The 66,649-nt window shown below is 43.8% G+C and overlaps 1 protein-coding gene across 1 annotated transcript; it reads left to right on the plus strand.

Annotated features, from left to right (window-relative positions):
• Positions 1 to 11,176: 11,176 nt before the first annotated feature.
• Positions 11,177 to 39,219, plus strand: AQP3 (aquaporin 3 (Gill blood group)). The gene is made up of 6 exons (XM_044276290.1): positions 11,177 to 11,350; positions 28,091 to 28,217; positions 30,228 to 30,365; positions 34,924 to 35,042; positions 37,137 to 37,354; positions 37,881 to 39,219. The coding sequence occupies exons 1-6, from the start codon at positions 11,243 to 11,245 to the stop codon at positions 38,047 to 38,049; spliced, it is 879 nt and encodes a 292-aa protein (XP_044132225.1). The 5' UTR covers positions 11,177 to 11,242; the 3' UTR covers positions 38,050 to 39,219.
• Positions 39,220 to 66,649: the final 27,430 nt, after the last annotated feature.

Raw genomic sequence — 66,649 nt, forward strand, 5'->3', positions numbered from 1 at the left:
CAGATAAAATCCAGAGAGTGGCAGTAGTCTCAGCAAAGCATAGTTTGCTGAGACATTTCTGTATACATTTTCTTGGCTGGATTTTTCTTGGACTGGTGGCTAGGCTTGGTAGAGGGAGTTCCCAGTCCACACCCTTCCAGTACGGGTTTTCCTTTCTACCTGAGGTGATCGCAGGTGAGGCCTGCTGTTATCAGGCTGGCATAAAGTGCCTCAGGGTAGGTCAGTCTGAGGAGGGAGAGAGAGACTGTTTTGTGAAGCAGAGGCTCTGTGTGTGGTCTGAGTCAGGAGGACTGAGGGGCCACAAGGCTTTGAATAGCCTGAGGTTTGGAGGACTTGGCAACACCTAGAGAACGAGGGTTGCACGCCCAGCGTCTGGAGGACTACTGGGCCACACTCACTAAAAAGGTACTGGAGTTGCCACAGCCTTGAGGCTGCAGTATTGATGTTGGCTAAGGAAAGCCGCATATGTTGTCCATGTGTGAACTGAGCTCTATGAGTGAGGTAGGGACGTATTGTGTTTAGGTAGCGCCTAGACGGGCAGGAGTTAATTTGTGTTTTAGGTGTTGGCGGTGCGGGAACCTCACCCCACCCAGTGATGTATAACTGGACTATCCTTTATAAGAAGACTGTCAAAATAAATGCACAGTTTGGACATGAAAATCCGTTGTCTGGTGAGATATCTGTGAGTGTGACCCCCTGAAAAGAGACGATCCCTTACATATGGTGTCGGATGCGGGCAAGTTGTCCATGAGAGAAGGGCAACAGTCGGTTGCTAGGGGCAACAACAAGAGAAAGAGCGGGTGCTGCTGAATCCTGCTGTGTTGGAGTTTAAAGAGCTGGAAGCCTGTTTATTCGGTGGAGCAGGGGCTGCTCATGCTATTGTGGACTATTTTTGCTGTGGTGCAGAGATTTAAAGGGCCAGAAGCCCAGAAAAGAGACTGACCTGTTTGGAAAAAAAAATATATATATATTTTTTTTCCTTTTGCTGTGTTGCTAGAGAGGACCATCTGTTGCTATGGGGTGGATAGAGGATTTCACCAAGCAGCTGATGCGCGCCAATCTGAAGGCTAGCCAAAGGCAAATGATGTGGCAACAGGAGCAGGAAAGCTCATGTGCGGGTTGGACAAACCAAGAGACGTCCTAACCCAAGGCGTTTCCCATGGTAACCGCTGTGCGGAGGAACTGAGCAGCGACCTCATGACTAGGAGCCAAGAACTGCAGGTTCTCGGGATACGGTTGGATGCAGAGGTGGTGTATGCCGTTGCCAAGGGCAACCGACGGGAAGAGAGTGAGATAGAGAGCATTGCGGGTCTCAAGAGTGCAAGTGTTTTCTGCCAAGGTGTACAGAGTCCTAGAGAGGATGTGCGAAGATGCCGTAATGCTGTTGCTAAGAGCAACCAACCTCGACAGCATGCAGCTGACCGGCAACAGAGAGAGAGCTGCTGGAAATGTCGCCAAGTGGGAAGGTGTGCACCTGGTTGTCCTATGACCAGGAATCAAAGATGGGAGGTTCCCAACATCCCAGAAAAGGATGTCTACTGTGGAGATGGACGTATCACACGTGAGAGGGACGAACCCGAGGCGACAATGGGTAAGATCGTTCCTGTAATTGCTGGTGTAGCAGACCACGTGACAGTGAGCACGGCTCTGGAGGTTGGGCATGTGACTGACCGGGGCCCTGGTACCTCAGAGACCGTGAACTGTGGTGTGAGCCGGCGGCAGTTGCTATATGCTTGGCCAGGAGGTGTTGAGACACTGGGACTAGAGACTGCGCTGAAAATGTGCAACATTGTGGTGAATGGCAGTTCAGTCCAGGCGTTGTTGGACGCAAGGTGCCAGGTGAGCCTGGTACATGCCAGCTTGGTAGCTGGGGACTATGTGCAGAACAATCATGTGGATAGTAAGGACTATCTGGTGGCTCTCACTGAGTGTGAGACTCCAGTGGGAACTGGGACTTATAAGTTTGGGGTTGCAAACAAGCTTGCGCATGATGTAGTTTTGGGCCGTGATTTCCCCTTGTTTTGGGAGTTATGGAGTAATGGAGACACTTCTGCAGAGAGTGCAAAAACTCCTGCAGAACTTGTACCTATCCCTTTAAGTGAACGTGTAAGGGAAAGGACCATTGAAAACAGTGATGTAGTTGAAGTGAAAAATGAAAATGTGAGGTCATGTGAAGTATATGATGATGACATGCCTTTTCCCTTTCAGGATGTGATCAGGAGAGAAGTGCCCCTTCCTGGTAAAAATATATGTGATACAAAAATGCTGGTTAATGTTGTGAGCCCAGAGGGTGTACCACACGTACCAGACGTGGATATGCAGTACCCATGGGGTTTTATGGTTGCTGGGGAAGTGTCCAATGTGGGGATTAGCACATCGGTGCCCCTAGAGGTCAGAACTGATAATGATGACACAAGTAATATAGGTGATGCATGTGCCATGGCAGATAGCAACTCAGAGAAAGAAGCTACTCAGTCAAGGTCTTGCGAAATAAAAGTAGTTGCTAGTAGTGACCAGACAATAGTTATACCTGACGTGATAAGAGTTAAGTGGGGAGACGTCAGCCTAGTGACTGAGGCCTAAACCCAGGCAGTGGTAGATGACCAGACGTGTCAGTACAGCTGCAATCAGAATGAGATGAGTGAGCTGAAGGATCTACTGCCTGATATCCAGGTGAATAGTAAAGGCTCCAAAGAAGCACAGAAAACTGCGGTAGACATGGACAATGTGCTTAAAGAGACTCTGGGTAGAACACCCACAGGGTGTCCAAAAGAGAATGGTGGTACTCCTACATCTGCTGCTGCAGCAGAGCAAAGCGGGGAGCAGCTGGAACAGGAAGCCAAAGAGCAGGGCGCTTCCATCACGTTTGTGCGCAAAACCAAGAACAAACTTCAGTGAGAATTGGATGATCTGATGGTGGACCTGGACCACCAGAGGCAAATTATGTCTCAAATAGAGAAATACGGCTCGACCCGATATGCCGAAAAACGTGACCGAGCTGAGGTTGATGCTCGGGTGAAGGAGACCAAGGCCCTCTCCTTGGTTAGAGCCCTTGAAGAAGCGCTTAAGGAGCGAGGTGAATGTGAGAGGCTTAACAAGCAACCCAGAGCAGAGATGGTGAATCTCATGAGCTCAAAGGATGACGTCGGGAAGAACGTCTATGAGTTGAAGACTAAGCTTGGCGAGTTAGAGGCAAAAGCTTCTCGAGATGACAGGTTGGCTCAATCAAAGGAAAATTAGAAACCTGAAGAGGAGCATCCTCTGTAAGATGCCAAGAAGTCAAAGCCTGTTAGGAATGGGCCTGAAGATGGTGGCACTGCACTGCCAGCTGAGGCAGAGAAGATGGAAGAAGTTTCTTCTGAACAAGTTGATGAAGCTGATGTGGAGGTAGAAGTCATGAGATCCATGGCAGTGAGTAGCTAGGACCGGGTCATGAAAGATGTCCCCTCTGCTGTCAATGCGTTCCAGAAAGCCAGCAGTCTGCTGGGGAAGAAATATGAGGAGACAGATGGCCAGCATGCAGATGTTGTCTACTACTGTGAGATGGCTCTCCTAGAGCCTGCCCGAAAGGAGAACAATGTCCTGGGTGACCCTCTGGAGGGGAATGCCAGAAGAGGAAGAGTCTGATGAGGACCCCGTGTCTCTAGTACCTCCAACCTTGATGAGAAAGAGGAGGGGTTAAGAATGCAAGTATATGATGCCGTGTCCGAGGAGGATGAGAAAGCTAACAGAGCGAAGGAAGACTCCAAAGGAGACTCAAAGGCTGAAGAAGCTAAGGCCGATGAGTTGGAGTGGGAGAGATCCTCAAATGTTCCAGAGACCAAGGATAAGGCTGAAGAGGGGTCTGCCAAAGTGGGGAGAGATACTGAAGAAGTAGAAGACTCTGAAACTGAATCCAAACCTGAGCTAAACCCTGTGGGGAGTAAAGAAAAAAGAGAAGTGTTTTCTGTTGATAGAAGAAAGAAACAAAGCGAGTGTGAACACCAGGTGACACCAGAGCGGCTAAAGGGTGGTATAAAACTGACCAGCCGGATCTGCAACAAAATGAGGAGGCGGGAGCTCCCTGTGGAAAACACAGCTGTAAAGATTGCAGAAGTTAGAGGTCGTGGACCTAAGAAGAAATCTGGAAAAGGAGCAAGCCAGAAAGCTAAGAAAAAGTTCTCCAGCAAAGAGGAGAAGGAGGACTCCCTTAGACACTGTCTGCTAGGTAGAAAGTCAGTGTTTATGAAATACCAAGCTCTGCTAGCCTGGGGGTGGCAGAATAGAGAGAAATATGTGACACTGACCACATCTTCCAGAGGGCATGGTACGATGTGGGAAAATCCCCAGACCTCCGGTCTGAAGAAGAGGGGGAGGGGCAGAGATATGTGGTAATGTGAACATTGCTGGAAGGTGTGTTGTCCCACTTCAGGTACCTCAGATGGGTGAGACAGATAAAATCCAGAGAGTGGCAGTAGTCTCAGCAAAGCATAGTTTGCTGAGACATTTCTGTATACATTTTCTGGACTGGATTTTACTTGGACTGGTGGCTAGGCTTGGTAGAGGAAGTTCCCAGTCCACACTCTTCCAGTACGGGTTTTCCTTTCTACCTGAGGTGATCACAGGTGAGTAGGTCAGTCTGAGGAGGGAGAGTGAGACTGTTTTTTGAAGCAGAGGCTCTGTGTGTGGTCTCAGTCAGGAGGACTGAAGGGCCACAAGGCTTTGGAATAGCCTGAGGTTTGGAGGACCTAGCAACACCTAGAGAACAAGGGTTGTACGCCCAGCATCTGGAGGACTACTGGGCCACACTCCCCCAAAAGGTACTGGAGTTGCCACAGCCTTGAGGCTGCAGTATTGATGTTGTCTGAGGAAAGCCGCATATGTTGTCCATGTGTGAACTGAGCTCTGAGTGAGGTAGGGGCGTATTGTGTTTAGGTAGTGCCTAGACGGGCAAGAGTTTATTTGTGTTTTAAGTGTTGGCGGTGCGGGAACCTCACCCCAACTAGTGATGTATAACTTGACTATCCTTTATAAGAAGACTGTCAAAATAAATGCACAGTTTGGACATGAAAATCCGTTGTCTGGTGAGATATCTGTGAGTGTGACCCCCTGAATAGAGACGATCCCTTACACATTGTTATATTATTATATTGTGATATCTTTATTTTGATGGATAATCCTTCTATATCAATAATCCATATCAATACCGTAATTAAACCTCTCTAAATGTACTCATGTACATGCGCTAAACCTCCTTCTTGATCTGGCAGATTGACAGCCTTCTTTATTCACTATCTATATATAGCACAGACCCCAGATCTAGAGTTCTTCTAGTCATGAATTCTATCTGGCCCCTCTCCTTCTACTTTTGACTTTCGCCCTCTTGCCCACACTTTTTGCCCACACTCTACCTGAGTATCGAGCTCGCATGTGCGCACTGCCGTAAACGTGATGACGCACTGCCGGCTTCTCACTCTCCGGCGATGCCTTTTCTTACAGCCTCAGCGCTTGCGCTTACCACTCACAGGCTCCAGACGCACTGACGTCACTTTCATGCGCCCTGACTAAATCATCAGCCGCCGACAGTATTTATATCGCCCTGACCCACATGCATGCCACATCCAGCGTCTGACTCACTACCCTGCCACCAGGTATTTCTACACATTGAAAGCTCCTATTAAGGCTACTTTCACACTAGCGTTCAGAGCGGATCCGTCTGCATTATATTGTATAAAATTTTCTAAGTGTGAAAGTAGCCTGAGCGGATCCGTCCAGACTTTACATTGAAAGTCAATGGTGGACTGATCCGTTTGAAGATTGAGCCATATAGTGTCATCTTCAAACGGATCCGTCCCCATTGACTTACATTGTAAGTCTGGACGGATCCGCACGCCTCCGCACGGCCAGGCGGACACCCGAACGCTGCAAGCAGCGTTCAGGTGTCCGCCTGCTGAGCGGAGCGGAGGCTGAACGCCGCCAGACTGATGCATTCTGAGCGGATCCGCGTCCACTCAGAATGCATTAGGGCAGTACGGATGCGTTCGGGGCTGCTTGTGAGAGCCTTTAAACGGAACTCACAAGCGGAGCCCCGAACGCAAGTGTGAAAGTAGCCTGAGCACTTGGAATCTGTTTGTCTTATCTTTTTATGTCTTGTTTCTTTAGACCTATAATTATAGGGTCCTACTAATGAGATACCAATGATACTACCTGTCCTAGATTACCATAACTAGTGCCTTCGCTTCCTAATCTCCACTCTGTGACTTTCCCACGTCCCTTTTTTCCTTCAAGTTACTGATGGGACATCCTTCCTTCAATCTCTCTTTTCTGCCCTCTTTATTTTTATTTTTAACAGATTATCAGATATACTCGAATTCTCTGTGACCACATTGTATATATTATATATTTCTCTAGACCCCGCTGAGGAAGGTCGTATTACCCTGGGTTCACACCTGAGCGTTCCTCAAACGCGCGTTTTACGCGCGTTTTTGTCGCGCGTTTTTATGCGCGTTTTTTGTAATAGTAAACGCGCGTTTGACGCGCGTTTGTGTCATTGACTGCAGTGTCCTATGGCCACAAACGCGCGTCAAAACGCCCCAAAGAAGCTCAAGTACTTGTTTGAGCGTCGGGCGTTTTACAGCGCGTTCGTACGCGCTGTAAAACGCCCAGGTGTGAACCCTTCCCATAGGGAAGCATTGGTTTTCATGTCTTAAGCGTTTTACAGCGCGTTTGAACGCGCTGTAAAACGCTCAGGTGTGAACCCAGGGTTAGACTGAAACGTCCGGGAATTATGTCTCATGTGGCTATATACTAATGTACAAATAATGTACTCTGGATGTATACAAATGATAATCTGCAAAAATAATAAAATGTAAAAATTCTTTGCACAATTTTTTGGGGGGAGTGCCGTGGATTAACTTTATACTGTTCAAACACTCACAGGAACCCACACTGGATCCAAGGTGTGCGGAGTACATATTTATTCAAACTGTAAAACAATTACCGGCATCGGCAGGGCCACTAAAATACCGGCCGGGTGGCAACCCTACATTCAGGAACTATTTTACATACAGATCCCTTCCTCACCTCCTGGCTCTGTATTGCTGGTTCTTGTGTCCTCAGCCGCAGGGCTCGGTCTCCGCACAGCAGCAGTCGGTCCTCACTGACTAGCAGAGCTGGCTCATTGGAGGAGAGGTGCTTTTGAGTGACAGTTTTTTGTCCAATCAGCTCTCCTGGGCAGTAAGGCTGGGTCCACAAGGTCCTATTTTCAAGAAAAATCACGGCAAAATTCAGTTTTTGCTGTGATTTTGTAAAAATCTGACCCTGTGGACACAGCCTTACTGACCAGCAGTGCTGATTACATTAAAACCTGTCAGTCCTCCTATGAATCAGCGCTGGTATTCAGCCCCTGAGCAGCACATTATCTCTCAGTCTAAATCTCGGGAAGGGGGCCAAACTCACCAGTGGCCCAGTCCAAGCTGTATAGGGCCCCTGAGTGCCACTCTAGTGAGCGCCTCGGCCGCCTCCGCAGCTCCCGTACATTGTATAGCAGCTGTGCTTGGCAATTCCACCTAAAAACTAAAGCTAATACACAATGTAAACCACTAGGGGGTGCAGTCACTATGGGGTGGGTCTGGGTGTGGACTAAACCAGTGACAGCCGCTGTTCTGACATCATTAAAAGTTTGGTTGTCAGCTCCATTCTCTTACATGGCAGCTGGAATTTCTTAATAAAGAATTGATATGGAACATTGTGGAGTAAGAATTATTCTCGGGCTACGCGGTGACATCTGTTGAGTGACAGCGCGTCATGACAAGTGGTGCAACCAAAAACATCTGTGTGACTTCCTGATTTTTCTGTATAAAAGTAGCCAAATTGCAGAAAAGTTACAGGCGAGTCACACGCAACCTGCACTGGAGTCCATCGTTGTATGCAACTTGCGACTAAGGCTACTTTCACATTTGCATTCTGTGCGGATCCGTCATGGACGGATCCGTTCAGATAATACCACCATCTGCATCCGTTCAGAACGGATCCGTTTGTATTATCTGTAACATAGCCAAGACGGATCCGTCTTGAACGCCATTAAAAGTCAATGGAGGACGGATCTGTTTTCTATTGTGCCAGATCGTGTCATAGAAAACGGATCCGTCCCCATTGACTTACATTGTGTGCCAGGACGAATCCGTTTGGCTCACTTTCATCAGACTGACACCAAAACGCTGCAAGCAGTATTTTGGTGTCCGCCTCCAAAGAGGAACGGAGACAGAACAGAGACAAACTGATGTATTCTGAGCGGAATATTTTCCATTCAGAATGCATTAGGGCAAAACTGATCTGTTTTGGACCGCGTGTGAGAGCCCTGAACGGATCTCACAAACGGAAAGACAAAACGCCAGTGTGAAAGTAGACTAAAAATCCTTTTTTTTGTGTCACGGTCGCACTACTAGATGGCTGCAACTTTGCAACCTAATTTATAATTTGATACAATGTTGCAATTCATTATATTGTGCAATTATAGCTTATTCATATTGCACAATACATGGATTGGTCTGTCCCAGGAATACCTTGACAGGGACAGGCACTGCTACCTGTGACTCTCCAAATACAACCCCCAGCATTCCCTGGCTGGTTATCAGACCATGCTGGGAGTTGTAGCTGCTGTCCACTGATATGTAACAGAAGGTCACTAAACAGAAATGTAGCGAGCTCTATAGTAGACAGCAAAAACAGCATGAATCCGAAATTACTGCACAGCAGCTGGTAGATTGCGCACAAGTTGGCTTCAGTCCCCAGGCTGTAGTTATGTGTTCACCTGGTGAGGTGGCAGATCTTTAATCAGCAGGACCTGTGTAGAAGGCTGGACGGTCAATGTACCAGAGCTAGAGGACCAATGTAGCAGAGCTGGTGACCTGGTGTAGCACAGATGTAAAATCGGTGTAGCAGAGTAAGGCCTCATGCACACGACTGTTGTGTGTTTTGCGGTCCGCAAACCGCGGATCTGCAAAACACAGATTTGCGGAACGGCTTGGACAGCCTTTAATTTAACTGCCTATTCTTGTCCGCAAAGCGCGGACAAGAATGGGACATGTTATATTTTTTTGCGGACCACAGAACGGAGCAATAGATGCGGGCAGCAGACGGAGTGCTGTCCGCATCTTTTGCAGCCCCATTGAAGTGAATGGGTCCGCATCCAAGCCGCAAAAACTGTGGCTCGGATGCGGACCAGAACAATGGTCGTGTGCATGAGGCTTAAAACGGAGGGCCAATGTAGTATAGTTGAACTGAGGACCGATGGAAGTGTGCCGATGTAGTAGAGCTGTACTGAGAGTTGAACGCAGCATCAACGTAGCATGCTTGAACTGAAGGCCTTTTAGCACATAGCTGAGATGGCCAAAAGAGCAGGAGAAGCACTACCACGACGTAGACCAGAAAAGGTAGAGCAAGCTGGAGGAGCAGAGAAAAGCAGCACATGGTGCTGGATCTGGGAGAGAAGAGTAACCTTTGTGGCAGGGCAATGACATCAACTTGCAGCTTGTATTCCCTGCTGAACAGGATCCTGGAGTTGAATTTTGTAATCAATGCAATGGAAATCAAGTGAGCAATGATTACAAAATCCCTAGGTGGCAAAAAGATGTTAAAAAATGATAGTAACCTTGTGGTCTTACATGAGATCTGTAGTACCCCACACCTGAGGATACCACCATTTGTATAAAGTTTGCATTGTTACGTATTTTATTGTTTGCTTCTGGCCATTGCTACCAAAGGATGGCAGGAACAGGGTTAACCACCCTGTTCCTTCCCACTTGGTAGGAGTAAGCTGGTCCTGCTTCCTGCCAGGAGGGGTCGATCCTGTCCAGAGACAGAGGGGAGAGGAAGCACATTGCAGAGCTCCTGTTACAGATTGCTAGACAGCAGAGTGAACCTCTACCACCATCAGTGAAGACCTTTCTGCAAGGTGAGGGAAGACACCCAGCACCAGACTGCAACACTTCATCAGAGCCACTACCACTCCCATTCTCTATACCCGCTCCTCCTGAGGGGCTTGCTGCAGATCTGTCCAAAAAGTGACAAAGCTTCAATGCCAACTCTTTAGGCATGGTGGATATAGCTGAGGCTATTGTTGCTGGTACAATGAGGCCCATTGAGGCTGAACCCCTTGTCCAAAGAGAAGGACCCTAACTTTGGTTGGCTTTATCCTAGTTTCCCTTAGGTGGTGTGGATCTCCTCTCCACAGGCACTGCAGCATTACCAAAAGTTAGTACCAGCCTGAGGGTCTTGGGAGAGTGAACAATGGGAAGAAGGCAGAGAGGTAGCTATAGGGAGTACAGAGGTGGCAGCTGCATCCAGGGGCTGGTTCCTGAGGTGACCCAAAGGCTTTTTTGACATATAAGAAGCTCAGTATTATAAACGGTACATTGTGTGTGTGTGTGTGTGTGTGTGTGTGGGTGGGGTGGGGGGGGGGGGGGGGGGTCCCATTACAGATTTTATGTTGGGGCCTAAGAGCTTCAGGAAAGACCAGTACCTTAAATGAAGTGTAATAGGTGGCAGGTCCTCTTGGTGTGGATTTAATTGTATAGGAGTAAGGCCTCATGCACATGACTGTTCCGTTTTTGCGGTCCGCAAACCGCAGATCTGCAAAAAACTGAAGCCGCCCGTGTGCCTTCTGCAATTTGCGGGACGGAACAGGCGGCCCATTGTAGAAATGCCTATTCTTGTCCGCAAAACGGACAAGAATAGGACATGCTATATTTTTTTTTTGCGAGGCCACGGAACGGAGAAAAGGATGCGGACAGCACACGGAGTGCTGTCCGCATCTTTTGCGGCCCCCTTGAAGTGAATGGGGCTGCCCCCCTTTTCTATGTCCGCCCCCCCCCCCCCCTTCAACTGTGCACAGACCTAAAAAGCAACAATGAAGTAATAAAATAGCCTGTGATGAAATGTTCCTGACGGTGCAGTTATAACTTATTACAGTACAGAAAGTAAAGGGCAAATATCCGCAGAGATGACAATCGCCCCCCCTGAGATTCCATCCTTAGACTCTTCCAGGGTGAGGGATGATGGGGGTGAGCACCCAGACAAGTGCAAGGTGACGTGCTCCAGGGACTTGATGTGTGTGTGTGCAGCTCTGGGTGGGGAGGAGTGAGTGTCTGCAGAGGATGGGAGGTGTCCTGCTCCAAACTTATAAGCTCACACACAGCCCTCACTCAGATTCACTTCTCAGCCTGCAGCATCACGGCTCCCCCTGACCCAGAGGCTCGCAAACATGGGGCGCCAGAAGGAGCTTATCAACAGCATCAACTCCATGCTGCGCATCAGGAACAAGCTGCTCAGGCAGGCGCTGTCCGAATGTCTGGGCACCCTCATACTTGTCGTAAGTAACTTAAATATTCCCACTGGTCTACTTCTTCTATTATTATATTTTCATTTATATCATTATCGTTTATTGCATATTTTTGTTGCAAACTTTTATTAATCTATTTTTGTTTATTTTTACCTTTTCTTTATTATACTTTATTTTCATTACATTTGTGGTTATTATTACAGTTTCTTCTTCATGTTTTACATACTATATATTATGTAGTGTATAACCAGCCACCTCTGTACATGGACCTCATTTTCCTCGCAGGTCTGCAGTAACTCCACAGGTGTAAAGGAGCATCTGGTCTGTTGTTTGTAATCTAACTGTATGGGGAAAGGGGATGAATGATCTCAATTGGTGCTCCCTTTTAAATGAATGGAACATGCTTTTAGTAATGGAAAAATCTGCAACCAAATCAGCAGTGTGTGAAGGCACCCTAGGTGGGGGCTACACGGTGATCTTCGGCCGCGATTCTCATCCCATAAGCAAAAGATCGCTGTGTAGCAGCCATTGAATGGTATTGGGGGTTGCGACTTGTTGGACTATTTTGCAATTCTGGGTCCTTGATCACTGCAAGCTGCGATTGCGCTGCTACTCCATTCAGTCCAACGCAGCGATATTTGGTCGTGCGAGGGGTGTCGAAGCCAAGATCAACGTGTACTCAAAGCCTAATACTTTATCATTGGTTTAACTCTCGGTGTCCCAGGTTGAAATAGAGCAAGCCTCTCAGCTAAGTTGAACTTTTTGGTAGATCCAGTCTAATATAGTCGCTGGCGGTCCTGACAGGACTGGCCATGCTGGATTTCCTAACAGTTGATCAAGGGATAAGCGGTGCCTGCCAGCTGTTTCCCTCTCCTCACGTGTACACCACAGGACCCAGCAGTGGGATCTTCACTATTAGCCAGATGTGCACCTTGGGTGGTGATTTTGTTTTGTTCCTTTTACTATATCTGGGAACATAGCTGATGGTTTATATAATCCATTGTTTTGCTTTTTTTGGGAAACTACAGGACCTGCTGCAAGTTCTAGCAGGAGAGCCAAAGGTTTTTTGTGTTGTTGAATTAAATAGAAGGTCACAAAATAGAAATTCAGCAAACTTCGTAGAAAAGATAGATAGTAAAGCGCCAAACATTGCATGTACATAGATAACCTACTGGGTGCGGGGTGGTGGCCCTGGGTGGTGGCCCTGGGCTTGACTCTGAGCAGTGGCCACATCTACACATGAGGTTTTCATGTTCTCCCCTCGTGGGCTTATGGGTTTCTTCCACATAGAGATTCATCGGTCAAGGATCTACCTATGGAATAGGTCCAAGTGTGCGCATATGTTAGAGCTCCTGGTGAGAGGAATGAGATACTGGAGATTAGATTGAGAATTCTTGGAGACAGGGATGATGAGAGTGACATCTTGGGTAAAATACTGCAAAATTGATTGTGAGTTACTGGCGTCAGGGATGATGATGGTGATACCATGGGGGAAATGTCACTGCAATAGAGCTGAGCTGCCATACCAGACACTACTCATGGACAGGTGTGGTGCTGTTTTTGGAAGAAAGCAGCCATGTCTTTTCTTAATTCTGGAGGACCTTTTAAGGTTGTGAATTTTAGTGTCAAGAATGAAGGGGATGTTATATCCTATGAGAAACAAGGGTTAGGGCTCGTTCACGCGAACGTGTGATGCCTGTTGCCGTATTGTGGATCGCAGTTGCAGATCCGCAATACACGGGCACCATTCCGTGACCATTCCGCATAACGGATGCGGACCCATTCATTTCAATGGGTCCGCAAATCCGGAGATGCAGAACGGAAGAACGGAACGGAACACTACGGAAGCACTGCGTTCTGTGCTTCCTCACCGCAAAAAGATAGAACTTTCTCTATCTTTTTGCGGAACGGAAGGATTGCGGACCCATTCAAGTGAATGGTTCTGCGATCCTCATGCGCCTGCCCCACGGACGGTGCCCGTGCATTGTGGACCGCAATTTGCGGTCCACAGCAAGGGCACGCACTTCACACGTTCGTGTGAATGAGCCCTTAGATTGTGAGCTCTTGGGAGTGATATATTGTATCAAATATTGACTGATAGATTGTGAACTCCTGAAAACAGGGATGATAGGAGTGATGCATTGTACAAAATACTGAGATTATATTGAAATCTCCTGAGGCCAGAGATGATAGATTGTGCTGGGTTTGCGTTCTGTATACGGGCAGTTTTTTTACGTCCGTATACCGACCCATTCATTTCAATGGTTCCGCAAAAAAACAGAATGTACCCCATATGCATTCCGTTTTTGTATTTCCGTTTTTCCGTTCCGTTCAGAGATAGAACATGTCCTATTACCCGCAAATCACGTTCCGTGTCTCCATTCAAGTCATCGGGTCCGCAAAAAAAACGGAACACACACGGAATGTACTCCGTATGTCTTCCGTATCCGTTCCGTTTTTGCGGAACCATCTATTGAAAATGTTATGCCCAGCCCAATTTTTTCTATGTATTTACTGTATACTGTATATGCCATACGGAAAAAAAAAACTGAATATACCGGAAACACTACGGAAACAAAAAACTGATCCATTAAAAACGGCCCGCAAAACACTGAAAAAGCAATACCTCAGATTGTGAGCTCCTGGAGACTGCGATGATGGGAGTGGTAGATTTGGTAGAAATTGAGATTAGAATGTGATTATAGTGTGGACTCCCGAGGTCGGGGATGATGGGGGTGATACATGGTATAAAATATTCAGATTTAATTGTGAACTCCAAAGGTGAGGGAGAATAGAAATGATATATTATGTGAGGTTAGATTGTGAGCTCCTGGGGAGAGAGATGATGGGAGTAATACACTTGGTAAAATGTTAAGACTAGTTTGTAAACTTCTGGAGTGAGGGATGGTGACAGTGATACATTGTGTGGGGTTAGATTGCGAGCTCCTGGGGCGAGGGTTGATGGATCTGATGTTGTGTGTGATATAAATTATTATACCACCGCCACATACATTCAGTGAAGACCCTGGGCCTAAACTACAGCTCTACTGCGCCACAGAGCAGCATAAAACACCGTGCCATATTCTCGCCACCGGCGGCTGCATTCTTGCAGCCCAATCTCCTGTATCATTAGCACAAAGCTCTCCCTGATGGGATGAAAGCGGTGATTTAAATAAGAACCCCGGGGGGAAGAGACTGAGAGAATAGGTCTGCAGTGTTCCTCTAGAAAGCTGTATGCCGGGGAACACATGCGCCATTCACCCCCAGGGATGGACTGCTGCTGCCTAAACAAATAGCCACAAAAATAACGTATCACCTGACCATAAGGACATGGAACTGATACTGGGTGTCACATGCCGGGGGGTGGGGTGGGGGATCTTTAGTACTCAGTGTTATTCTACAGCACAATATTTCATGGGATCACATTTCGGAAATGGGGGGGGATTGTTTGCATCAATCATACTTGGCCGAAGGTGCACGTTCTTTCTATGGTGGATGGATAAAATACTAATTTAGGGATTATTAAGGCATGTCATACGGTCCGCTCGGTGGAGGAGCCCCACCAATGCCTGACCTTGACCCTTCTAATTCGAATGAATAGGTGTAGTGGACTACCATTTATTTCAATGGGGTCATTTACTAACATTATACGCCAGAATTGTTGCAATTGTTTGAGACTTTTTAAATGCCTGTGCAACAATATTTTGTCAAACGGGCATTTTTACGCCATCAGGGGCTGGACATTTGGCTCTAGCAAATTTACTATCCTTTATGCACGCCTCGTCATAAAATAGGCAAATCCTCCGGCAGTGGGGGGAAACAAAGACCGGTGTAAAAAGCCAGTCTGTAAATGACCCCCAATGACTATTCTCTACCATCACTGGTCAGCTCTTTCCTAGGATTTCAGGAGTCATCTAACGATATAGTGCCATCACATAAGGAATAAGCTGCACTGCGATTTTGGCCGCAATAGCTGTCCCACGACCAAAGATCACAGTGTAGTGGGGCTGCCTTAGAAATAATTGGGGTTGCAGCAAAACTCACACGTTTGCTGCGACTGCGACACACAAAATGCTAAAAATTCAGCAGTGTTGGATTTTTTGGTGATTTACATTTCGCGGCCGCAGAAAATATGCCAATTCCGCTGTGACCCCAGTTATTCCTATGGCAATCTTTGGTCTTGGGACAGCTGTCACGGCTGAAATCGCTGGGAAGCCGATCCTTTAGGCCCCCTGCACACGACAGTAGGTGTCTCGTTGCCGTATTGTGGACCACATTTGCAGATCCGCAATACACAGGCACCGTTTCGTGTGCATTCCGCATCACGGATGCGGACCCATTCACTTCAATGGGCCCGCAAATCGAGAGATGTGGAATGGTGCGGAACGGAACCCTATGGAAGCACTACGGAGTGCTTCCGCTGGGTTTCGTCCTGTACTTCCGTTCCGCAAAAAGATAGGACATGTCCTATCTTTTTGCGGAACGGCTGGATCGCGGACCCATTAAAGTGAATGGGTCCGCGATCCGCTGTGGCTGCACCACGGACTGTGCTCGTGCATTGCGTGTGCAGGAGGCCTTAGGCTAAATGCACACGATCAGGATTGTGTGCGGATTTCCCGAGCGGATTTGCATGCAGAAAACCCCCACCCTAGGTCATGTACAATGTATTCAATGAGAACTTTTAATTCTCATGTACAAAATGCTAATTTTTTTTTGACCTGTGGTGCAGATTTTTTTAATCCGCCGCATGTCAATTTATTTATTTTTTTCCTGTCCAAATTTTCTCCATTCACTACAATGAGGACAGTAAAATCCGCACCAATTAATACGGATTGTCTGCACGGATTTCCCTGCAAACACCTGCGGATTTCAGTACGGATTCTCCTCACATAAATCCTGAACTCTTTAGTTTCGGATATGACACATTGTCTATTTGACAGGCTGCCCACAGCCCCAGGCCCTGCTGCACTAATTTGATAAGGAACTGCCGGGCACCTGGCGTGGTCTTGAAAATGTCAGCGTGTAGGAAAAGTTCATCTGGGATCGGACGGCAGCAGGTAGCAATGACTAGTGACCCAGGTTCATCGCTTACAGGACCAGCCCAGGTTCTCATATAGATGTTAAAGGGCCACTCCACCTGAAGTCGGCGGCCTATATAAGCTAATCATTTCTGTTCCCCTGGGATCCGCACCTATATCTCATGCACATGAACGTATTTATTTCCTCCGTTTCCGTTCCGTTTTTTTACAGGTCCGTATACGGAACTATTCATTTTAATGGAGCTTGGAAAAAAAATACATACGGAAATGACATTCCGTGTCCGTATATCCGTTCCACTAAAAAAAATAGTCTTTCGGACAAGTATAGGCATTGTTACAATGGATGCAACACGGACGTCATCCATTTTTTTTGCGGATCCGTGTTTTTCTGGCCGCAAAAAACATACGGTCGTGTGCATGAGCCCTTAAAGAAATTCCTGTTTACATAGATAGGCTAATAATTAGTGATGAGCGAACTTCTGTTTTAAGTTCGGTGTCTAAAGTTCGGCTTCCGGTTAGCGGAGAATCCCGATATGGATTCCGACTTCCGTTGTGGTCCGTGGTAGCGGAATCAATAATCGGCCATTATTGATTCCGCTACCACGGACCACAACGGAAGTCGGAATCCATATCGGGAACCATATCGGGATTCTCCGCTAACCGGAAGCCGAACTTTAGACGCCGAACTTAAAACAGAAGTTCGCTCATCACTACTAATAATGTGTCCTTGTCCTGCTCACACAGCTGCAGTTTTGTTACAATGTGTCCATCTAGTCAATCCTCTATGTGACAACCACAGCACAAACCTCCTGGTCAGGACTCCACACTGACACATTGTAACAGTTCTGCATAGCCTCAAATCTGCTCCAAACAAATCCACAGGGATCAGCAAGTCCGGCACTCCGGCTGTTCTAAAACTACAACTCCCAGAATCCTCCTTTCACTTCTAAGGGAGTTACAAAAAGAGCTGAGTATGTGTGCATGCTGGGAGTAGTAGTTTCACAGCAGCTGGAATGCCGAAGGTTCTAGACTAGGGTCACCCAGCTTTCCAACTGGTGACAGAACAGGGACTTTTATGAACTGGGACTGCCCCTCTGGTTGTGGGAAGGAGGAGGGGGGGGGGGGTGTTCTTCCACTTTGCACACATTTGGAAGGATCCCTAAAGTAACGGATCCTTTTCTATTAGTCCTGTGTAGATTTTGATTTTGCCTCCAGGTCTGTAAACTTTTATGAAGAGACGGCTTCCGGTGTTTGCAAGTCACTCAGGAAGAAGGACAAGTGCCATTAGAGTTTTATAGGGAAGCTTTGAAGTGACCTGCGCGGGGACGGTGACGATGGCTGGGTGACGATGGCAGTGACTCAGGGGCTGGTGTGCAGATTATGATGGTGCACAGCTCTGGTGTGCATTGTGCAATGACAGGACAGGGTGGAGTACACAAATTGTGAGGTGGGGGCACTCGCATTGCATAATGGTAATAAGGGGTGATGGGCGCTGCCCATTATATAAGGAGGGAGGGGTGGTGGTAAAAAATACTTGACGTGAAAAGAGGTAGTGGAGGCCAATCCCTTCTACTGAGGCAGAGGTAATGTCCTAAGTAACCTCATTCAAGAAATAGGTTAATTAATAGGTTGCCTGTGCAAGCTGCAGTACCAGTTTTGGCCTCTGGAGGCAGAGCTCCAAATCTGCATTTGGTTGACATTAGAATTTGTAGGCTAGCCTACAGCAGGGTAGGAATGCGCCCCTACCTGTACCAAATATCAGCCTACATAACATGAGGAATTTGATTCGAAGGGTTGAATGGGTGCGCTGTGACCTATTGGAAGTTCTCGATCAGTTCCTAGCTAGAACAGCATGTTATCAGGGAACATAAAAAAAAGAAATGTCTGAAAGAATAGACTGTAAGATTATTTCTAGAAATGAGAGAGACTGAATTACCTGTGCATCGATATCCACTGGGATAGACCATGCTGTAGGAATTGGCCACGCATGCATGATATGAATCTAGTCCAGGGATCAGCAACCTTCGGCACTCCAGCTGCTGTGAAACTACAACTCCCAGCATGCACACTTACTCAACTATTCTTGTAACTCCCATAGAAGTGAAAGCAGGATTCTGGGAGTTGTATTTTCAGAACAGCTGGAGTGCCAGCGGTTGCTGATCCCTGATCTAGTCAATGTTCCATGCAGTCCTATGTAAAATCACATGGGAATCCCCCTCCAAGTGCGTATATTAGAAAAGGTTTACCACTAATGCTCTGTAACCACAGATAATACATGACGATCTGTAGAGCTTCTGTAGTTGGTTGCACCCAGGGGTGCACCTAGCCTTTCTGCTGCCTAAGGCGACAATAGAAACGGCGCCCCCCTCCAGCCCTACTGTTAAAAGTATACTGTGATACAGTGGTCTATAGAGAGACGAGCCCTAACACAATGGAAGAACTCCATGCCCATGCCCCCCCCCCCCTAGTAGGAGATACATCAGCCCCTGCCATGCTCAGTGGGTACGGCGTGCCAGCTTTTAGTACTGCACTATACCCGTCATGTTCTAACAAGACATATTTTATTAGTAATTCGTTCATTCTCCCAGCAGACTGCTTCGTGCTATAGGTTAGTCCTTGCCTGCCCCAGAATTAAAGAATTTTTGCAGACTGAGGATATAAATCTCACCCTCAGCCGTGATGAGACGCAAGCAGTCCTGGCCAACAGTGGGACCTATCGTGCCAAGACTGCAGGATGCCCAGGAAGTTTCTGTTTACATTGCGGAGGGTCCGATCAAGTCCAAAGTCCCTTCCTGAAGTGAGAAGGTGCCAGGAGCCGCAGGAGATTAACCACATCTATAATGCATAAGACACCACGCCTGTATCTGAGGGGGGAAAAAATCCTAAATCAAGAGCATTTCCAAATGTGATCCCAAATGAATCCAGAAATAGAGTGATTGACTTGTTTCTGGAAAATTGCTCCAGATACTCAGCTTTCCCAGAGTCCTGATGGCCAGCAGCATGGTCTGTGTGACCAGACACATTCTCCATTCAGTAGTCTGGATGAGAAATCCCAATCATTTTTCCGTAATGGATTGTAACTTAAAGCAATGTTGCATCACCCTGCCAAGCCTGCTTGCCCCATGTCCGTGCTGCCATACCCCATGTTATTGCACGGGTTACCTACAAGTGGTTTGTAATGCAAGGTGCAACGACCAGGAGGGGTTAATGCATTCCTGTGGTTTTTGGCTTGGCAGGAAACCATTAGATATTTAATCCATTAAGCTGAGTGCACACATCATAGGTGAAGAGCCAGAGAATATGGAGAAATCAGCTCCAAATGAAGGCTCCTCTGGGGAATTGGGTGAAACCCATTTATGCCAGTTTTTCATGTTTCCATTGCGTCCGGTATAAACGATGATCACATAAAAACACAACGTAGTTAAGGGTGGCCATAGAAAATAGTGGACAGTGGCAGAGCCACCCATCCTTGGTCATCCTTGGTGAGTGGTTGTCCCATCAGGCCACGGAATCTTCTAAAGAAAGATGGCATTATCCTTCTACCCTTTTTTTTAAAAAAAAGAAGTTTAAACTCTACTCTGTTGACTACATAGCTGAATCCAACTAATGTTATCCTGAATTTGACCGTTGCCATCTTTTTATACTGTAGTCACATCTAGAGCTGCATTCACAGCTTCCCTAGCAAACAATCTAAACGTTGTGGTGTGTTATGATGCCTAACAGCTCCAGTCTGATGATCTCATCAGGAACCGCTCTGTGCAAATAGAAAGCAATGCAGCTTCTGAAGTGAATGGAGAGGAACGATTAAGTAACTCGAAATCAGTAGAAGATGGGTAGAGGACCGCATCTGCAAAATACCAGAAAATAACATATATCAACCATCTATCTAGAAAACTAAAAACATTCCTTGGCACTCCAGAGAAGTAAAATGAATGTGACTTTTAATTCACCAACGCAACGTTTCGGTCCACAGACTGGTCCTGCTTGAGGAAGGTTTCAGTTTGCGGACCGAAACGTTGCGTTGGGGAATTAAAAGTCTCATTCAGTTTTACTTCTCTGGAGTGCCGTGGAATATTTTTTGTTTTCTGTGTTTTTGGAGATTGAATCGCTTCAAAATCGTTTTTGGAAGTGCGGTGCCGTTCATACCATATATCACTTTTGCTATCTATCGATCGATCTAGCTCAAGTCCACTTTCATTGAAGTAACAGTAGAGTACAAATTCCTCTGGAGTAATTGGCCTTTATCCTCTGAACCTGGGTGTATAGATAGCTCAGTGTTTGACATAAGTGGGATGACAGCTCCAGATTCTTTGGCTCAGGTTCCTTCACAACATTATCAAGGATATGAGTCCCCACACTTTAAGGACACAAGAGACCCTCAGCTTACGTATCAATCTTCTAATGGGCGTAGACTGGTGGCTTCAGTTTATATTTAGATGCAAAAATCTTGCATCATTTGAGAATGCTGACTGAACCTATAATGTCCTCCTACAGATGTCTCAACGGTCTTCTCCAGTGAAGGCATTTTAAGATAAGAGTGGTCTAAAGTTTGGGTTCCTCATTATGTGAAGCCAAGGGAGCCCCTCGAAAGCTGCCATTATAGATGATGGAAGTGCTATCATTAGTCCAGGAAAGAGGTGGTTACCAATAGGAGGCACCCCTAAATTAGACAAATTTGCCCAATTTTGAACAGTCTGTTCTGATTTTAACATCTCAATTAGTAACAAACCCTATAATTACAAAACTGGCCATTAATAATATATAAACGTGTTGCAGAAGTATCCCATGGAGAGGCCATGGTCAGGGACGATAGGTGTGGGAAAGACCTTGTTCATGCCGCCCCTTGTCTCCTTTAAGGTGTGAGAAGAAGAAAGGGTTGAACAAATGGCTTTCCCTTCTTTCCCAATAATGGGGGAAACAGTTGTACCATAGGTGTAGGTCAATGGATACACAAGAAACAACACTTTAGCCCAAATCATTGAGTTGGGCATGAAATATTACAGTTGGGGTGAACTGAACTAAAATTGGTCCACCACCCTATCCCTACCTACCTATCTATCTATATAGTATGTTTATTCACCAAATGGCAACGTTTCGGTCCTCTTTCTGGAACCTTTCTCAAGCATGGTGCATATAAATAGGGAAGCCAATTTACAATCAATAATCCATACAATTATGTGCAAATCAATCCAAAACAACATGATTATATAGTGTATACATAAAAATTCATTAATATATATAATGCAGTATTATCAGTGATCAAAACAATTCATCATAATGTGTCTTATTAAAAACCAATACAAATGCTTAATAAATTATCAGGTGGCCATAATGTGTACCACTACAGGGATTATTCAATCAGCTGACAGCAATCATCCATTGTGCTCTATATGTATTGGAAATATATATATATATATGGGTGAATATAGGGCCTTACTCATCTCGCCACAATATCTCATGCGTCGGGGTGTGTCCAGAGGCAGCACAAAATAAATTAATAACCTCAATTAATTAATTCTCTTGAGTGTCAATTGACCCTCCAACTCCATTCCAGAGTGCCATGGAGGAGAAGATACCCCAATGAATAAGTAATATGGATCAGTCACCCTTATGGATCATAGGGGCACATGGTAATGTGTGGTTGGCCCAGACCTCTCTGATGGAAACCCTTGGACAGAAGTTCTGTCTCACAGTTTTGTGTTTGACAATATTTCTGAAATTGGCCATGACGTCCATTTTGATTCCATGTCACGTCACACTCTGCATACAGTCACCAAACAGTCCTCTGCACACAAGTGCACAATGCATGTGGATGGGTGCCCAACAGGATGCTCACTCTCTGCAAACATATACCGGATCTAGAGGCTGGTAATGCCAGCTGGCTGCCAACCCATAAATGTTCCACTGAAAACTCTTCATTTGACCAATTTTAAAGAAGCCACTTATCCAGCAGAAACCATCCAGTGACTTTGGGGGTAATGTGTCCAAGAGTTCATCAGCTGGAACTTTTCACATGTCTGTGGAGTTTCTCAAGTCACCTTTGTTTGCTCAGTAGACTTAGGTCGGTTCATTTCCATTGACTATAATTAGTGCACAATGAGGTTTATTGACCGAGTGTGAAGTGTGCTTAACTGGCATCAACATGGCCCCATTACTGTACACTACATCTCTGTGATTGGACATAATGATCAGTAAAGTGGTTTCTGCCCAAGAAGTGAACATATATAAATAAGTCAAGTCACAACATGTCTTGTATGCTATTATATAAATTATGATCTACTAAAATAACACTGTCCCCAATGTACAAAAATATAACTACTATAATACTGCTACTATGTACAAGAATATAACTACTATAATACTGCTGCTATGTACAAGAATATAACTACTATAATACTGCCTTATATGTACAGGAATATAACTACTATAATACTGCTCCTACAGTATGTACAAGAATATAACTACTATAATACTGCCTCCTATGTACAAGAATATAACTACTATAATACTGCTCCTATGTACAAGAATATAACTACTCTAATACTGCTCCTATGTACAAGAATATAACTACTATAATACTGCCCCTATGTACAAGAATATAACTACTATAATGCTGCCTCCTATGTACAAGAAAATAACTACTATAATAGCAGTTATATTCTTGTACATAGGAGGCAGTATTATAGTAGTTATATTCTTGTACATAGGAGCAGTATTATAGTAGTTATATTCTTGTACATAGGAGGCAGTATTATAGTAGTTATATTCTTGTACATAGGAGCAGTATTATTGCAGTTATATTCTTGTACATAGGAGACGGTATTATAGTAGTTATATTCTTGTACATAGGGGCAGTATTATAGTAGTTATATTCTTGTAAATAGGAGGCATTATTACAGTAGTTATATTCTTGTACATAGGAGGCAGTATTATAGTAGTTATATTCTTGTACATAGGAGGCAGTATTATAGTAGTTATATTCGTGTACATAGGAGCAGTATTATAGTAGTTATATTCTTGTACATAGGAGCAGTATTATAGTAGTTATATTCTTGTACATAGGAGGCAGTATTATAGTAGTTATATTCTTGTACATAGGAGGCAGTATTATAGTAGTTGTATTCTTGTACATAGGAGGCAGTATTATAGTAGTTATATTCGTGTACATAGGAGCAGTATTATAGTAGTTATATTCTTGTACATAGGAGCAGTATTATAGTAGTTATATTCTTGTACATAGGAGCAGTATTATAGTAGTTATATTCTTGTACATAGGAGCAGTATTATAGTAGTTATATTCTTGTACATAGGGGGCAGTATTATAGTAGTTATATTCTTGTACATAGGAGGCAGTATTATAGTAGTTATATTCTTGTACATAGGAGGCAGTATTATAGTAGTTATATTCGTGTACATAGGAGCAGTATTATAGTAGTTATATTCTTGTACATAGGAGGCAGTATTATAGTAGTTATATTCTTGTACATATGAGCAGTATTATAGTAGTTATATTCTTGTACTAAGGGGGCAGTATTATAGTAGTTATATTCTTGTACATAGATGGCAGTATTATAGTAGTTATATTCTTGTACATAGGAGGCAGTATTATAGTAGTTATATTCTTGTACATAGGAGCAGTATTATAGTAGTTATATTCTTGTACATAGGAGCAGTATTATACTAGTTATATTCTTGTACATAGGAGGCAGTATTATAGTAGTTATATTCTTGTATATAGGAGGCAGTAGTATAGCAGTTATATTCTTGTACATAGGAGCAGTATTATAGTAGTTATAATCTTGTACATAGGGGACAGCATCAGACCGCAATTGAGTTTAAAGATAAAAATTACATAACCGAACTCTGCGTCACTACACTATACATCACTTACTCTATTTTGGGGGGTGTTTCGGAGCGGACAGATATTTTAAAATCTAGTCATTGTCATTACCACAAAAACATTTTGCAAACTAAAGCGCGATTATGTTATACATTTTGCAATAGTGTTGTAAACCAGTTGACCCACTGTTGTGTAATTGAAAGTGCCCTCCCGTATTTTACTCTGTAGTGCGATGTCCACAGCAGGATGTGTCTGATAGTTTTATGGGGTGCCGTGCTGAGCGGACATTTATGGTAGTCGGTATGACGGGCGTTCATTAAGCATGGTGATGATCTCATCACTCTGAAGGATTTCATGAAGACGATCGTGCGACAGTAAATATAAAATAAGTGTGAGCAATTACCGCCTAGTGTTTTATAAGCTCAGCCAGTAATTTGTATTTACGGTAAGCACTTGATCTACTCAGCGGGTAATATAGGCCTAGGCTTTGAGCCATGTCTGCTAAGCAGCACTACGTGTTCTCCGGTGATTGCAACTTTCATCACCACCACATAGTGCAGCTTCAGCTTTCACATGAACTCATTAGCCGGCAGTGTAATATTATGCATCTATGACTTAGGGCCTGTTCACACGACCGTGCTGTGTTTTGCGGTCTGCAAATTGCGGATCCGCAAAACACGGATGCTGCCCGTGTGCCTTCCGCAATTTGCGGAACGGAACAGGAGGCCCATTTTAGAAATGCCTGTTCTTGTCCGCAAAATGGACAAGAATAGGACATGCCTCATAATTTTTGCGGGGCCACGGAACGGAGCAACAGATGCGGACACGGAGTGCTGTCCGCATCTTTTGCGGCCCCATTGAAGTGAATGGGTCCACACACGAGCCTCAAAAAATGCGGCTCAAATGCGGACCAAAACCACGGTTGTCTGAACGAGCCCTTACACAGTGGAAGGGGCAGGTTCCTTCTCAGCAGAACAGAGTATTTCAGTAGAGGTGTTTGCTGATCTTGTAGGCCTTAAGACACGACTATATTTTTATAATTTTTTTGCGTCCGATCAGAATTTGTGCGGATGGCACGCATACCCATTAATTTCTATGTGATGTCATCCATGTGCTGTCCACATCCGCGTGGCCTATGCACAAATTATAGATCACGTCCTATAGGCATTTCTGCTGATAGGGGTGAGAAAATGGCAGAATTCAATTGCACAAGGCTGGTATTCGTATTTTGTGGAACCATGGTTTGGGGACCACAAAATGGATCTGGGGGTGTGCATAAGCCCTTTAGATTATAAGGAGTAGGCTCCCCAAGCAGCACAGAGTGTTTCAGGGGATACTCATGCTTGTTGGATGCAGTGACGCTGTTTAGCTAAAGCAGGGGCAGCATCCATACAAATGCACTGTATTCATCCAGAGCTTTTCTGGTGCATATGTGGAATCTACAAGCCACATGTGGTGTGAATAGAGCCTTACAGATAGGTCTTTTCCCTTACCCAGAATGCATCCGGAAAGAGAATAACCTCATTCAGTTTTGATAGATATGAAATCTCATATTCTCATCATATAACTCAGAGCTGTAGATCGGGACGCAGTGACTTCCTATCTGCTGTATATGTGAAGCTCGCGTATCCGGTGTGGCAGTCATGAAATATAGATAATCCGATGAAATCAGGCATCTGATAACGTAATCGTCATTAGATGCCCAGTAGAAGTGAGGACAGACAAACTACATTAATCACTGAGTATTTACTTTAAACGCCCTTTTTTCTCCAGAGCTGCATTCACAATTCTGCTGTTTGTTATAGGAAAAAGTTAGCAAACTTGTGGACAGGCACAGCCCTATGAGCTCTGCTGAGCTTCTTAAATGGGTGTCCGGTTAGCGTTTTCTGCATAGGAAGACTGTACTTCTCAGAATGCAAATCATCAGCACAGTCTCTGTGCAGACACTGAACAAGCAGGGATTTATGGGAGACTGTAAACTGCCACCACTCATCAGTTTTTTGCGCCGTATAAACTGCTGACAGATTCCCATATGCTAGGTCACTTTCTTGACTTGATCCAGCTGTTTTACTAAAGTCTTGTAGTGAACGGCCCCAGCGCTGTAGCCGTCTACACACAGTGCATGCCAATGAGTCCGGATATTCATGAGGATTATTCTTTCCCCATTCCCTGCCACTGACTGCAATATAAAAGAGTATGTAAATCAGCAAGGGGGGCGGGGAGAGCCCGATCCTCGTGAATATCAGGACTCATTAGCATATACTCTGTATAGGCTGTTGCAGCACTTTCATTAAGTTTTCTCCTCCAATCACAACCGAAGCTGGATTTATATCTCTATAGGATTCCCATTAAAAGGATTGTGCCATCATGTTAGTTTACTATGATTTAGCATGAAAATCTAGATACTTTTGCAAATTACTTCCTGTTACAAAAATGCTCCAGTTGTGAGATATTAAATAAACGCCCCCTGGTGTTTAATCTGTATGGCAATGTGTATGCCAATCTATTGACGTGGATTGCACATGCACAGCTCCATCCTTTAGCTGCCACCAGCCATATCTACTGTTAGAAGCTGAGACAGTTGCAGGGAGGACTGCAGCAGAAAGGATATGCCCCCTGGGCTGTGATAGGGAAAGAGCTACAGCAGAAAGGAAATGCTCACTGAGCTGTGATAGTGAGAGAGCTGCAGCAGGAAGGAAACGCCCCCTGAGATGTGATAGTGAGAGAGCTGCAGCAGAAAGGATATGCCCCTGAGCTGTGATAGTAAGAGAGCTACATCAGAAAGAAAACTCTCACTGAGCTATGATAGTGAGAGAGCTACAGCAGAAAGGAAACGCCCCCTGAGCTGTGATAGTGAGAGAGCTTCAGCAGAAAGGATATGCCCCCTGAGCTGTGATAGTGAGATAGCGACAGCAGAAAGGAAACGCCCCCTGAGCTGTGATAGTGAGAGAGCTGCAGCAGAAAGGAAACGCCCCCTGAGCTGTGATAGTGAGAGAGCTGCAGCAGAAAGGAAACGCCCCCTGAGCTGTGATGGGGAGAGAGCTACAGCAGAAAGGAAATGCCCCCTGAGCTGTGATAGTGAGAGAGCTGCAGCAGAAAGAATATGCCCCCTGAGATGTGATGGGGAGAGAGCTACAGCAGAAAGGAAATGCCCCCTGAGCTGTGATAGTGAGAGAGCTGCAGCAGAAAGGATATGCCCCCTGAGCTGTGATAGGGAGAGAGCTACAGCAGAAAGGATATGCCCCCTGAGCTGTGATAGTGAGAGAGCTGCAGCAGAAAGGATATGCCCCTGAGCTGTGATAGGGATAGAGCTACAGCAGAAAGGAAATGCCAACTGAGCTGTGATAGTGAGAGAGCTACAGCAGAAAGGAAATGCCCCCTGAGCTGTGATAGTGAGAGAGCTGCAGCAGAAAGGATATGCCCCCTGAGCTGTGATAGTGAGAGAGCTACAGCAGAAAGGAAACTCCCCCTGAGCTGTGATAGTGAGAGAGCTGCAGCAGAAAGGATATGCCCCCTGAGCAGTCGGCTAGAAATAAATCTAGCAGAACAATTGGAGCAATGGATGTGGAGATCTCTGGATCTGTGTGAGGTACACGGCTGGTTCCGGCTTTGTTAGAAAGAAATGTTCCTGTACTACATGGTGTTTGACATAACCCCTCTAATTTTTAGGTGGCAAGGCCTCATATCTCACTTACCTTTGATGGTCTGATGTTGTAAACATCTGTCAGACTAAGTGTTGGTGTACTATATCTAACAGATGTTAGAGGCAGTTAGCAGAATTGTTACTGCAGCTTTGGAGGTGACTACAGCATAACACTATGATGAAACATTGGTGCATGAGATTGCAAAGTGTTTGGGGAGAACTGGTAATAATGTGTTTCTGTCCTGCAGATGTTCGGCTGTGGCTCGGTGGCTCAGGTCGTGCTCAGTAAAGGCTCCCACGGTCAGTTCTTGACCATTAATCTGGCTTTTGGATTTGCCGTCATGCTGGGCATCCTGATCTCTGGCCAGATTTCGGGTAAGTAGAATAGTAGACACTTCTCCGATTCTGAATCCTGTACTGCAATATACTCCCAACGATGGGTTTGTCCTTTTCCCACTTTGTACATTATTATGGGGTTTTTAATTTGGGGCAGTGTCACACATCCTTTTTTGCATTTTTAATGATATTAACATACAAAAACACCATTAAAAATACCACATAGTAGAACACACTATGGGGAAAAAATGCCTAAAAATGCTAAAATAAACGGTGTCCAAGTCAGGCCGTTTTTTTTAGTTATTTTTCTTGCCCTGTGGCAGCACCCTAGGCTTACTTCACACACAGGCCAGATGTATCATTACTCTGACAGCTCACTCCAGGCTCAAGTCAGATTTTTGATCGGCCCTTTAAGCAGTTTATCCGTCAGTAAGCGGCTTTACAGAAGTCGCACGTCTTTACGAAAAAGTCTCATGTTCTTTTAAAAAGTTGCGTAAGATAAGCATGGTCCGCACTGGAGTGATTTTGCAAATTTTTTTGCGACTTTTTAAATTGTCGCAATAGTGAATCTGTCTAGAGATTCATTTACATAAGAAAACACGCCCACTTTCAGAAAACTGGCGAGCACTAGCGCAGAGCTAATAAAAGTCGCAAATGTTTGCGCAGTTTAAGCGAGTGCCCAAAATCTGCGACTTTTTAACTCCATTATTCTGACTTGAGCTAATGATACATCTGGCCCATAGTCTTTTTGGCCTTTTGTGTTTTTTAAGTGCATTTTTTTTCTTGGTGTTTTTGTGCTGCTTGTTTTAGCAAAAAAACAAGCAGCTATATTTTTCCATCCATAATTATGGCTTTGCGTCTCTCTCTGAGACTGTTGAGAATACATCCTTTTGCTGTTGCCATCTATGAAAGGAGCGGTCTCGGCGGCCGGGCTACGGCCGTCATAGAGCCGGAGGCTGTGCTACTCTGTGCTGCGCGTGTGGCGTCTCCAACGCTCCCTGTTCTTCCCAGTATACAGGAAACGCCAAGTGTATGGGCGACCTGTATCTGGGTGATGACAGCTCTGCTCCTGAATAAGCTAGCATAGAAACGCGTCGAGTGGACGCTACATTAGGCAGGGATCTATGTATTAGGCACAAATATAGGTCATAGGGCTTGACAGTGACATTGGGGTATGACTGGTGGCTACATGGGCAAATTAGCCCTGAATGACCTGTTTGAGTAACAGATACACATGGAGTGACTACAATGTATCCAGGTGTGTGTGGTGGAACTGTGGAGGCAGCATTGTATCTCTAGCTCCACGCACAGATCTTTCTACTCATGAGGGGGCTCCAGAAGGTTAGTTGGCTCTAAAAATTGGAACTCAAACAGCACAAGGCTGCTGTTTTTGGATGTGTTTGAAAAAAAAAAAAAAAAAAAGCACACCAAAAGACATAGTGTGGCAGGAAGGGACACACCAGCAGTACAAAGCTCGCTCCTGTCCCGAGGGTTTGTTACAGTGTATTAGTTCAGGTGAAGGTCTGGGATCCTGTCTGTTTAGCTCACAGAAGGCAGTCTGCACTGGATACATTGTAACAAACTCTCATCTCATTGTTTGAGTTCCAATTTTTCAGAGCCAACTCACCTTCTGGAGCCCCTCAGAACTTTCACCATCTCTGGCGATCTGCAGTCATAATTTAATGTTTTGGCTGCAGCGGTCACATACCATATACTGCTGCAGCCAAGCACTGGCCTCAGTAGTCTCATGATATACAGTACAACAGTGAGGCCAGTGATTGGCTACAGAAGTCACATGCAGTATATAAGATGTCACTAGTATAGCCAAAACATTGCACTATGGCTGCAGCCTGGTGAAGAGTCAGTGCCGGATCGGCAGGCTTCCGGAAGATGGGTGTAAGTTTTCTTCATTATTTTAACTGCCTCACTGCAATTTGGCCCTAAAAAATGCAGCATCCCCTTTGAACCCGTACAGGTTTTCCTTACTAATTGACCTTCTTTATTACTTTCCTTTGTTACATCTCTTACAATGCCCATTGTCCTCTGCAGGTGGCCATCTGAATCCAGCTGTAACTTTTGCCTTGTGTCTTTTGGCAAGAGAACCATGGATCAAGTTACCAGTGTACACCATTGCACAGACTCTAGGAGCGTTCCTTGGAGCCGGCATCGTTTATGGCCTGTACTATGGTAGGTAAAATACAGAACGTTATGTTGGCCATGCTGGGGGTTCTAGTTATGCAACAGCTGGAGAGCCACAGGGTTAGGGAACAATTATCTAGGAGATGAGGGCAACATATGCAATCATTTGTCCTCCTGCAGATTCATCTTTCTGGGCAGCAGATCGCTGACAACATAAATGACAATCTGCTGCCCAGAAATTATGATTTAGGTGTCTGCATAAACGATGATTTCACCTGGTGAATGAGCAGTGCTTCCTTCTCGACAATCGCTGTTCCACTGAGCAGTGTAAAGGGGCTTTCAGCCACAACTGTCTTGTCTGTGCTCTTAGGCTACTTTCACACTAGCGTTGTTTGAATCCGGCGTTCAATTCCGACACTGGAACTGCCCGCCGGATCCGGAAAAACGTGTGAAAACTGATTACATTTGAATCCTGATCAGGCTTTCGATCACAATGGAAAAATTCATTGGAAAAAACGGATCCGCCATTTATGGACTTTAACTTTTTTTTCCCTATTTTTCGGGTTTAACATGCAAAAGCCGGATCTGTTTTGACTGAACACACGGCGCCGGATCCGGCGTTAATGCAAGTCAATGGAAAAAAAGCCTGATCAGGCGTTCAGTCAAAGTGTTCAGGATTTTTGGCCGGAGGTAAAAATACTGCATGCTACGTTTTTCTGAAAAGCCTGATCAGTCAAAAAGACTGAACTGAAGACATCCTGATGCATCCTGAGGGACGGACTCTCCATTCAGAATGCATTAGGATAAAACTGATCAGTTCTTTTCTGGATTTGAGCCCCTAGGACGGAACTCAGCGCCGGAAAAGAAAAACGCTAGTGTAAAAGTAGCCTTAGGGTCATTGTCTTGTGGGAAGGTGAACCTTTGGCCCAGTCAGAGGTCCAGAGCACTCTGGATCAGGGATTTATTAAGAATATCTCTGTACTTTGCTACATTCAGCTTTCCCTTGCCTCTTACCAGTTTCCCTGTCCCAGACACTGAAAAACACCCCACTGCATGATGTTGCCACCACCATGCTTCACTGTAGGGATGGTATTGGGCAGTACCTGGTTTCCCCTAGACATGACACTTAGGGTACTTTCACACTTGCGTTGTTTGATTCCGGCAGGCAGTTCCGTTGCCTGAACTGACTGCCTGATCAGGCAAAATGTATGCAAACGGATGTCATTTTTTCTGACTGATCAGGCATTTTTCAGACTGATCAGGATCCTGATCAGTCAGAAAAATGCCTGATCAGTCAGAAAAATGCATTGCAATACCGGATCCGTTTTTCCGGTGTCATCAGGCAAAACGGATCCGTTTTTTTTTTTTTTTTCATTTTTAAAGGTCTGCGCATGCGTAGACCGGAAGGACGGATCCGGCATTCCGGTATTTTGAATGCCGGATCCGGCACTAATACATTCCTATGGAAAAAAATGCCGGATCCGTCATTCAGGCAAGTCTTCAGTTTTTTTCGCCGGAGATAAAACCGTAGCATGCTACGGTTTTCTCTTTTGCCTGATCAGTCAAAACGACTGAACTGAAGACATCCTGATGCAAACTGAACGGATCACTCTCCATTCAGAATGCATGGGGATAAAACTGATCAGTTATTTTCCGGTATAGAGCCCCTGTGACGGAACTCTATGCCGGAAAATAAAAACGCAAGTGTGAAAGTACCCTTAGAGTTGAGGGCAAAAAGTTCATCTTGGTTTCATCAGACCAGAGAATCTTGTTTCTCCCAGTCTGAGAGTCCTTTTGGTGATTTGGGCTGTTACTGAGGAGAGGCTTCTTTCTGGCCACTCAACCCTAAAGCCCAGAATGGATGAGTGTTGCAGGGATGGTTGACCCTCTGGAAGTTTCTCCTATCTTCACACAGAATCTTTGAGTAGTCATTGGGTTCTTGATCACCTCTCTTATCAAAGCCCTTCTCCCAAATTACTTAGTTTGGTGGGGCAGCCAGGTTTAGAAAGAGTCCTGGTTGCTCCAAATTTCTTCAGTTTAAGAATTATGGAGGCCACTGTGCTCTTTGGCAACATTCAGTGAAGAATTGTTTTGCACCCTTCTCCAAATCTGTGCCATCACACATCCCTGTCTCTACAGGCAGTTCTTTCCTCCTCAAGGCACAAAGTATTATAAATTTGATTGTAAAACATATATTAACAAGAGCTGTCTAGCTTTAAGCCAATAAAGAGATAAAATAAATCTAAAATTAGAATAAGTAGAATAAAAGTGAACAAAAAGAAAATAAAACTAATTTAATATAAAATATATAAACATAAAATGAAACAAAAAAATTACCTAAAATGGAAATATAGAAAAGTGCCGAATAAAAAGAAGCAAATATAAAATAATGCAAACTAAGGTGGTCATTTATTAAAGAGAAATACGCCTAAATTAGTCGTATTTGCAGCGCAAATGTCCTTTGTGCCACAATTTGTGAATTCTCCCTGCTCACGCCAGCAGTGGGCGTGGCATGGGCGGGGAAGGCGTAGTTTTAGGAGTAGAAAATGGTCAAAATCTAAGACAGCTGTCTTACATTTAGGAGCGGCGCTGGATCTGCCGAAGTTATGAAGAGGCCTGCCGCTCTACATAGCTCTGGGAGATCCACCGCTAGGTGTAGGGCTTATTAAGACCGGTGTCTAAAACTCCGGTCTTAATAACTGTGCCCCTAAATATATAAAAATAACCCAAAAATTTAGAAAATACATATATGCATATAAAATACATTTGTAACTATATTAAAAGAAATAAAATATAAAAATAAATATAAATAAATCAAATGAAAAATGTATACAAGACTCCAGAATCACTACTTGTGTTTTAAAGGGTTTATTCCATTACAAAAAACGGAATGGATCGGCACCACACATGAGTGTCTGCCGCTTCATTCAAATGAGGGAACATGCATGTCAGACACTTGTCCCCTCTCTTGTGGAAAGCGCATAAGTTGTTGTGACAGGGCAACCCCTTTAAGTCTTTGTGACAATTTTCCCGAGTACATTTTAGATGTTGTGGGTGGGTTGCAAATGACTATGGTAAGGTATCATGTTCATAATAAAATATGAACTTTTTTTGGAAACTAGAATGGAAACCACAGTAGACACATTTCCACCCATCTCCTTCCTAAATATGACAACTATACAATATATCATGAGCAGCTTATTCAGGTTTTCCCACTTCTAAGCTTATAATTTTCCTGCCAAACACGAGTCACGACCAGTTCCACCCAAGGGTCGTGTTCTATGAGTGAAATATTACTTAGAACTGAAAAATAAAGTCATTAGGAAATTGCAGGAAGTGACAATTATCTGGGTGCAGCATTCTCACACACGACATATATTCTGTTGACGTTTTGTCTGGGACCCGACGGAGCAGATTTTGCCAGCACTGCTCTGCTATTAATGGTTGGAGCTCAACCAAGGAGCTAGAAAATGTGCACCAATGTAAACAATATTACCAGGTGTCATTGTTTGAATTCTTTTTTTATTGCGTTGGAAACAATTGTTTCAATTATGAGCTGCAAACTTCCAAGCACAATGGCCACCATTCACGAATGTGAGTGCGCCTGTACATTGTGCCAAAAATTGATGCAATTTCCTGAAAGTTTGGCGCAATGTTCGTGCATGTGCTTTTAGAAACGTCCACTGCCTGTAGAACACCACAACTGCAGTCCTGCTGTTTGTATATGGGACTGTAGCAGTTACATGAAGGTATACGGAAGTGACCGCTGCAGCCAGTCACTCAGAGGTCTGAGGACAGTGATTGGCTGCAGTGGTCACTTGTCGTATACAAACAGCAGTAGGAGGACCGGAGCTGCAGCAGAGAGAACAGCGCAGAATGTGTTGAGCATGCAATTTTTGTTTTTCATTTTATGGTACTTACTGGCTTGGGGTACCTGGAAGCCCCTTAAAGAGGTTGTTCACCTTGGGGAATTTTTCTTCTGACCCCTCAGGGTGGCCGAACCTGCGGTGGTAATTATGCTTACCTGATCCCCCGCCGTTGGGTTCCAGCAAAATCGCCGCCTGCATCAACATCCGTTTTGACGTGGGTCAGGTGATCGCTGCAGAAGTGACGTTTCACCAATCCATGAGGTCACATGAACCACGTACAAATGAATGTTGATACACGGAGACCTGGTCATTTTGATTAACACCATGGGTTACCACACTAGGGAGTCTGAAGAAAAAAAATCACCCAAGGGGGGAGGGCAACCCCTTTAATGTATAAATGTATGCAATAAACTCATAATCTCCCTCTAGTGGCAGCTGCAGGTAGTCAGAATTTTATCATTTTAAGCTACGTCTATACTAAGGATATGAAGTTTGGAATTAGAAAAAAAATATATAATAAATCGAGCACCGAACCTTATAACGATACAGAATTTAGGACCTAATGAGGTGGAAAAGTTTGAATTAAAAACCTAGGTGGACATTATATCTGTGAAAGGTATATGGTAGTCTGGAGGAAGAGCAAAGGCTGGGGATTTTGCATTGTGTTTGGCGCTATATGTTACAGTGCCTGGTTAATGAACGGGCTTTATATAACTTTCACTTTCCTATCATTTCAGACGCCATCTGGTATTTTGCAAATGACAGTCTCTATGTAACTGGTCCAAACGGCACAGCTGGTATTTTTGCCACTTACCCAACCGAACATCTCACCCTGATGAATGGCTTCTTTGACCAGGTAAAGAAATGTCTCTCTGTTACAATGATAAATAAGGTGCAACTATTCAGACCAGTGCAATGTATCTCATACAAGGGTCGCTATGTAAGGAGCATTTCATAAAAAAAAAGCTATTGCTGTTAACCAAATGATATTAATTCCTTCACCAAAGAAGGCCATAACTGAGGCATTGATATCTCAGAAATAGTACACAGCACACACATCCTATAAGAATTACACTCTTGAAAGTGTAAGCCTGTGGTATACTCCAGAGCTGCTATTGTTGGAAACTCCGATAATGCAAGAAGGGGCTGGGGAAAGTGGTATTCCTACAATGCACAGGTGGAAAACCACCATAGAAAGCTCAGTGCAAACACTGATCAAGCAAGCAATGCTGGAAAATTTCAGTTCTGACTCCAGTAGAATTTTGAGTGCAGCTCTGAAGTACAGTATAATACAGGATGTAACTCAGGATCAGTACAGGATAAGTAATATAATGTATGAACACAGTGACTCCACCAGCAGAATAGTGAGTGCAGCTCTAGAGTATAATACAGGATGTAACCCAGGATCAGTACAGGATAAGTAATGTAATGTATGTACAGAGTGATTCCACCAGCAGAATAGTGAGTGCAGCTCTGGAGTATAATACAGGATGTAACTCAGGATCAGTACAGGATAAGTAATGTGTGTACACAGTGATTCTACCAGCAGAATAGTGAGTGCAGCTCTGGAGTATAATACAGGATGTAACCCAGGATCAGTACAGGATAAGTAATGTAATGTATGTACACAGTGACTTCACCAGCAGAATAGTGAGTGCAGCTCTGGAGTATAATACAGGATGTAAATCAGAATTAGTACAGGATAAGTAATGTAATGTATGTACACAGTGACTGCACCAGCAGAATAGTGAGCGCAGCTCTGAAGTATAATACAGGATGTAAATCAGAATTAGTACAGGATAAGTAATGTAATGTATGTACACAGTGACTGCACCAGCAGAATAGTGAGTGCAGCTCTGGAGTATAATACAGGATGTAAATCAGAATTAGTACAGGATAAGTAATGTAATGTATGTACACAGTGACTGCACCAGCAGAATAGTGAGTGCAGCTCTGGAGTATAATACAGGATGTAACTCAGGATCAGTACAGGATAAGTAATGTAATGTATGCACACAGTGACTTCACTTGCAGAATAGTGAGTGCAGCTCTGGAGTATAATACAGGATGTAAATCAGAATTAGTACAGGATAAGTAATGTAATGTATGTACACAGTGACTCCACCAGCAGAATAGTGAGTACAGCTCTTTTTTTACCCCACTCTCTTTAAAAGTAGGTGGGGCTTATCTAAAGGGGTGGGCCCACAGATCCAACATATTCACTAATATATATGCCAGAAAACTTTGTTGTCGTTAGTAAATGACCCCCAGTGACTCCGCTGTTCATGCAGAATTATTATATGAAAGGTTGATAAAAGGTGAAGCGTCACTTCATCTTTTTTTCTTCTTCCACAAATAATCTGTGTGCGACAATCATGTTCTGTAAGTTCTTCTTTCAGCGATTGTTCTTGCAGAGTCTTTTGCTAGTGGCAATGTGATATATACACAGTGTCTCAGATCAGAAGCTGTTTCAGAACTACTCAGCGCTATCTCTTAACCTCCGATGACCTTGAGACCTGTCTCCGTAATTAAATATCCCCCTCACATGTCTTAACAAATCTGACCTTGACAACACACCAGATGCTTCTTCCTTATGGTTCAATAAGGTCTTTGTTCAGCTTCAAGGAAACAAAGTTCCTTTACACTGTTCGTCTCCGTACTCTCCATAACTCTGGTCAGGAAATAGTTAAAGGGCCCTTACCTCATTCATAAAAAAATTACTGTCAGTAAAAAATATATCTGTGAAACTGAGTAATTACCAGTACGTCCACCATTAGAGTCCCCACACTTGTCGTCACCTCAAATTCGGCCTTCAGGATCCTTGGAAAACTGATGGACAAGTCCTGTAGGAGATGTAAGGGCAGCCATAGTTGTTATCACCAGAGGGGGGAACTTGTGTCCTGCAATTTTTTATTCTATTAATATAAAAATTGTTTCTTTTTTTTCTCAGTTTATTGGCACTGCAGCCCTGATCGTCTGTGTCTTGGCCATTGTCGATCCCTACAACAACCCCATCCCTCGTGGACTTGAGGCCTTCACTGTTGGGTTTGTTGTCCTTGTCATTGGATTGTCAATGGGCTTCAACTCTGGTTATGCCGTCAACCCTGCTAGGGACTTTGGACCACGTCTCTTTACTGCCTTGGCTGGCTGGGGCACAGGAGTTTTCACGTAAGTTATCCCATCCCCTATCAAGAAAAATAGAATCTAAATTCGTTCACACCAAAAATAAAGATGATCAATCATGACGTTGTATATTAAAGGACATTTCCAGCCAATAAAATGTGCTTATATGTTCATTTTATTCCCTTATATTACTACATATGGTCTGTATTTTATAACGTACCGTGCCCGTAAGGTAATATAACTGTGCTAATAGAATAAGAATCCAGACCCCAGACCAGGCACTCTAAAAAATGCAGACCCCAGACCAGACTTGCAGACACTTACCGTATCTCTGTCTGTTTCTGCAGTCCTTGTCACTGCAACCAACAACCTGACATTGCACTCCTGGCATCAGAACGTTGTTTGTGGTGGAGCTCGAGGGTGTAGCGGACAGCAGGAGCAAAGAGAAGGGATAATTTAATAAGGGCATGGGCATCGTGTACTCATAATTTTTATCTTTTGTGTATTTAACGTTTATGTTGTATCCTTTTTAATTACACATCAATAAAATACTCTTTGTTTATTCCCGTAGTACTGGAGACCACTGGTGGTGGGTCCCCATTGTCTCACCGTTACTGGGAGCTGTTGCCGGAGTTATGGTCTACCAACTGATGATCGGATGCCACGACGAACCTATGCCAGAGTCTACTGAACAAGAAAATGTCAAGTTGGCCAATGTCAAACACAAAGAGAGGATCTGAAGAAGCAGCCTCTAGAGGACTGAAAACTCATAACATGGCTGCAACTAGCCAAGAACAAGATGGCGGATGACCTCCTTGTGTCTTAAACATTAGATATTTCTTGTATATTATTAGCAGTTTGTCAATTGTGCAGAAATGTCCTTCCCCATTGAGCAGCTACGTCTTCCCTTATCATGCTCTATAGATAAAGCATCTATGGACTGTGAGCTGTATAAAAGCGTCATATTTAATCCCAGCAAACAATACTTTGTCAATTTACAAGGGCAGCTGTATCATAGAAGTAACCCCTTTGGAAAGGAGGAAGGCCAAGCTTGTGTTGTACCCTCAACCGCCTCTCACTCCACACTTCTCAGATAGGGGAAAATGGAACCTCCAATGGTCAGGCTGACCATCTCTTCTACAAAGGGTGGAAAAAGAAGGGTATGAACAAGCTCTGGACCCTATTTTCCAGGGGGTAGAGATTTGGTGGTATGAACCAACTAAAGTATTGGGGGACCCATGGTCTAGTGTTGTCTCCAGTCTGTTCCTCCCTATAGTACTGATTTCAGCTCTGGTACTTACTTACAACTAATTTAAGTTTAAGTAGGGAACAATCATTTGAGAAAATATTACAACATTTAGGAATATTGACCAGACTCCCCTGCAGTAACTGCATACAATCAATTCATGTTACATTCCTCTACGCAGACTTGCAGCACTGCTTTATATGCAGGACAGGTCATTGATGTTGCCTAGCAGCAATCTTTCTTCCTGTTCGGGAGACTACTATTCAGTACCCATCATTTAGGACGCAGACCCAAGAACATGTAATTGGGAACCATTGTATGGTGTCCTATGGGGAACAACTATTGATTTTAGCATACTTATATTGGTTTTCGAGGCCACAATCACCAATGAAAAGGTCCAGTCTATGGCTGGCTTCATTAAGAATTAGTATACAATACATACAACTGGAAGCCATTGCAATGTGATATCTCACTATCCATTCAGCAGACAATGCTTTGGGGGGGTTTTATACAATGATTTTTTTTCTAATTATAGGAGAGTTCATGAGGGCTAAAATCTCATGTTAATAATGACAGCTGAAAGCTTTGTACATATACCTTATTGCAGTTGCTTGTGCATTGGATACATTTTATGTACCAATAAATACAATATTGTTTTAAAAAATCTCAGTTGTATGACCTTTTTATTATCTGTAGATTGTGTATATGGCACCATGTACAAACCAAATATTAGAATTCATAATTATTAATTTTATCCTTCATCTCAGGTTTCCACACCTGCAACTTTTTGCTTTAAACTGTGGTGGTCAACATCCTCTGGACTTGCTAAAATGCGCACATACACAGAAGAACATGGATACGAGGTGATAGTATAGGAGTATAGGGTCTTGGTCTTTCCACATGCAAAGACCCTATCTAACCTTTCTAATTCGCCTCTCCCCCTATCCGACCACAACCTACTCACCTTCTCTTCATTGGTCTCTTCTGCTGCTCCCCCGGTCCACACACTAGCACACCCCCGCAGGAACCTCAAACATCTCGACTTTCGCTGACTTTCTGACTCTCTTCTCCCACTCTCTACCATCTGTTCCCTCCAAGACCCAGAAGCTGCTACCACCCTATATAACACCACAATAAGTACAGCTCTGGACACTGTTGCCCCCCTCACACACAACAAAATCCGAAAAATCAACAGACAACCCTGGCACACCAACCTGACCAAAAAACTCAGACAAGCTTCCAGGGCTGCTGAGCGGCGATGGAAGAAATCCCATTCTAAAGATCATTTAACCGCACACAAGCAATGCCTCCTCATATTTAAATCCTCACTCGCTGATGCAAAACAGGCCTACTTCTCATCTCTCATATCTTCCCTGGCTCACAGCCCTAAACAACTTTTTAGCACTTTTAACTCCCTTCTCCGTCCCCCAGCGCCCCCACCCTCTACTCTCTTCTCAGCTGAGGACTTTGCCAAATATTTCAAACAAAAGCTAGTCCACCAAATAGGCTAGTGTGACGCACAGGAATGAAGAAAAATCAGGTGGAGGTGCTCCCAGTAAAGAGGATCCGCCCTTCCTCTGACAATTGAACAAAATAGGGATAAGAATACTGGGCACTCTCACTTTATGTTGAATCATACACTTTATTATACATACAATTTGTTACCATATAAACGCACAATCATAGTAAAACCATAAATGGACATTGATAAAATGGATAATACACTAAAAATGCTACCTAAAAATATGCAATATTGGAGGGAATAATGGAGTGATCGGTACATAACTTGTCATCCAAATCCCTCCGATTAATAATGAATAAATCCAAACCGCACAGATACCGCAGGAATGTTTTCAGTTTTGGTTGAAAGGCAATATGGTGAATAAAATAATATAGTATTATAGCTCATGACTATATTGAGTATATAGGGGTTTGTTAATGTTTGTACAATAGAATTCAGTCTTAATGTAGGGGTGTTTTTTTGGACGATAAGGTTTAAATCCACAAGGAATGAACTAAAAATCCGTACCAGCTTTTGTGGAGAATGGGGAGAATCAACACCTGTTTGAGTAATTTGAGTCATAAGGGCTCTATAAAAGCAACCATTTGTGGGGGAATCACTACCACTGAGGAAGGGGCAAAGTACCCCGAAACACATTTGGTGAAGAGACCCCCAGATTAACCACACGAAGTACATGCTGGAATTATAAAGGCTGTGTTTCACTTAATGTATTTGAGGATTCCGTGATTTATCAAGCCCTGACACGCCGGCGGCTAAAAGCGCAGAACACGAGAATACAAAGTATCGTGGTGCAGGTCAGCCGACGTGGGGAAAGGCGTTCTGAGTCCCAGGGTTTTCCGGCTCTAAGGAATTACGGAGCGGTACCCAGAGGACTCCAGTGACACGGTAGTGAAAGCCTGAGAAGTTTACAGCTACGGCAGGAGTGTTTGGATCGCAAGCTCAGCAGCAAGAAAAATCATACTGCACAGTGAGTAAAAGCGGGACGCCGCGATTATACTCACCCAGGTGAAGTACTCAAACTGTAGTATCCCAAGCCTCTAAAAGGGAATTTAAAGTGTGGACTCTAAGTGACATTGTGAAAAGATTGCTTTCAGCTATAAGACCATTATCAGCAAGCAGTCGGGATCCAACCCTATTGTTCATTTAACTATATGGACTGGCTACCATTCTAGCCTTATTGTGGAATCATATTATTAACCATTTATTGCATATTTTTAGGTAGCATTTTTAGTGTATTATCCATTTTATCAATGTCCATTTATGGTTTTACTATGATTGTGCGTTTATATGGTAACAAATTAAAAGCTAGTCCACATCAGAGAAAGTTTTACTGCACAGTCCCCACAGACCCTCTACACAACTGCTCAGTTCTCTTCTCCCAAAACCCGCTTCTCCACCATTACAGAAGAAAAACTCTCCACTCTACTCTCCAAATCTCATCTGACCACCTGTGCACTTGACCCAATCCCATCCCACCTCATCCCTAACCTCACCACAGTGTTTATCCCAGCCCTAACTCATCTCTTCAACCTATCACTAAACTCTGGTGTCTTCCCCTCTGCTTTTAAACATGCTACCATTACACCCATCCTCAAAAAGCCTTCACTTGACCCATCTTCCTTGTCCACTTATCGCCCCATATCACTTCTTCCGTATGCCTCAAAGCTACTTGAGCAACATGTCCATTCAGAACTGTCCTCCCACCTCTCCTCCTGCTCCCTCTTTGACCGCCTACAATCTGGCTTCCGACCCCACCACTCGACCGAGACTGCCCTTACCAAAGTCACCAATGACCTACTGACAGCCAAAACCAAGAAACAATACTCTGTCCTCCTTCTCCTTGACCTGTCCTCTGCTTTCGACACTGTTGACCACTCCCTTCTGTTGCAAACTCTCTCATCTCTTGGCATCACTGACCTGGCCCTCTTCTGGATCATATCATACCTCACAGACTAGATGTTTAGCGTCTCCCACTCCCGCACCACCTCCTCGTCTCATTCCCTCTCTGTTGGTGTCCCGCAAGGCTCTGTCCTAGGACCCCTGCTCTTCTCTATCTACACTTTTGGCCTGGGACAGCTCATAGAGTCCCATGGCTTTCAGTATCACTCCTACTCTGACGACACACAAATCTACCTCTCTGGTCCAGACATCACCACCTTACTATCAAGAATCCCACAATGTCTATCTTCTATATCATCCTTCTTTGCCTCTCGCTTTCTTAAACTTAATATGGATAAGAGAGAATTCATAATCTTTCCCCCATCTTGTTCAACCCCCCCAACAGACCTATCTATCATGATCAATGGCTGCACACTTTCCCCAGTCAACAAAGCCTGCTGCCTTGGAGTGACCTTGGATTCTGCCATTTCTTTCCAACCGCACATCCAAGCCCTTTCCACCACCTGCCGCCTCCAACTCAAAAACATCTCCCGCATCCGTGCTTTCCTTAACTTTGAATCAGCGAAAAATGCTTGTACATGCCCTCATTATCTCCTGCCTAGACTACTGCAACAGTCTCCTCTGTGGCCTTCCATCTAGCACTCTCGCACCCCTCCAATCTATCCTCAACTCTGCTGCCCGACTAATCCACCTCTCACCCTATTACGCCTCTGCCTCTCCCCTCTGCCAATCCCTTCACTGACTCCCCATTGCCCAACAAATTCACTTCAAAGTACTAACAAATACATACAAGGCCGTCTATAACCTGTCCCCTCCCTACATCTCTGAGCTACTTTCCCGATACACCCCCACACACACTCTCCGATCCTCACAAGACCTCCTTCTCTCCTCTCCTCTTCATGCCTCTTCCCACAATCGACTCCAAGATTTCTCCTGTGCATCCCCCATACTCTGGAAGTCGCTACCCCAACAAATCAGACTCTCGCCTACAGTGGAATTCTTCAAAAGAAACCTGAAAACCCACCTCTTCAGACAAGCCTACAACCAGTGACCCTGCTGCCTCTATACCGCCATGACCAACTTAACCCGCACCTACTGTGTCCTTCTCCCATACCATGTAGATTGTAAGCCCTCACGGGTAGGGCCCTCTCCTTCTGTACCAGTTTGTAACTCATCTTGTTTATGATTAGTGCAATTGTCTGTATTATGTATGTGCTCCCATTATCATATGTACAGCGCTATGGAATGAATGGCGCTTTAATAATAAATAATAATAATAAAATAGTATGTCCAGGCACCTCTACCAAGCCTTCATATATGAATTAAGTAAACAGTTTTATGGTCCTGATTAAAGATGCGTAAATTGATTCTACACAATTTGATACACAAATGATACTTATTTTGCTAATCTGAAAATGTTGTGATTCTTCCTGAGAAGTAGGCATCTATCTTGGTGTAGAAAAGCTTGAAAGGGGTTGAATACTTTCCTTAGAGACCTTGGAGTGTCATACTGTACATGACTTTTCCGGGCAATTGGGGCACTTTCGATTGGGGTCAAATTTATTTGGATCAAATTACATCTGATGGCCGATTTGACTAAATCAGACCTGAAACTATTTTTTTTTAGATTTGCTCATCTCTTGTCTTTCTTGCATAATTACATACTTAATACAGTTGAAAAAAGACATTAGTGCATCAAGATCAACCAAGTGATAGCTAGCGATGTGACTTTTAGAAAAGGGGAGTGAGATCCAGATTTCTACACATTTTTATAAAGCATTATTGTAATTTTACTTTTAAGAATTCATCAAATCCCTTTTTAAAACCACCCACTGTTCCTGCTGTGACCACGTCCTGAGGAAGTATATTCCACAGATTCACAGTTCTTACAGTAAAGAAGTTTTGACGAATCTGGAGACTGAACTTTTTCTTCTCCAGTTGGAGGCAGCGTCTCCTTGTCTTTTGAGGGCATTTTACATGGAACAATTTTTTTTTTCAGAGTATTTTTGTACAGTTCATTTATATATTTGTATAGGTTAATCATGTCCCCCCTTAGACGTCTCATCTCAAGGCTAAATACATGTAATTCTTTTAATCTTACTTCATAACTAATACCCTCCATTAAGTGGCGTACATAGAGAAGTAAGGGCCCCATAGCAAGGACCAAACCAGGCACACAGGACAGAAGGGTTTCTGCCTAAAGCCTTTTGAATGACCCTTGGGCCATTTTTCCACTGCTTCATTTGCTAAAAGTTGTTCCTTTAGAGGGTAGATTCCTGACCAAGTTTTCACCTCCAGTAAAAGAGGAAATAATCCCAAGTAAGACTGGGCCCCCTCTTGCCCTGGGCACCATAGCAGTCGCATGGTCTGCCACTATGGTAGTTACGCCCCTGCCTCCATGCCCCTTATCAGTCTAGTCGCTCTCCTCTGTACTTTGTTTTCGAGCTCCAGGGCATCCTTTCTATGGACTGGTGCCTTGAACTGAATTGCATATTCCAGATGAGGCTGCACCAACGCTTCGTAAAGTAGTAATATTATATCCCTGCCCCGCGAGTCCATGCCTCGTTTAATGTATGACAATATCCTGCTAGCCTAAGTCTACTTTCACACTAGCATTTTAGTTTTTAGGTATTGAGTTCCATAATAGAGGCTCAATACCGGAAAAAAACGCTTTAGTTTTGTCCCCATTCATTGTCAATGGGGACAAAACTGAACAGAGCGGAATGCATTCCGTTCCGTTTAGTTGTGTTCCCACACCGGAGAGCAAACCGCAACATGTTCTGGGATGTGGAGCAACATGTTCTGGGATGTGGAGCAAGATGGATCCAACATGACCCCCAATGCAAGTCAATCGGGCCAGATCCTTTTTCTCTGACACGATCTACCACAATAGAAAACTAATCCTTCCTCCATTGACTTTCAATGGAGTTCATGACGGATCCGTCTTGGCAATGTTAAAGATAACACAACCGGATCCGTTCATAACGGATGCAGATTGTTGTATTATCAGTAACGGGAGCGTTTTTAGTGAAATCTGCCGGATCCAGCAAAAACACTAGTGTGAAAGTAGCCTTAGGAGCAGCTGATTGACATTGTATGCTGCTATTTAATCTATGGTCTACAAGGACACCCAAATCCTTCTCTATAGGTGACTCTCCCAGTGTTAGATCCCCTGGGACATATAATGAATGGAGATTATTACTACCAAGATGCATAATACATTTCTCCACGTTGAACCTCATTTGCCAAGTTGATGCCCAATCACTCAGAGTGTTCAAGTCCGCTTGTAGTGAGTGGACATCTTCCATAGACTGCACATTACTACACAGCTTAGTGTCATCTGCAAAAACAGAAACGGTGCTATTAATCCCATCCTCAGTATCATTAATAAATAAGTCTGCCAGGGTTTGGTATTTCTGTAGTGATTAATGTGGTTATAGCACCATCTAGCAGTGTTAAATTGTTTTACACTTTGTTTTTCTTGTTACAAAGACTGCTGCATTGTGGGTGGTGCAAAGCAATGTGGGAGTGCAAAGCATCATGGGAAAGAGAAGTCTCCAGGACACAGTACAGATCTCCTTCTTAAACTCCTCCATCCTGGTAAAATCATATTTGGTGGGAGATCTATCTTTGTTTCAGGGACATTATGTTATGCAGAGATGTTCAGCTAGTTATAATTGTCACTCAGGGAATTGTTAGCCCTGTTAGCTAGACATGTAATCTTTGTACAGGCAGCCATTTTACCATTATACAAATGTTACAGTACATGCTATGCTATATACTTATTCATGTTATTTGTATTCTTATAGTTTTACCAATCAATTGATCAATGATCAAATACTCCTGTTTACCAATCAATTGATCAATGATCAAATACTCCTGTTTTGTCACTAAACAAGTTAGACTACAAAGAACAGTCCTCTTATTTGGAAGACAGGAATGGTTTATGCTGAATGTCAGACTGCACACTGTGTGACCGTGTATGAAGACAGAACAGAGAGGTAATAAACATCATGAAATGTCACCAGGAGAATCAATCACATTCTGATTTTTGGACCCCCTTACCCCTCTTCTAAAGGGGTTATCTCACTTCAGCAAATGGCATTTATCATGTAGACAAAGCAAATACAAGGCACTTACTCATGTATTGTGATTGTCCATATTGCTTTCTTTGCTGGCTCGATTCATTTTTCCATCGTATTATACATTGCTGATATCCAGGGGTTATGACCACCATGCAGTTCAGAAGAGGTGGCCATACTTCCAGCCTGAAATAAGTGGCTCTTCATATACCATACATCTGCTCCAGACCTTATACCTTCAATAGATGTTGGCTCAATGCTTGTTTGACCGGCACCTGTTCCTCCTGACTTGTCCATACATGTAAAATCTTCATTAGTGTGCATTTTTTTCTCAAAGGAAACATGGGAATAAGCTGCTGCCAGACACCTTTGGTGGGGGCTTATCTCCTGCGAGAGGCATGCTGTGAGAGCTGCCACAAGTCAAATAAGATAATTAACCAATCTCACCAAAATTGTTGGGTTTGGACAACTTTGCTCTTATCTTTATGAGAACTGAATGTACAAATTGTGCTACAGAACATATGATCCATGATTTTGTTTTTGTCTCTAGTGGACCTACAGCAGATCCATAGTAATGAGACAAGAATCAGGCTGCCTGGCATGGATGTCCTATGGGTGTAGGGAGTATTTGTCCGAGACCACAATTTGTTAGAGCAGGATTGGCAGATTGAAATTTTCCGGATTCCAGATCACTTTGCTGGAAAACACGGGAGCAGAGACAAATTGTTGGGCTGTGGTGGGGTTAATGCTTTATCGCCTCTGTATTAGTATCAACTGCTTGGCTGATGGCGGTTTCTTAATCCCTCTATGAAATATCTCACCACAATAATAATACATAAGCCTGATCACCACAAACAATTAGCATTGCTTTTAACCTTGACGTCGCAGGAGTTTTTATAGGAGAATTAAGAACATAATTATACAGCGAGAAATAAATACAGAGTTCTGCTCAATCAAATCTGTTTCCTGGGGATCATTTTGGCCTTGTTAGTAATATCCGGCCTGCCCCTGTAGAAGGCGACTGGTGTTATGTATGAGCTGGCAGCTGCCTGGAGCATGTATAATATTGGTGTCATTATCTTCACAATTACATTTTTATGGTCCCACCCAGCAAGGCTTCTCGTCAGAAAAAGGGGGTGAGTGTCAGATGAGGATAATCTCTGCATTATGTAATATGCGTCTCTGGATAAGGCCTGATCCACACGACTGTATGTGTTATGCGGTCCGCAAACGGAGGATCTGCAAAATACGGCTACCGGGTGTGTGCATGTCCGCGAAACGGATCAGCATAGGATCTTTTCTATAGTTTGCGGAACAGCCGCACGGTGAGCTGTCCACATTTTTTGTTGACCCATAGAAATGAAGGTTTCTGTGTGCGATCCGCAAAAAAATGCATGGACCCAAATTGTAGAGGGAAGAGGACCCCAAGGCATCCCACCAAACTATGTCTTCAGATCATATAAGTTACAGTATTTTAACGCATATCCCCTGGGGTAAGCGTATGAATGTGGCTGGCCCAGCTATGGGGGCATTGTAGATAGCTCTGCTGTTTGGTACTTTGTACTTTACAGCACCGGCACTGTTAATAGGTTTTGTGACTGGCATGGGCGCTATGTTTGGCTCTGTTATGGGGTGAGTGGAGTTGTTCTGCAGGAACTGTGGCTGGTTCTTCATCTATTGGGACACTATGGCTAACACTAATATGGCTGGCTTTTAATGGGAGCATTGTATCTGGTTCTGTTATCTAGCAATGTTATCTATGGCTTTGTTATATCATGGTACCATGACTTATTCTGTTATGGAGGGCCTTTCTGGTGGAGTAGGTACTTACTTTACCCCAAAATGACGTGGCAAAGCCATGTGGAGGACATGCATGCCTACATGCTGCCAGGAGGAACTGAGCATATTGATATACAGTATAGTTTTATGGGAAAAGATTCAGTAAAACTTTTTCTAATTCATTCACATAAACCTCTGGTCTTTTTATGCTTAGGAGTCATGTGGGCGGTGCCACTCAGTGATTGACAGCTAACCGCATGACTAAGCATACACTGAGTAGGACCTCCCACATGACTCCTAAGCTTAGGAAGAGCAAGGATTTCATTGAATAAACGACAAGTTATAATCTTTTCGGATAAAACTAAAGATCAATCTGCTCAGCTCGTCCTGCTCTATAACATGCTGCCTGCAGGTTGTTCTGCATTTCGTGGTGACAGGTTCCCTTTAAAAATAGGTTTAATGCTTTGGATGAAGTTACCCTTTAAATCTCACGAATTTCATAGAATTTACCTTTAAGATCTTAAACCCATAAAATACAATGGGCAGAGAGGCCTGCGTGGAGAATATCAGTAAAGAGCTGCTCTTGGCGTTGCGTTGTTTTCGTTCTCTGGATGTTGATGAGCAGATAATTTAATATTCTAGTGTTAACATCCTCTTCTGAGAACAGAAGGCAAGACAGGAAGCTGCACAGAGCTAGTTCTCCAGCAATTAAAGGAAATTAATCAACTGACATGGACCCCAGAAAAGACATGATAACTCCACTGCTTTTATTAGTTTTGTGTGATTGTACAATCCGTACACAGGCTCATTGAATGCCAATACAGTATTGTCATATTTACATATATGGAACTGGAAACAACCCTATAAGGCCTCATGCACACGACTGTTGTGTGTATTGCGTCCGTGTGCGTTCCGCAATTTGCAGAACGGTGCGGAAAGCCATTGATATAACTGCCTATTCTTGTCCGTGAAAAAGGACAAGACTAGGACAGGTTATATTTTTTCTGCGGACCACAGAACGGAGCAACGGATGCGGACAGCACACGGAGTCCTGTCCGCATATTTTGCGACCCCGTTGAAGTGAATGGGTCCGCATCCAAGCCGCTCGGATGCGGACCAAAACAACGGTCGTGTGCATGAGGCCTAATGAAAACAGTTATAACATAGGTTTTTTAAGGTTTTTGCTTTTTCTAATCTTCTCCCTATTATGCCTCAGGATGGAGCTCAGATTTCCTTTGCTCAGTATAAATCTCTGTGTAAAGTAGTGGGGGAAGGGAAGTGTTTTGATCACATTTGTCATGGTTGTAAGTTGTTCAGCTCATGGAAACTAAACAAGGTGTATTTACTAAACTTGTACAAATAATTGCCCCTATAATACTGCCCTTCCAAAAATGAATATTACTTTCTAAGTGCTATAACACTGATATAACACTGATAACAATAATATTACACTATAACACTAACATACTGCCTCCTATGTACAAGAACATAACTATTATAATACTGCCCCCTATGTACAAGAATATAACTATTATAATACTGCCCCCTATGTACAAGAATATAACTACTATAATACTGCCTCCTATGTACAAGATTATAACTACTATAATACTGCCCCTATGTACAAGAATATAACTACTATAATACTTCCACCTATGTACAAAAAAGTAACTACTATAGTCCTGCCCCCATGTACAAGAATATAACTACTATAATACTGCCTCCTATGTACAAAAAAGTAACTACTATAGTCCTGCCCCCATGTACAAGAATATAACTACTATAATACTTCCACCTATGTACAAAAAAGTAACTACTATAGTCCTGCCCCCATGTACAAGAATATAACTACTAACATACTATGGTTAGGAATTGATTAGAAATGAACAAATACGATTTGTTACGAATCTGAAGTTTTGGAGATTTGTTTAGGATGAACAATGTAAAAACAGCCCCTGGAGCCATCTTACTGTGAATATTGGTGGAGAAAACCATGATGGAGGAAGAAGATTGAGGATCCAATGACAATGGGAAGAAGTGGTGGGACTTTGTCCTGATTAGCTCAGAGGCTGACAGACAGCTTGATCAGCCAATCGGGGCAGGATTCAGGAAGGTCTTTTGCTGAGAATCTCATAGACTGTCATTCAGCTTGTGATCTTAAAGGATATGTTGTGGCTGTGTCTGCCAAAAGGCAATTGTAGACAGAAGCCAGTAATCTAGCTGAACTAAGGACATTATGGAGGAAACTAGGGAAATAAAAGGGAGATATCATTGGGTAGATTTTAGAGGGAAAGCTTTGCGAGAATGAGGGATCGGTCACCCAGTTGTGTGTTTAATACAGCTGCCAGATGTACAGCTTGAACACTGAGGTTCAGCCCTACCTGGACTCTGGCCTTTTTCTAGCACATACCGTGTTCCATGACCCCATGAACTTCTGTCTTCATACACGTTCACACAGTGTGCAGTCTGACATTCAGCATAAACCATTTCTGTCTTACAAATAAGAGGACTGTTCTTTGTAGTCAAACTTGTTTATTGGTAAAACAGGATTGTTTGGTAAAACTACAAAAATACAAATAGCATGTATAAGTATAAAGTATAGATAGCATGTACTACAACATTTGCATTAACACTGAAAGCACATGGTAAAATGGCTGCCTGTACATAAGATTACATGTCTAGCTTACAGTAGTAACAACTCCCTGAGGAACATTTATAACTGGCTGAACAGCTCTGCATAACATATGTCTCTGAATCAAAGGTATGCTTTTACAAGGATGGTGGAGATGGAGAAGGAGATATGTAAAAGGACAGCTCTGCTAATGTGTCTTGGAGACTGGAGGGTTCTCTTTCCCAGGAAGCTTTTCACTCCCACAATGCAGTAGTCTTTGTAACAGAAAAACAAAATGTAATACAACTTAACACAGCTAGATGGCGCTATAACCACACTAACCACTTGAGAAATACCAAGACTCTGGCAGAATGAACTAGAATCATTTTCTAACCCTGCTGGGCAGAACAGGCAGATTGGAACTGTGGTTGGAATTGCCTCTGTATGCCCTCACTGTAATGTCTTGTAAAGCCTCTAATGTCATCTCAGAGAGGATATTCAGTGCAGCAAGTGGCATTGTCAGAACTAAATGGACAAGGTTGTCCTCCACCAGTATACAAAACATCACTTTTGTCAAAATGAATGAGGGTTGGATCCATGAAGATTTTCACACTCCTCCTGCTGAGGCCAATGAATAGATCTGCCCTTGCTGACGGTGCCTGTAGTAGTTATATTCTTGTACATAGGAGCAGTATTATAGTAGCTATATTACTACTATAATACTGCTCCTATGCACAAGAATATAACTACTATAATACTGCCTCCTATGTACAAGAATATAACTACTATAGTACTGCCTCCTATGTACAAGAATATAACTACTATAATACTGCCTCCTATGTACAAGACTATAACTACTATAATACTGCCTCCTATGTACAAGAATATAACTACTATAGTACTGCCTCCTATGTACAAGAATATAACTACTATAATACTGCTTCCTATGTATCAAATTGTGTTCTGTTAGGAGATGTGCCTTGAATATAGTCTACTTATAAATAGTTTTCTTCTCTTTTGTCTTTTTAGGTAACAATATACTAGATACAAGCAACGTTCTTCAAGAACATTGGGATGCAGTGTCGGTGTCTTTTAGTTTCTTAAGTTTACTGTTTACATCAGGGGCGTAGCTAAAGGCTCATGGGCCCTGGTGCAAGAGTTTAGATTGGGCCCCCCATCCCTCATTGCTTTGTACATAGGAGGCAGCATTATAGTAGTTATATTCTTGTACATAGGAGGCAGCATTATAGTAGTTTTATTCTTGTACATAGGAGGCAGTATTATAGTAGCTGAATTATTGTACATAGGAGGCAGTATTATAGTAACAAATGTAAACGGTTTCCAGCCACCGGTGTTGGTAAAATCCATTCAGTTGATTAAGGGTGCAAAAAAATGGATTTTACCAACACTGGTGGCTGGAAATCGTTTACATTTGTCGCTGTGTGAGTGCAGTCCTGCACTATCCGTGTATAGTTATATTCTTGTATATATGAAGCAGTGTTATAGTAGATATGTTCTTGAGCATAGGGACAATATTGTAGTTATTAAAGTTTTGTGCATAAGGACAGCCTTAAATTCTTGTAAATAGGAGGCAGTATTATTGCAAGAACAAAGCAGAGAAAAGACAAGTGTCTAATTGACTAAAAATGTATTTAATCTCAACCAATAAATTCATGGTACTCGGTCTCCCATCAGCCGCAGACCTGCTGCTTAGCTTCGGGAGCGAGGATCTGTGTTTGACCTCGTTCCCAGGGCGGCTTTGCTAGCTGGGAGGCCCCCTGTTCCTAGGTCTGCCTTGAGCGCTGAGCTGATCACTCGGTGCTCGACCGGTCGGTCTGTCGATCATGTGACGCTGGCCACATCACATGACCCTCACTCCCCACTATAAATACAGGCAGCCTGCTGCCTGTTAATTTAGGTTCCTGGCAGTTGTTGGATACCTGTGTACTTACCTGATCCTGTATCCTGATGATCCTTTGCCTGCTCCTCCTGTACTGCGCATCCTTCCTGGTATATTGACCTCGGCTTCCACCTGACTATTCTTTGCGGACTCCTTTGGTACTTCTCGACTCTCCTGGTATTTATGACCCTGGCTTCTCCTGACCTTTCTTTGCTTATCCCTCTGTACTGCGTTGTCCTCTTGGTTTTGACCCGGTCCATTCACTATCCGTTATTTGTCTTGTCTGTCCTTCCTGCACGTATCCTAAGTAAGTGTGTATGGGAAGTGAGGGAAAGCATTTTTGGCCTCAGAGAACTGGCAGAGGAGCCATTTTGAGAAGGTCCTCCTATTGTAAATGTTTAAACAGCCGTAACTAAGGGAAAAATTTAAGGAAAACAGTGGTATGTGAAGAAACTAAAGATTGCTTTATGCATAATGCTGCTGCAGCAGTAACATATGCTAAAATAGATTTTTTTTTATGAAAACATGACAGTTACCCTTTAACATTCATATTGTTGTATATTGGGCTATATACAAGTCATACCTGTAACAGTATTGTTGATAAAGTTCAGTAGGTGTTGTAACTGCCTGGTGTGGTTACTATAGGATAAAGCTTATTATTATACTTTCGTTTAAGTATAAAATACTGTATTGATTTTATATTTAGCAAGAACAAGATTCAAGTTGAAACAAGATTTTAATGAACCTACATATAATCTTTTATGGCTGCGCTTTATGGTTTTATTTACCATTTGGTAGGGCACTACCCTGTTATTTTTATCAAGTGCAGTATATTTTATGGAGTGTTATGTCTGTACATGATTAATTATTGGGCACAGCTCATCTGACCTTTTAAACAAGCTGTCAAGGAGCCGAGACCCATCCTATGGTTGAGAAAGCCAAGAAAAGTTAACGTCATGTGATATGTTGGTCCTAGCTACCACTTGGCATGAAGAAAAGTGATTATTAAAGAAGTCAAGGACTGAGGCATTGTTATGACACGTTCCAATTGTTTTAATTAAGGTTTGAAGTCAGAAAAGCGGGCCATGCTCCTGCTCCTGATCCTCTCCATACACACTCAAGCTCATCTCACTGAGGGTACATGTGTTGTGAATGGAAGAGGAGAAAAAAAACACACTGAGAAACTTCTCACCTACCTGAGAACCACATAATTAAACATGTTTAAATCCCCTGTACACATTAGATGATCAGCTGGTCTACTGAAAACCATTGGGTTTGGACCATCTTAATTAAATATGTACGGCCAGCTTTAAGAGGTTTGTTTGACTATCAAAAAATGTGAGGATTGGAAGTCTGTCTGTCTGTGCTGTTCTGGAATGTGACACCACCAGGGGCGTTGCTAGGGTCTCAAAAGATCCGGGGCCAAAGCACCAATGCATATGGCCCAATTCTCTAAGTTGAACAGTCGCATCCCCCCCTTCCCCCAGCAAACACTAGCACTGAAGACATTTTACTGTACTTGCTATACAGCAGCACATACCTCTCACATCCAGGGCCTCCCAGGTGACGTCTTCTCTGATATAGATCTTCTCTGTGATCATCTTCTCCATTCGGTCCGGACACTTCTGTCAGCTGCCTCGTCTCTGCAGAGTGTGACACATGGACATCTTAGCTTCCTTACTTTTCTGTGCCCCCAAATACTATCCAAATACTATCTGTGCCCCCCCCCCCCATAGTAACAGTACTCCCACCAATAGTAATTCCCTTCTAGAATGCTCTTATTAGTAATACTGGACCCAACAGTGATAATGCTCCACAAGAGTGCCCCCATTAGTAATACTGCCCCCTACAGTGCCACCAACCGTGATAACGCTCCCCAAGAGTGCCTCAATTAGTAGAAGAGCCCTCCAGTATTAATAATACCCTCACAGAGCCCCCAGTAGAAATAAGGCCCCCTATTGTTCCCCAGTGGTAATAAAGCTCTATACAGACCTTATAGTGCTCTAAGTAGAAATAAGAGCTATAGAGCCCCCAGTAGTAATAAGAACTCCTAATGTCCCCTGGATTTAAAACGCCCCACAGTGCCCCCAGTATTTATACTGCCCCCTACTGTTATAATGCTCGCCCTAAAGCGCCCCAAGTATTTATAATGCCCCCTGTAGTTATATTTCTCCGTTTAGTGTCCTCAGAAGTTATAATTACTCAGCACCTCCACCATACAGTCCCATATAAATAACACTATTTCCCTCCCTCCGCCATAGAGTCCCATATAAATACCATCATACTATCTCTCCAGCCCCCTCCAATGTACAGTCCCATGTAAATAACACCCCTCTCTATCTACTGCCCCCCTAAAATACAGTCCCATGTAAATAACATCACACCATTTCTCCTGCCCCTTCCAATATACAGTCTATGTCCTTTCAGAAATATGGCCTGCCAGAATACTATACCTTAGCAGAATGCGCACAGTGTGTTCCGGCCGGTTTCGCGCATGCGCATTAAGTGGGCGCGCTTCTCCCGCTGCGGTGCTATAATTTTTACTTACCAGTGGCTCTGCACTTGCGCATCGCCACACACACCCTTCTCCAGCTGATTCAGTCACTTCCAGTGGGGCCGCATCACTTCCAGGTATAGCATTCTGCCAAGGTATAGCATTCTGGCAGAACACTGTCCTCTCCTGCACTGGTTACATGATGGTGACATCATCCCAGGTCCTTTTCAGCTACTGCATTTAGAACGGATCACATGACCTATGATGTCATCACAGGTCCTTCAGCTCTTGCAGTGCATTATATTCAATTGTATTGCTGTCCTGAGGACGGCAATACAGTTATATCTAACAGCCAGGCAGGACATTCGGGGCCTCAGACAAAACATCAGGGGCCCAGGCCCTGAATGTTTTGACCTAGCAACGCCCCTGGACACCACTGAGGCCAGTGAATGGTTGCACTGGTCAATGTGCTCAAGGACTGGACATCAGGGGCGTAACTACCATAGCGGCAGACCATGCGACTGCTATGGGGCCCAGGGCAAGAGGGGGTCCAGTCTTAGTTGGGATCATCCCCTCTTTTACTAGGGGTGAAAACTTGGTAAGGCCACTACCCCAGGGATCAGCAACCTCCGGTACTCTAGATGTTCTGAAACTATTCCCAGAATCCTCCTTTCACTTCTTTGGGCAATACAAGAAGAGGCGAGTAAGTTTGCATGCTGGGAGTTGTAGTTTCACAGCAGCTGGAGTGCTGAAGGTTGCTGATCCCTGCTCTTCCCCTAAGAACTTTTAGCAAATGAAAAGTGAAAAAATGGCCCAAGGGTCATTGAAAAGTGTTTAGGCAGAAACCCCTCTGTCCTGTGTGGGGGGCCTGATTTGATCCTTGCTATGGGGCCTTTACTTCTCTATGTACGCCACTGCTGGACATCATCAATTTCAGTCAGTCAACCAGGGACCAGGCTGACCAGCTTCCAATATTGATGACCCATCTCCAGAATAGGTCATCACAGTATCAGATCAGCGGGGATCCGACTCCAGGCACCCCCACCGATCAGCTGTTTGAAGAGACTGCAGCGCTCGTAATGTGAATGGGATGTACTGTAACTACAACTGCTCCTTTCCATTCAAGTGAATGGGATAGAGGAGATGTAATTATACCTGTTCACCACAGCAGTGCCGACATCGAACAGGTAAAAAATGATGCTGAGTGCTGCAGTCTATTCAAACAGCTGATTGGTGGGGGTGCCCGGAGTTGGACCCCTTACTATCTGATATTGATGACCTATCTTGAGGATAGGTCATTAATATTGGAAACCGAACAACCCCTTTAAGTCTCTGGGTAGCTCCAGATTCCAGAGCAGGGGTAATAAACTAGCGGACGCGGTCCGAATCCGGACCGCGGTTGCCAGCTGTCCGAATCCCTGCAGTGGCATGCCAAGTGGGGGGCGGTCCGCACCAGGTGCCCTAGTCCAGAAGCAATGAGTGCTTCCATCAATACCCAGCTCCACTCACCACATAGCTCCCCGCGCTCCTCCCCTTCTCCAGGCCGGCAGGCGCCGAATGGTGAAGCAGGAAGACTTCTCCCTGCTCCACCATTCAGCTTGCAGGCACAGATCGCGCTGCTGACCTGTGTGGGTGGATCCTGCAGCCTGGAAATCTGCATAAGCTCCACCCACACCGTGCTGCAGAGCGATCTGTGTCTGCAGGGGAGAGAGGGCTGTGAGCTTCAGCAACGGGACAAGGTGAGTAGTTAGTTTTTATTTTTGTTTTCTGGATTTTATTTTAACACGGCCCAATGGACATTTGTACTCTGGAGGGGGCACAATAGGCATTATTACTGGGGGTTATTAATATAAAGGGGGGCACAATGGGGGTTATTACTATGAAGGGGGAACAGATAGGGCATTACTACTGTGAGGGGGCACTTAGGGTATTCGTACTCTGTGGGGAGGAATTTAGGAGGCATCGCAATGTGTCAGGGGCACTAAGGAGCATTATAATGTGTGGGGGCACCTAGGGGTATCATACTCTGTGGAGCACTAAAGGGATATCATACTGTCTGAGGGGTATCATTATTGTTAGGGGCCACTGAAAGGACATTCTTACTGTTTGGTCGGCAGAAAGAAGATTAGGTGGGCTTGGAGGTGTGGATTATTGTAAAAAAAAAAATAATGCAGCGCTACACGCCAAATGGTGTTGTCCCTCCTTGTACATTTTTTTTGTTTTGCAGCTCGGACCTTCGTCCAAAAGCAGACTCAGGTAGACTCAGCAGACCCAAGTATTTGAGTACCCCTGTTCTAGAGGAGTACTCTTTAATGTGTGGCACACCATGAAATTAATTAGCATCTGTGTAAAGTATGGACACCAGCAATCAGGCAGTAGGGCCCCAGTTGACATAAGCCTCCTCTATTACCTCTGCAGTCACTGCTAGGGGAACTCTTCACTAAAGAGGACCTTTCACCACTCCTGACATGCTAATTTTAATAGCTTCATGCATCCCCTATGTAATAATTCTAGAGCATCTATTATTATGGCTCTATGTTGTGCCATTCCTTTATTATTTCTACTGGAAGTTATGAATGGATTGCTAGCAGTCTGCAGTAAGGGTACAGAGGGGAGGGGGTAACCAATTGGGAGTGTGTATCTGCACAGACTGACAATGGCAGCACTGACTGAATAGAGTCAGACTGTGCACGAACTCACTCCCAACTGCTTACCTCCCCTCTGTACCCTTACTGCAGACTGCTAGAAATTCAATCATAACTTTTAGTAGAAATAATAAAGGAATGGCACAACATACAGACATAAGAATGGATGTTCCAGAATCAGGGTCAGAATCTGCAGTAAACCAGGGTGCTTCTTTACTGGTGGAAGTCAGGTGCAAAATAATACAGGCGAGGCATAGGGCTGGCGTCGCCAGTTTCCTCCCTGGCAGAAGAAAGGTTTGAAGCAGAGGAAAGGTCTGAGCTTGCTGTCCCTCTCTCTCAGAAGGCCGGTACCCTAGCCAAAGGCTGGAGGCCCATAGTCTGTAGCACAGTAGTCCGGGTGGCTTCTTGGTCACAGGGCTGGTGACCCATGGTCTGTAGCACAGCATTCCCATCTCAGCGTCTTCTTCTGGTCACTCATGCAGACTGGCAAAGTCTTTCCCACCAAGCACTGGTCCCTAACTGCAGAACACAAGGGGCTCTGATTGCTCTCCTTATATACAGTTTCTAGCTAGACTGGAACCTTCTTGTGAGAGGGGTGTAATGGAGAAATTCAGCACAAACAATTACAAAGTTACCACTCCTGTCTGGCATAGACTTAAATTAGAGCTTCAATGATACTCACTGGCAATGAAACAGCAGTTTGTCTGGACAAAAACACATTTCCAGACATAACAGAGCTAAACCAGACATTGAAAATGTCAGTCTGTTTGGGTTTCTCCCTCCAAAACATGCTCTCCTTTAAACCCTATGTCAGCAGTGGAAAATTAGCAGCTTCTCATTCAAAGTCCCAAAAATATCTCAGTATTCATTAACCCTTTCCACAGAGCCTCGCAAACACAGTGCAAATGAACAAGATATATATCACAACATAAATATAAAATGCAGTTACACAGTATTAAACAGTATAACTTAACCTTTCCAAGTGAAATAAAGTACGATGTTTATAACTTTGCATCGGGGAAATAGGCAAATGTCCACAAATGTACAAACGTCAAAGTACTCTAGGACACTACACATTCACTTCTATAAAACTTCTAAAAACAGCATAGCATGCTTTGGCCCATAGAAGTGAATAGAGGGAACCGTGCCAGCACCTTTACCTCTCCATTCCCTGGGGTGTGAGATGGGGCCCTGTTTTCAAGATAGGAAATGGTACCCACACCTATTAGCCTTTTATGGCATGTCCTATGGATTGATATATGTATAGATGGGAATACCCCTTTAATGCAAATCATTTATTTGGCCAACTATTGATCTATGATTATGTAGAAGAAGCTATAGGTATCGGCACTGATAATCCAAAATGTATTGTTGATTATATCACTGTATCTAGTGATGACATGTTATACAGGATCTAGGTATTATATAGTATTATTGTATTAGTGTAGTTATTTGTATGATTGCTCAACTGTGCAATTAGGGCAGCACCTTTCTTCTATAACACATTCTAATATAGATGGGTAGACCAATGGCCCCCAAAATACTAGTGCCAGCTGAGATTGCTCGGCCAACTCTATAGGTACTATAGGAATACTTTATATGTCTCATCAGCTCATATTGCCATCTTTTCTCCAAGGCCACGAAATATCACAATCACTATGTTATTATCCAATTTGCACACTACAACATAAAGCGCGTCTTCATCTTCATCATTCTGCCTAATTTTAGCAGCTGCTTCCCCGCCTTTTATGAACATGAATACAAATCTTAATGACTGAGTGGTTATTAGCCCATACAGGTAACAAGACAAGGCATGATTCCCGGTAGCAGAATACACATTAAAGCCTTAGGGCTGAACCAGTTCAGTGCTGTTTGGAGTCATTTATAAGTAAGGGTTCCCACGTACACAGTAGCTGAGGGTGTGGGAGAGGATACCTGCCCAGTCATGTGCGGATACTTACTAATGGCAGTTTCACCAGAAATATGTTTTTTGGACTATTTACTATGATAAGGAGGAATGTTCTGTCCTGAAGGTTTATCTGCCTACCCATGACCGATGAGACAGGTGAGGCGGGTCATCAGTGTAATGTATTGCAAAGCATGGAAAACATGCAATACATTCCCTGTGCCACGGCGGTAAGAGAAGATACAATCCGTGTTTCACGACCTGTGGCATGACACATGAATTGCAACTAATGAAAGTGGATGGTGTCACGTTGCGACCCACGTGTTGGCGCAAATGCAACATGACATTCGCAGGAAATCCAATTCTGCAGTAGTGCACTCAGATCTCATAGGGCCCCAAGGCAAAATTTAGTATGGGGCCCCCTGCACCACCAATTGCTCAATACACTCAAACAATTTCAGGCAATGCGGAATTCAGAACACAATGCCCTGGATTTCTGAAAGAATTTATGTTTTTTTTTTCATTAAGCAGAACATGAAAAAATCACCTTCAGCATCACCCACTTTATCCAACTTCTATGTCAGAAAAAGTGGAATTGGTGCTATTAAACTAATGTATGTATCTCAATGTATTTACTGTACATCGGACAACTGGCATAAATGCATAGATACATTCTCGAGCTTCACTTCACCCTACAGTGGCACTGGTACAGTAGATCTGCACTTATGGATGGGAATGGGAGGGAGGGGGAGGGCAATTTTATTGGCAACATAGCTCAGCACTGGAGAGAGATAAGTGGTGGTGAAGGACCTGAGTGATGTCATCATCATGGGATCAGTGCAGGAAAAAAGAGCTCAGCAGTGCAGAGGAGAAGTGGTGAAGGACCTGTGGGATGTTACCATGTGAGGGGGCAGGGCTTCTGTGCTGTGCATGGAGGAGAGGTCAGTGGTTTAGCTTCCTCTATAAGTTGTCGAATACTAGGATTAGTAGTTCTTTCCTTATACCCACTCCCTCTATTGTCCTCTGATAGCCCATAATAGCAGTCTGGTCATGCTGGGAGTTATAGTTTTCTCCCTTTATACCATCTCCCTATAATATCTACTGATGCCCTATAATAACAGTCTACTCATGCTGGGAGCTGTAGTTCTCTCCCCATATCCCCCTCTCTGTAATGTCAACTGATTTCCTATAATAACAGTCTGGACATGCTGGGAGTTATAGTTCCCTCCTCTTATACCTCTCTCCCTGTAATGTCCTCTGATAGTCTATAAAACCCTAGAAATACTGGTCACCAGTGTGGCATGTGCCCCATCACTGCTGTGGCCAGTAAATAATTAACTGCCGTGGTCATGTCCCCCATGTCAAAACAGATGTTGATGTGGGGAGACCAAAGACCTACAGAACCATGCGTCCGGTCACGAGGTGATCCCGCACGGCCGCACCATATGTGACAGGTGCGAAGAAGTTGCTGGGGAAAGGGGGGCTGTTAGGGCCCAATCATTTCTAGTTATGCCTGTGGTGACTGATGAATGTGATGTCACATGGCCTAGGAAGAGGCTGAAGCACACACAGAGCGCCACGGCCTCTTCGATGGGGGTCCTTGGCGTTGGACCCCTGTCAATCTCATATTGATGACCTATACTGAGAAACCATTTAAGTTAATTGAAGATGAATGTAAATTTTCACATATAATCACTCACATAAATCATAGAAGTCATATTTTAGTGATCTGGATTAATTAATACTTAGCTTTTATTTTAGCATTATAAAATAAATGAGATTTATCCCTCAAATTGGAAATAGTAGGTAATCAAAAACCGCTCATAGTGTCCCACACTCAGGCAGGACGTTTACTGAAAGCAGTAACAAAAATGTCCACAATGATGCAAATAATGTCAGACATTATTTGCATCATTGTGGACATTTTTGTTACTGCTTTCAGTAAACGTCCTGCCTGAGTGTGGGACACTGAGCGGTTTTTGATTACCTACTATTTCCAATTTGAGGGATAAATGAGAAACCATTTAAGGTTACAGCAACAATTTTTGGCAAATTTTCATATTTTTTTATACAGCATTGCAAAAGATGAAATCTGCATTGCAAATTCTCAGTGTAAAATTGTCATGCTGCACATTTAAAATGTACAAGGCTGTGTGTTTGTTCCTCATTATATAAAATCTCATCCACTTTGCCAGTAAAATAGTAACATAGTTTATAAGGCTGAAAAAAAATCCATTTGTCCATCCAGTTCGGCCTGTTATCCTGCAAGTTAATACAGAGGAAGGCAAAAAAAAAAAACAACTGTGAGGTAGAACCCAATTTTCCCCACTTTAGGGGAAATAAATTATTTCCTGACTCCAGGCAATCAGAATAACTCCCTGGATCAACAACCCCTCTCTAGTAGCTATAACCTGTAATATTATTACACTCCAGAAATACATCCAGGCCCCTCTTGAATTCCTTTATTGTACTTACCATCACCACCTCCTCAGGCAGAGAGCTCCATAGTCTCACTGCTCTTACCGTAAAGAATCCTCTTCTATGTTTGTGTACAAACCTTCTTTCCTCCAGACGCAGAGGATGTCCCCTCGTCACAGTCACAGTCCTGGGGATAAATAGATGATGGGAGAGATCTCTGTACTGACCCCTGATATATTTATACATAGTTATTAGATCTCCCCTCAGTCGTCTTTTTTCTAAAGTGAATAACCCTAATTTTGCTAATCTTTCAGGGTACTGTAGTACCCTGAAAGATTATCAAATCCTCTCCAGCTCTGCTATGTCTGCCTTGTTCACAGGAGCCCAGAACTGTACACAGTACTCCACGTGTGGTCTGACTAGTGATTTGTAAAGTGGCAGGGCTATGTTCCCATCACTAGTGATGAGTGGCATAGGCAATATTCGTTTTCGCGATATTTTGCAAATTTTTTGCATAATATTCGCAATAAATTCACAAATTCTAGAATTTGTGATCTTGTCATTATTTTTGCGATTGTGCAAATCAGCACCAATGATGCGCATATTTTTTGCACAATACATGCAACTTTACATTTTATCGGGTCTGAGCAGATATTACTGATTGGTGCACTAAGTATTATTGTGACATCACAGCACTATGTCTGTAGCCTGTATGTATGGACAGCAGAGAAACAGTAATTCCTATCACACTACCTAACACCCTGCACTGGAACCTATCAGCTCCAATATATCAGGATATAACATACACTGACTATCTCCCACTATCTGTATTATATATATGAGCTAACTAACTATCTAATGTAATTGGATAAGGAATAGGATCCAGATGAAAGCACAGAGAACAGCAATGTCACTGCTCCCTCTCTCAGAACTGCAAAAAAAAAAATCTGCAGAAAATGGCTGCTGGGGAGTTTATTATATAGTAAGGGGTAGGCAACTTTCCTATTAGTTGCTAGGGATGTTGCTAAGCTCTGACAAAGACATTGAAGCCTTCTTATTGGCCCACAAGCAAGAAGGGAGGTTACTGATGAAAACAAAATCTAGAATATTGGCGATTACGAATATATAGCACTGTATTCTACATCTTCGCGAATTCTCAAAGTGTCGATATTCGCGATAATAATTTGTGAATAGAATATTCACGATCAACACTACTCATCACGGGCATCTATGCCCCTTTTGTTGCAACCCTTTATCTTACTGGCGTTGGCATCAGCTGCTTGGCACTGGTTTCTACAGCTTGTTGTTCACTAAAATTCATAGGTCCTTTTCTATGTCAGTGTTACCCAGTGTTTTACCATTTTTAGTATGTACTGGTGACTTGCATTATTCCTTCCCATGTGCATAACCTTACATGTGTCAGTGTTAAACCTCATCTGCCACTTCTCTGCCCAAGCCTCCAATCTATCCAGATCCTATATCAGATATAGGTTCGAAGGGAGAAACCATAAGCCTGTTCAGAACCAATGACAAATCCCAGATGGGTACAGGTGGTCTAACGGATGGTCTCAACTTCTTTAGGGCTTTAAAGAATCTTGCTATCAACGCATCACCTGCATATAGGCCATCTGTCAAAGCATGAATTCATTAATTGCAGTCATGTGGATCCTCAAAGTATTAGGCTTTAATCCCTTTTGGTGTCCTTCTTGCAAGAATTGTAGAATAGAATTGACAGATATTTTCCGTAACTTTCCATAAACAATATTCGTAGATTGCTTCCTGGAAGATAATAAAGTGGTTATGACCTCATCCGATAAGCCTCTTTCCTTTAGTCTTTCCCTCTTAGGTACCAGGCGTTTAAATGTAGCTTGTTCAGCTGAGGATGGTAGAGGTCTCCCTCTAGAAGAAGATCCGGGTACATAGGCAAAGTCCAGTGATCATTTTTCGATAGTTGAGACAAGACAGGGGTCAATATGGAGCTACCAGTATCGCTTCTGGTGCTTCCGTGATCCATTTGGTTATGATCTGAGGTAATAGTGGTGTGGGAGGATATAGGTAAACAAACCTGTGACTCCAATTGAGAGAAAAGGCATCCAGTCGGGTCTGTCTGTTCTCCTGAGTGAACAAAACTTCAATACTTCAATACTTTCTTGTTGTTCCTCGTTGCAAACAGATCCCATTCTGGACAACCCCATCTCTCCACTACTTGATAGAAGTATTTGGGGTACAAAGTCCATTCTCCCGGACACACTCTTTCTCGACTAAGACGGTCCGCTGTAATATTCTCAGATCCTCTGATGTGAACCGCCACCAAACTGTGTAGCACTGGTTCCGCCAAGGGCAACGATTCTGCTGCAAATGGTCTGGAGAGACTGGCAACGAGTTCCTCCTTGTTTGTTCACATAGAACGCCGACGTCGCATTGTCTGTCTGCAGGAGAACTGCCTTGTTGTGGAGATAAGGTTCAAAATGTTGCAGGGCTAACTGGATAGCTTTCAGTTCCCTGAAGTTTGAGGATCTTTTCATTATGGCCGACGACCACTTCCTTTGAATCCATCGCTCTCCCATGTGCGCACCCCGTCCTTTGCGAGAAGCTTCTGTGGTTATCACCACTTTTTCCATAAAACGAAAATCTCTTCCTTTCAGAAGATTATCTTACTTTGTCCACCAAAGAAGACTTTTGCGAGTTGCACATGATATCTTCATCATGGATGTTAAGGATTTGGGATTCTTGTCCCAGTAATAGAGAATCTCTTTCTGTAGGTCTCTCATATGAGCTTTCGCCCACGGAACCACTTCTATTGCGGCCGTCAACAATCCTAGGGTGCTCATCGCTGTCCTGATAGATGTCCTTGCTGTAGATATCAAAGCGTGAATTCTTCGGATGATCTGAGCCACTTTGTGAGAAGGAAGAAACACCTTCATCAACTCAGAGTCTATCAGAAGGCCCAGGAACTGAATTCTCGTCGTAGGGATCAGTTGAGATTTCTTTAGGTTGACAATAAATTCTGCTTGCTGAACTAAAGTCAGAGCAGTGCGCAGATTTGACTTTAGAATTTCTGGGTCCAGATAAGGGACTATTCTTAGTCCTTGCATCCTCAGTGCAGCCACCAGAACAATAACAATCTTTGTAAAAATGCGAGGGGCCGGAGACAGTGCCTTGAACTGATAATGCCACGTCTGAGTCTTGATTGCTACTCTCAAATTTTCTTGAATCTCTGTGGATTGGTACATGTAGGTACACATCCTTTAGATCTATAGACGCCATCACTTCTCCGGTTTGCAGGATGCTTAGGACGGATCTTATGTTGTCCATTTTGAACTTAAGTTTCTTTAAACCTTAGGTCTATGATGAGGCGCGACTTGCCCTTTGGCTTGGGTACTGGAAAGATTCTCGAATAAACACCTGAAAACTCTTCTTCTTATGGAACTCTTTCCAGCGCTCCCATCTGTAGAAACTCCTGAAGAAGTGGCATAATTCCTATATCTTCTGTGGTATTTACTAGGAATCTTTCTCTTGGAAGATAATTGAATTTGAGAGAGTAACCATTCTTGATGAGATTTAAAACCCAACTGTCTGAAGTGACACCTTCCTATATTGTGTAAAAGTTTCTCAACCTCGTGCCTACAGTATTTGAGCTGGGGGCAGGGGTATCTAAGGGTTTCTGCTTTCCTTTATCTTGGTAACGGGAACGAAACCTTCTTCCTGATGGCTCTTGAGTATTACGTCCACGAAAGGAAGACCTTCCCTTTTGGCTTTGAAATCTTGAGTATCTAGATCTAAAAGTCTGTGGGAATGCCAATGCTTTCTTCTTTTTATTCTCTTCCAGGAGCTTGTCTAATTAGGAACCTATCAGTTTACCCGGTTCAAAGGGAAGAGAACAAAAATTACTTAGGTATAAAGGTTCGGGCAGAATATACATATATGCCTCAAGAGGAAGAATTACCTCAGGCAAACCCAGACTCAGCTGTCTGGCACATCAGCGGCGTGCTGCAGGCAACTGATGCTTTATATAGGGATAATCAGACACTTTCCAATTTAGCAACGCCCCCAACGAAGAGCGTCATGCGCCAACCTCCATAGGAGGAAGGGAACAAAGTGCGCATGCGCACGGAAGCCAGGGCCTAGGCTGAAGCTATATAAAAAACTTAGAGCGCGTGCGCCCTAGTAAGCTTTGCCAGCGGGGAACCGGAAGCGAGCGCTCACCATACCTTACCAGGAGACCGTAAGTGTACTTGGTCCAAGCAGCACAATTATAAGCCAGGCACTGGACTGGCAGACAGCAGGCTTATTCCTAATTACCGCACGGCTGTCAAAGGAGTCCTGCTTACCAGGACCCAGGTCAGCCAGGCAACCGCACTGAATGTAGACAGGCGACCTGGTACAGGCATTACCAGGCAACGCACTGGCAGGCAAAAAAAAGCCACCATACACTATACCAGGTCTGGGCCAGGAACACACTAGTCACAAAGATGGGGCCTGAACAACACAAGGTTTAAAGTCCACTTCTAGGTGGGTAGCAAGGTGAGGAACACACCTGCCGGAATGAAGGACTGAAAAAATCATGAATTGGTGCAGTACTCTGATACCTCATATAAGGTTACCTAAGGTGTGTTCAATCTTGTTAATTGGTTTATTGTTTGATTATTTCTAAGTGGGTGGTCCTAGAATGGAGTACTGGGACGGGAATATCCCTTCTGTGCTGCTGTAGGACGAAGAAGAAATACAGTATACTGTCCTCTGTAGTATGTATATATACAGTACAGACCAAAAGTTTGGACACACCTTCTCATTCAAAGAGTTTTCTTTATTTTCATGACTATGAAAATTGTAAATTC

Source organism: Bufo gargarizans, chromosome 1 (assembly GCF_014858855.1).
Source record: "Bufo gargarizans isolate SCDJY-AF-19 chromosome 1, ASM1485885v1, whole genome shotgun sequence".
NCBI classification, from domain to species: Eukaryota; Metazoa; Chordata; class Amphibia; order Anura; family Bufonidae; genus Bufo; species Bufo gargarizans.

What these genes read in the sequence shown, in the direction of transcription:
- AQP3 (XM_044276290.1), top strand. Translation starts at nt 11,243, where the DNA reads ATGGGGCGCCAGAAGGAGCTTATCAACAGCATCAACTCCATGCTGCGC. An exon ending in GATCTCTGGCCAGATTTCGG is followed by an intron (nt 28,218 to 30,227) that starts GTAAGTAGAATA and finishes TGTCCTCTGCAG; the next exon opens with GTGGCCATCTGAATCCAGCT. An exon ending in TGAATGGCTTCTTTGACCAG is followed by an intron (nt 35,043 to 37,136) that starts GTAAAGAAATGT and finishes TTTTTTTCTCAG; the next exon opens with TTTATTGGCACTGCAGCCCT.